At 38.8% G+C, this 72,089-nt stretch overlaps 1 protein-coding gene and 1 pseudogene across 1 annotated transcript; one reads left to right on the top strand and one right to left on the bottom strand.

Moving 5' to 3' along the window:
* Positions 1–38,614: 38,614 nt before the first annotated feature.
* On the top strand, positions 38,615–39,765 carry LOC136220509 (uncharacterized). The gene is made up of 4 exons (XM_066008330.1): positions 38,615–38,764; positions 38,855–39,364; positions 39,458–39,553; positions 39,640–39,765. The coding sequence occupies exons 1-4, from the start codon at positions 38,705–38,707 to the stop codon at positions 39,763–39,765; spliced, it is 792 nt and encodes a 263-aa protein (XP_065864402.1). The 5' UTR covers positions 38,615–38,704.
* Positions 39,766–41,661: 1,896 nt separating this feature from the next.
* On the bottom strand, positions 41,662–68,999 carry LOC136216707 (uncharacterized; annotated as a pseudogene).
* Positions 69,000–72,089: the final 3,090 nt, after the last annotated feature.

The following is a 72,089-nucleotide window of genomic DNA, read 5'->3' as shown; positions in this document are numbered from 1 at the left end:
CCCAGAACAAGAAATAGTCAGGGAAGGGCTCAACACTGATCTTGGAATTGAATCATCACTCGATTCCATTCCTGCTGACTCACCTCCTCCAAAGGCAAGAAAGTTAAGAAGGCTTAAGAAGAAGGCCTACAAATCTCCCACCATTGACCTCCTGGATGACTCACCTCCAAGGGATGAAATCACGGACCTTACAACCACTCATTTTAGGTTCTTCTCATCACCTCCTGAGCCCTCCATACAGGAAAACCAAGCCTCTATTACTCATACCGAGCAACACGCCAAGACTCCTGAAAATCCAAACCAAGCCGAGGAAAAACTCGAAGTTCTAGCTGCTCAGGGAGAAAAGCAAGCTAAGGAAAATCCTACTCAACCTGAGGTGCCTCTTCCTGCACCAACTCAAGACCATGTTGAGCGGGTAATTCTCTCTGCCGATCCACCTCCTTCCCATCTTATTGTGCAGAACATTGAGCAGTCAGCTCCTACTGCTCATCCACATCAAAGTCCAGTTGCTGACCACACTGGCACTTCAACTCAAGGACAGCACCAAACACCTCCTCAATCTGGTGAAACTAAAATTCCGGCCACTGAGGTACATCCTGAGGCACAATTTGCCTATCTTAATGCCACTGAGTCCGGCCGTCGCATCATCGACTCGGCTCAACATCTTCTCCAAGATATAAACACTTCTCATGCCGATGCTGCTGGGTATGCAAATACTGAATCACAAGAGTTTTCATCTGTCACCCAGCTTCTCAACGAGATCAAGCATCTCAAAGATTTGGTAAGTGTCATGACTTCCGTCCAACTCCAGCAACCCAAGCAAGAATCCTTTGTCAAGCTGACTGAGCTAATATTAATGATGGTGAACCACATGAATTCACTTCAAGGATAGATAAATGCATTGCCTACCATCAACACGGGCTATGCTACCTCTGCTGAGTTAGATCATTGCTTCACCAAACTGACTTCTGAGCTGATTGGCGCTCGTGATCTTCTCTCTTCATCTTCCCAATGCACGATGGATGAAATAAGTGAAGCTGTCCGTCTTCTGAATCTGAGCAAAGAGGAGATGGAAACTGACATGGTCAAAACCAATACCATTCTCCAAACCACTCAAAGCCTATTTCGCCATGTGCGTTATACAAACGCTCAACGTGATATCTATGACAAGACTATCATTAGAATGTACCATCAATCCTATGCCCAACTCGCGGAAGCAATGTCCTGGTTCGCTAAGTCACAAGAATACATGCTCAGCATGATCAGCTCCTCTATTCGCATCCCAGGTTCAGTTCTGGATGATGGAGTTCCAGTGCTTGATGGGTTGTTTGAAAGCACGAAACGTCTCAAGGCCTACTTGGTCAAACTAACTCGTGCTGCTCTCAATGACACCTTCATTGCTCCTCCGCCTGATGGTGGCAAAACGAGGGAGAACAGACGAGATGATGGAACTCAGCAAGAAACAGGTGAAGCTTCAGGTAGTAAGCAGCGGAAAGACAAAGGCAAGGGAAAATTGTATCAAGCTGCCCATAGAAAGTAATAGCTTAGTCAGCATAGGACTTAGCTTATTCTGTATGTATGCTTGATAACTTAAATATATGTTAAGTATCCTTTCTTTCAAATTGACTTAACTATTTGCGATGCTTATTTATATGCTGAACTGTCTAAAAATTGAACAAACAAAATAACTTCAAATACTCAGTACTCACTAACTCCGATACCAAAAATAATCATGTATCAAACTGAGTAAAACTCTTGTGAAAATTGAACTAAGTCAGGATAAACATGTCATCTCTAAAATTTAGAGTAGAGTCAAGACAATATATGCAACCCTTACGGGGGAGTAATTTCAAAAGAATAAAAATTCAATCATGAGGAATCTCAATATCGAGTTCCATAAATTAAATATTTTGCCAACATCAAAATGGGGGAGTTTGTTGAAACACCTTTCCACAAGATTTTGATTTGACAAAATCATTTAAGTTTAATCCATGATTAAGAGACAATTAAATTTAAGTGCTTTGATTTAATTGTACTAATCCGTTTGTTCAATATTGAGTATAAATATACATGCAAAAAGAAACAAAGATTAAGACAGGACGAAGTCAGCATGAGGATACAACACAAGCTGAGTGGAGAGCAACTCAGCATAAGAGAAGATAAGTCATCTCCAAAATAATAGCTTCAGAATAAAGCTAAACAAAGAAGCTGAGTGAAACAAATCTCGGCACAGAAGAAGTCTGCTCCAAGTAATAGTTTCTACAGAACGAAGCTGACCAGAAAATCTGAGTAGAAAAAGAACACAGTATGGAACTTGGTGAAAATCGAAGACAGTGATTATCGAAGTAAAGCTGAGTAATCTCCAGACAGCATGATTGATCCGTTAGCTAAAAGACAAATTCGACAACTGTCTGCACCAATAATAAAAGTCTTGAATTACGCAAAAGCCAAATTCCAAGATGCATGGGTCAACTGTTTTATGCTACAAGACAAACTACCGCAAGAAAACAAAGACTGTAGGAAGAAGACAAATCTGACATCTGAAGAATTCAGAAGACAGGATTGGCCTGCACATCTGAAGCTGACCAAAGGTTTGTCCCCCAAAAGAGCCGTTTTAGACTCAACAGACAAATCAAATTCAAATGATTTGTTCCTCACGTTTCAACTATAAAAGGGACAAGGACATCATTTGGAAGATTGCCGATTTACAGAAAATTACAAGTGAGAAAGATACAAATTCAAAGCACTCAAAACAAAAGAGAAAGCTTACACCAAATCTTCTATTCTTTGTGTAAATGCTAGATTGATTGTTTGTAATCATCTAAAGTGTTCTTTATCTTAAAAGGAACAAGTGTGTGATCAATTGTAATATTAAGAGTGTACGTGCTGAGTACTTGGTATTTAGTACTTAGTGGTAGAGAAATCTAAGTGCCGGGTTGTAGCATTTAGTAGGAGTTGAGTAGACGAATAGAGGAAGGTACTCTTGCATATTCAACTGCCTGTAATCGGTTTGTGCTCTACCCTTAAAGAGCTCAGTATTGGATTCTGAAAGCCCGAAGGATTCTGGGGACTGGACGTAGGCGGAGAGGCCGAACCAGGATAAGTGATACTGAGTAATTTCTAACACTCTCAAATATATATATATATATGTGCTTGTGTTGCTTGTAATATTTACTCAGCATATAAACTGTTAGAAGCTGACACTGAGTAAATTGGAGTGCTGAGTTGGAAGCTGACCATATAAGTGTCAATTTCTAACTCTCAAGTAAAACAGTCTTAGTCAGCATCTGACTAAAGCTGTCTTACATTAAGTTTGGCCAAGCTGACCTAAGCTGAGTTAATAAACTCACCAAAATAATTAAGTCAGCAAGATTAATTAGTGAAAAAGTTATATTAGTTCCTAACCCTGCCCCCCTTGGAACTAATCACACGGGACCAACAATATTATCTTTGGTGCTACTAATGAATCTATGTGCAAAGAATTTAGTAAACAGATGCAAACTGAGTTCGAGATGTCAATGATGGGCGAACTCAACTTCTTCCTTGGACTACAAATTAAGCAAGGGAAGAACGACATCTTCATTAGTCAGTCTAAGTATGCCAAAGAAATATTGAAGAAATTCGATATGGAAGAATGCAAACCCATATCTACCCCAATGGGTACTTGTTAGGCATGAAATTGACTACATTTTAACGTGTTAATTATAATGAATTAAGGGTGTTTGTAGTGTTTTATTACATGAAAGAAGGTCTTATAGGTGTTTTTATGCAGATAAGGAAAGACTTAGCCGAATAGACTGGAAGCATCCTGTTTGCACAACCAAGAGGAGATTATGCCATTCTTTGATCCAGCGGTCAAACGCCGGAACTTCTGATGATGGACAGCGACTAGACGGGACGCAGGTACGACAGTAGCTGCTGGCAGAGAGGCGGATAAGTGCAGGCATAAAGTAACATGATGAAAAGAAAGCTCAACCCTTGAGTGTTCAAGGGTCAAAATGATCTTCACTACTTTTAGCAATTTTAGATTTCTGAACATTTGACTTTGTTTTGTAATATATTTTGAGCGGATACTTTTCTAGTACCGTTTTTGACCCTGACCTTTCCTTTAAATAGAGGTAGTAAGGAAGGAAAGGGGAGTACTACTTTTGAGATAACAAAAATATAGACTTTGTGGAAAAGGAGAACTCCATAGATGGACAGAGCTTTGAACTATCAGATTGCTCACTCGCCTGTATGAGTGAGTAATCCTTTTGAATGGGCTCGGCCAGTCGGGGCCGGTAATGTAAGTTCTTCCAAGTCTAGCAATGAATGAATGATGTTAATGCATGAAGTGTTTGTTGAGGCTTTATATTCCAATGCTTGAGCATGTATGTTTGTGTTAGATGAATGATAGGAAACTGCTTTCATCTTCACCGAACTCTCTATCAAACATCCAACCCCGAAGCAGAAATGTTAGGTGGTTTTATCAAGGGTTTTCTCATAAGAAATGCCGTTTCAATCTTAATGCAAGAAAGAACAAACCTTTAGGACGCTACGGGTTTTAGTAAATTTTAGAATCTTAAGAACACACGAGAGTTGACTTAAGTGAGAGCTAAAACAGAAACCTTGGCTTCAGTTGCATCATTCATGATTTGTTAGGTTGTTTTGAAGCTTACAGTAACCTGTTCCGCTGTGCTTAGCCTGTTCTCCTTATTATCATTATCAAGCAATAATTTTCACACGTAAAGCAACTTGTTTAGTCATTAGTCTTCACAACCACCAACATCTGTCAACATAAAAGAATCACACACAACGAACACCTGTTCTGCAAAGTATTTCTTGTAAACTTTGGTCCTCAATCCCCGTAGATACGATACTCGACTTATCACTTTATTACTTGTATCTAGTGCACTTGCTAGAGTCTGTTTGGAAGACCACAGTACTGACACTGTACTTTGCGCTGACGAGAAAGGTAGGTCAGTTGACAGCAAGTTATATCGAGGTAAAATTGGCTCTCTACTTTATCTAACTGCCAGTAGGCCTGGCATTCAGTACTCAGTATGTTATTGCGCAAGATACCAAGCTGACCCTAGGGAATCTCACCTTATAGCTGTAAAAAGAATTTTTAGATATTTGCAGAGCTCAGTTAATGCAGGTTTATGGTATCCAAATACAAATGACTTCACACCCATTGGATACACTGACGCTGACTATGGACGAGATAAGCTAGAGCGTAAGAGTACTTCAGGAGGATGTCACTTCCTTGGAAGCTGTCTAGTATCTTGGTTCAGCAAGAAGCAATTGTCAGTGGCCCTGTCAACAACTGAAGCTGAGTACATTGCTGCTGGAAGCTGTGTGGCCCAGGTCCTATGGATTAAGCAACAGCTGGAGGATTATGGAGTACAAACTGATACAATCGAAGTCAAATGTGACAATAAGAGTGCCATTGACTTATCCAAAAATCCAATCCAACACAGCAGGATGAAGCATGTCAGCATTCGGCATCACTTCATTAGAGACCATGTACTCAAAGGTGAGATCAAGCTGACCTACGTACCAACTAATGAACAGCTTGCAGATATCTTTACGAAGCTTCTGGCTCGTGAGCAATTTAACATACTAAGGGAAGCTATCAGTATGTCTAATCCTCTTCAATAAAATTCTATATTTAATTGAATGCTGAGTGATTGCCATGCTGAGTTATTTGTGCAAAATTAGTAGCTATTGCATGCTGAGCTAAATATGAATTATATAAAATCACCTTATGCTGAGTAGATATACATATTGAGTGATTATCATAAGCTGAGTTACTAAGCATACAAATACTTCTTCTACGTAAAACTGAGCACTCAGAATGTCAAAAACGTTTGGTATTCTAGATACTGAGTAAAGCCAGTAACACAATAAATTCTAGCATGCGCATTAAATAGCCACCTAGGATGACATAAGCACAATAATTAGAAAACACATACGCCGAATGTGTCATAAATGCCAGGGATAACTGTCGATTGATCATCTCGATGTCAAACCGCCATTCCGACCTATCAGATCAACTTGGCACCTCTATAAATAGTGGACGATTTCCCACTAGATTCTCTTTACACTTGAAATATTTGGCATTCAATCTCTTTCTTTCTCTCAAATCCCAAATCTTCTCAAATTCTCCCAAAGAATCATGTTTGACGATTCTCAAAACATCTCCGGTACCGATTACGATGACAATCGCTCCGATGAAAATCCTCCTTCCCCTGCTCAGCAGGACTATGAAGAGACTTCAACTGAGTCTCAAGGGGATGGTCAACATGACCAATCTAAGGTCAACACTCCGAGCAAAAACCCTAAAGCTGACCAAGCAACTCCTTCGAGAAAGAAGAAGGAGAAGAAGAACAAGCAACCGAAGGAGAAGATATTCATTCCGGTATACAACATCGTAAAGAACTGTGAGGTACTTCATTGCCGTCGGTTCTCCTCAAGCTTTGTAACGGCTGAGAAACCTTTTTGTGAGTGGATTTCCAAAAACAGCTGGACCGAACTTTTCTCTCTCCCCGGTAACACCTTTCCACAGTTGGTAAGAGAATTTTACGCAAATCTCAGAGTTGACGAGGACAATGCTGACCACTTAATCACCAAAGTCAAGGGCAAGGACATCACCATCACTCCGTCCTATCTCGGAACTCTGCTAAAACTGAAGACCAAAGGTTCAGAACTCAGAACCACAAATGATTACTCGAAAGTTGACTATCCTGTTGAGTTCTGCAAACCAAAGAATCAAAAAGGGGAAATAGCCAGTACTTGCATGGGTCAGCCTCAGAAAATTGCTCATTACATCCTGACTAACTTCATATTCCCCAAGGTCAACTCCTCCTCATCTACGTCTAACTTTGAGCAGTGCTTTATCTGGCACATGCTGAATTATATCCCACTCAACATGCCCGTCTTCCTTATCGGCGCATTCCAACGAAGTACCGGTAAACTCAGGATGGGCTCCCTCATCACAAAAATTCTTCAGGACCACCAAGTAAGCATGGTCGAAGAAATTGAGATTTGGGGTACAGAAATCACAGCGGCACTGATATTCGGGTTAGCCTATGACCAACCCATTAAGTCAAAGAAAGGAAAGGGTCCAGAAGAAAATGAAGAAGGAGATAATATGGTTGAAGCAACACAGGATGTGCCAACCAAGAAAGGAAAGAAGGTAATGGTTGAAAAGGAACCTGCTGACCGAACTAGACAGGACAAGAAGCGGAAAGCTTACCAATCCGCAAAAGATATCAACACAGCTCCGAGGAAGCTGAGAATAATCTCTAGTGCAAAGAAAGCTGCTGCTGAGCAAGCTCAAGGTGAACCTAAGTCAGCAGAGAAACAGAAAAGGCAAGTTGAGCCTGAGGAAGAAAGTGAGGCAACCCCTGAAATGCCCTTGAAGAGGAAGAAAACATCTGGGTTGACGCCAATTGAAGCTACCCCCCTTGACTTCGTGGTCACTCCGGAATCACTCTTTGTGCGGAGTCAAGAAATTGACCTTGAGAAGACTCCTACTGACCAGGAGGAAGAACTGGGAAATGCTGAGGGACAGCCTCAAGCTAATAAGTTGGGTGATTCTGAGCAAAATGAGCAAGTTGATACTGGCCAAGCTGAGCATCGTGCGAAGTCACCAGTGAAGGACAAGGTGGTGGAAGGCCTTGACACTAACCTCAACCTCTCTTCTGAATCCCTTGAGCCTATTCATGCTGATCCCTCTCCACCAACCAAATCCTTTAAGGAAGGTTCAGATAAGCGTTTTAAACGCAAGGCTCAAAAGCCAAACTGTTGGTCCCTAGTAATTAGTTCCAAGAGGGGGTTAGGAACTAATGTAACTTTTTCGCTTTTAATTATGCTGACTTAATGTTATTTTAAGAGTTTGATAACTCAGCGTGTTGGTCAGCACGGGTGATTGATTAGTCAGACAGTTTTAGTTCTATGCTGACTAAGACTGCTTGACTTGAGAGTTGGGAATTGACACTTGAAAGGTCAGATTCCAACTTAGCACTCAGATTTACTCAGTTTCAGTTTTAACAATTTATAAGCTGAGTAAATACAACAAGCAACACATGCACATATATATATATTGAGAGAAAGAGTTTAGAAGTTACTCAGCACGACTTATCCTGGTTCGGCCTCTCTGCCTACGTCCAGTCCCCAGTTCCTCCTGGGATTTTCAATCCAATACTTAGCTCTTTCAAGGTAGAGCACAAACCCTTTACAAGGCAGTGAGTATGCAAGAGTATGTCCTCTATTCGTCTACTCAGCTCCTACTAAGTACTACAATCCAGCACTTAGATTTTTCTACCACTGAATACTTACAACCAAGTACTCAGCTCAACACTCTCAATATTCCTATTGATCACACACTTGTTCTTTTTCAACTAAAGAACACCTTAGATGATTACAAAACAATCAATCTAGCATTTACACAGAGAATAGAAAAGTTGGTGTAAGATCTTTTTGTATTTGAGTGCTTTCAAGATTTTCTCTCTTGTATTTTTCTTTTGATACTTCGGCAAATGATCCAAGAATTATCATTGTCCTTTTATAGATGAATTTCTGAAGATTGGATCATTTTGAATTGGTTTAGCTGTTGTGTCCAAAACGGCTCTTTTAGGGAACATCTTCTGGTCAGCTTCAGACTGTTCCGCCATTCCCTTCCTCTGTTTTCTTCAGGCGTCAGGTTTTGTCTTCTTGCATCAGACTTGTCTTTTTGTGCCAGTTGTCTTTTATCAATAATCCATTGACCCATGATTTTTGGAATTAGTTTTCTGTGTATTTTCGAGGCTTCAATTATTGGTGCAGAAGATTGCAGACTTTGTCCTTTAGTGAACGAATCTTTCATGCTGTCCTGACTGTTACTCAGCTTCATTCGTTATCTTCGAATGTTCAACTTCCATGCTGAGTTCCTTCTTAGTCAGCTCGGTTCTGTTTATTCAATTCTGAAGGAGTCTTTTAATTTAGTCAGCTTCCTTCTGGCAACTTTGAAGGAAGCTTTTGATGCTGAGTTCTACTTCACTCAGCTTCTATTCTTTCATGCTGAGTTCCGTTCCACTCAGCTTTGGCTTATGCTGACTTTTGTCCTATCTTACTTTATATATATATTTTTGCACTCAATATTGAACAAACACATTAGTACAATTAAATCAAAGCATTTAAATTTAATTGCCTCTTAATCATGGATGATTTTGTCAAATCAAAATCTTGTGGAAAGGTGTTTCAACAAACTCACCCATTTTGATGTTGGCAAAATACATAATTATGGAACTCAGTTATAAGTTACCCCATGATTGATATATTTTTGAAATGACTCCCCCGTAAGGGTCGCATATATTGTCTTAACTTAATTCTAAACCTTCCAAGATTTAATTGAATTAACCTTAAGGCAATTGTGTATACTGACTTAGTTTAATGTTAGATTTTTCAAGATTTGAGCTAATTTGATTTAAGTCAGTTTTTCAAAAATATTAGAAGTATGTTATTACTCAGTTTCTTACATAAGTATTTTAATGTTAATGTATACCGAGTATGTTTTACTTCTTAATTTGTTTGTTCAATTTTATCGACCAGATTGAGGAAATAGTACTTGACATAGATTAAGCAAAAAGATAAAGCAAAAACATATATGAAATATTCTATGCTAAGTTCTAAACATTGACTAGACTATATCTAGTTCTTCTTCTTCTGAGCTTGGTGGTCAGCTTGAGCTATTCCTTTACCTTTGTCTTTACTTCCTGCAAGCTGAGTTCCTTCTTGACTTGTCTCCCCCGTTTTGCCATCATCGGGTTTATAAATGAAGGTATCGGTGCGAGCATGAGAGGAGAGGTGAGTTGAGTAACGCTGTAGCCTCTTAGTACTTTCTCGCAAGCCATCAATTATGGGAACACTGTCATCTTGGACATGGCGAGGAACCCGAAGAGAGCTGCTAATCATGCTGAGCAGGCATTCATGAGATTTGCTAAGCCAGGTGAGCGAGCTGGTGAGCTGACCAAAAGATTGGTGGTACATCTTGAGCAAGGCAGAGTCATAAAACATGCGCTGGGCATTGTTGATGCGCATTGCCTTCATAATGGCTTGGGAAAAGCTCAATAATTGACTGTTGGAAACTGGATCAACATCCATTTGTGCTTTGTTGATGTTGAGTAAACTTACTGCTTCACTCAGTTGGTCAATTGTGCATTGGGAGGAGGAGGAGACTAATTCACGCGTACTGGTCAGTTCGGCAGTTAGCTTGGTAAAGCATTCTTGAAGTTCAGTAGAGGTGGCAAACTCAGTATTGCCAGGTGCGCTTGATTTGGTCAGTTCTGCAGTTAACTTAGCAAAATATCCTTGAAGTTCAGTGGAAGTGGCATACCCTGGATTAACTTCTGATGGTTGTTGGATTTTGCCTTCAAGCGAGTTCAGATGGTTCACCATTGTGAGAACCAATTCAGTCAACTTTGTTATTTGGTCTTGCCTTGGTTGCTGAGTTTGAATGGTGGTCATAACACTTACTAGATCCTTGAGTCCTCTTAGTTCATTGAGAAGCTGAGTGATTCCAGGCAGTTGAGAGGACTCAGTATGAGAAGATCTAGCAGCATCAGCTTGAGGAGGGTTCAATTCTTGAAGCAAGGACTGAGCAGAGGCAATGATGAGTCGGCCTGACTCAGTGGCATTCAAGTAGGTGAATTGAGCCGCATTTGTCTCAGAGGCTGGAATTGAGCTTGAGGGTGGAGGAGTTGGCTCTTTGCCAGATTGATCACCTTGATTGGTTACGGGACTTTGATGCGGATTATCTTCAGGGGCTGAGTTGTCAACATGCTGAGTTGGAGGTGGAGTTTGGTTAGTCATGTTGACCTGCTCATCCTGAGTGGATGAAGTTGAAGCAGGATTTGTTCCATTATGAGCAGTTTTTGGATTCTCCGGAGTCTTGGCTTGTTCCTCAATATGAGTAACAGAGGCTTGGTTTTGCACAAGATCCGTTTGAGGAGACTCAAGCTCAGCATCATGAGAGAAATATTTGAACTGAATTTTGGACATTTCAGCATCAATATCTTGAGGAGGAGAGTCTGCAAGGAGATCAATAACTTGAGTTTTATGGGCTTTCTTTTTAAGCCGCTTGAACTTTGTTTCTTTAGCAGGAGATGGGTCAGCATGAATGTTCTCCTCATCAGTATCAACTGTCTCTTCTACCATAGTTGGATCCTCATGTTGCTCAACATGATCCTCAACAGCAACATTTTCTTCTTCCTCAACTCTTTGCTCAACATCAGCATGTTCTTCCTGCTCAGTATGGACGTTTTCCTCAACATGAGTTTCTTTCTCAGCTTCCCTTTCTTTTTCAACATTTGCTTTCTCAGCTCTTTGCTCAGTTTCTTTCTCAGTTTCCTTTTCTAGGTCAGTTCCATGACCTTTGGAGGATACAACCCAATCTAGGGGATCAGCTTCAACTGTCTTTGAGGTATTAACCTTCTTCCTTTTCATCAAAGGGGATTCCGGAGTTCCCTCTTCTTCATCCTCAGGCTCTTCTGGCCTCTTTCTCTTCTCTGCTGACTCAGCTTTCTCTTTAGCCTTGTCAGCTTTAACCTTTTCTTGAGACACTAGTCTCACTTTCTTTAGGACAACATTGATGTCTTTGGAGCATGTGTCAATGGCCTTTCTCTTCTTCTTCTTCTTTTCCTTAGGTGACTCAGCAGGAGCCTCCACTTCTTTCTCAGGCTCATTTTCAGGCTCAATTTCTAGCTCAGCTTCATCATTTTCCTCAGCATCTACAACGTCTTCATATCCTTTCAATGGTTGATTGTATAATAACCCAACCAGCAGAGCTGCTGTGATCTCATTTCCCAAGGTATCAGTTTCATTGATTGTCTCAATCTGTTTGTCCTCAATGATCTTAGTGATCAGAGAACCCAGCCTGAGCTTCTTTCCACTACGTTGAAGAGCCCCAACCAGAAAGACGGGCATGTTAAGTGGAGTGTAGGTCAACATGTGCCATATGAAGAACTGTTCAAAATTGGAGGCAGATGAGGCTGAATTGAGTTTGGGGAAGATGAAGTTGGTCAGCATGTAGTGAGCCATCTTCTGTTCTTGCCCCATACAGGTGCTGGGTATTTCACCTTTATGATCTTTGGGTTTGCAGAACCCCTTGATCTTGTCAAGCTTCTCCTTTGGTACCTTCTCTTTTGTTGTCCTAAATTCTATTCCTTCGTCTGGTAAATCTAGCAAAGTAGCTAGATAGGCAGGGGTTATGGTGATTTTCTGATCTTTGACTGTAGTCTCCAAATAGTCAGCATCTTCTTCATCAACAAACATGTTGGAATAGAACTCTCTGACCAGTCTAGGGTATGTTTTTTCGGCGAGTGAGAAGAGACCGGTCCATTTGTTCTTCTCGATCCAGTCGCAGAATGGCTTCTCAGAAGTGACGAATCCTGGAGAAAACCATCTGCACTTCAGAACCTCCAAGTTGTTGACCTTTTTATGGACCTTGATCATATTCCTTTCTATTTGCTTTGAAGGACCAGCGGGGTCAGCTTGAGTGGGTTTGCCAGAGGTTTGGCCAGGCTGAGTGGTAACGTTAGGGATTTCATTTTTGCCGGAAGCCATTGTTGCAGATGAAGGTTTTGAGGTTTAGGGAGAGAGAAGGATTCGATTACAGAAGATCGTAAGCGTAAAGAGTAATGAGTGGGGATTCTTCCACTACTTATAGAGTTTTGAGTCATTAATGAACTAGCCGTTTTCATCTTGTGACTTTAATCGACAAAGATTCTGCCATTTATGACAGGTTCGGCGCATGGGTATTCATTATTACTTGCGTTTTTCTAGGTATAATTTGTTACACGTGTCATTGTTTATTGGTGCAAGTGGGCATTACTCAGTTTGCCAGAATATGAGTCGTTTATGATACTGAGTATTTAATTCTACGTAGATGGATTTCCTATCTCTTAGTAACTCAACATACGTTCATCACACAACATGTACATTCACTCAGCATAAGGTGATTACTCAATATGTCTATCTACTCAGCACAGAATTTTTACTCAGCATTTGTATCTACTCAGCATAGACTATTAAGCTCAATGTGCAGTAGTTACTAGATTGATATCAGTCAGCATGACAATCACTCAACATTTATTCAAATACTTAGGATTATTGAAGAGGATTAGACATACCGATAGCTTCCCTTAGTATGTTAATTTGCTCATGAGCCAAAGGCTTGGTGAAGATATCTGCAAGCTGTTCATTTGTTGGCACATAGGTCAGCTTGATCTCACCTTTTAGTACGTGATCTCTGATGAAGTGATGCCTTATGCTGACATGCTTCATCCTGTTGTGTTGGATAGGATTCTTGGATAGATCAATGGCACTCTTGTTGTCACATTTGATCTCTATTGTCTCAGTTCTTACTCCATAATCCTCAAGCTGTTGCTTTATCCATAGGACTTGAGCTACACAGCTTCCAGCAGCAACGTACTCAGCTTCAGTTGTAGACAGAGCAACTGATGACTGCTTCTTGCTGAACCAAGATACTAGACAGCTTCCAAGGAAATGGCATCCTCCTGAAGTACTCTTACGTTCTAGCTTATCCCGTCCATAGTCAGCATCAATGTATCCTATGAGTGTGAAGTCATTTGAGGCTGGGTACCACAAACCTGCATCAACTGAGCTCTGCAAATATCTAAAAATTCTTTTTACAGCAATTAAGTGAGATTCCCTTGGGTCAGCTTGATATCTTGCACAATAACATACTGAGTACTGTATATCAGGTCTACTAGCAGTGAGATAAAGTAAGGATCCTATCATACCTTGATAGAGTTTACTATCTATTGACTTACTTTTCTCATCTTTGCATAGGACAATATCAGTACCCATAGGGGTTGATATGGGCTTACAGTCTTCCATATCAAATTTCTTTAACATCTCCTTGATGTACTTAGACTGACTAATGAAGATGTCGTTCTTACCTTGCTTGATCTGAAGTCCAAGGAAGAAGCTGAGTTCTCCTATCATAGACATTTCGAACTCAGTCTGCATCTGTTTGCTAAACTCATGACACAAGGATTCATCAGTAGCACCAAATATTATGTCATCTACATAGATTTGTGCAAGTAGGGTATGTTTACCCTTTTTCTTAATGAACAAGGTTGTGTCAGCTTTTCCTCTGACATAATTCCTGGTCAGCAGGAAGTTGGTCAACCTTTCATACCAAGCTCTTGGAGCTTGCTTCAGGCTATATAAGGCCTTCTTGAGTTTATAAACATGGTTTGGAAATTTTGTATCTTCAAAACCGGGAGGTTGATTAACATATACCTCTTCGTTTATAAAACCATTAAGAAATGCACTTTTAACATCCATTTGATACAATTTAAAGTTCATGAAACTAGCATATGCACACAATATACGTATAGCGTCTAACCTAGCAAATGGTGCAAAGGTTTCACCATAATCAATGCCCTCTTGCTGACTATAGCATTGGGCTACAAGTCGAGCTTTGTTCCTAATTACATTTCCATGCTCATCTAGTTTGTTTCTAAAAACCCACTTAGTTCCTATGGATTTTTGATTCCTAGGTTTAAGTACTAAATCCCATACCTCATTTCTCGTGAATTGGTCAAGCTCCTCTTGCATGACACTGATCCAATACTCATCATGCTCAGCATCATCAAAGTTCTTTGGTTTATGGACTGATACGAAAGCAACATTGCTAAGAAACTTCCTAAGCTGATCTCTAGTCATTACTTTGTTGTTTGCATCATCAAGGATGGACTTTTCTAAATGTCCTCTTGGAATTTTTATCTCCTTGGGTAATGTTGAGTTGTTTGGAACATGTGTTTTTACAATCTCTGCAGGGACAGATTGGTCAGCAAAGGTAATTTCAGTTTCGATTTTACCTTTGGTCAGTTCTTGTACTGATGACTCAGCATGTCCATTCTGGTCAGCAGAAACTGAGTTGGGTTCTTCCTCTGTGTGTTGAGTTGTTCTTCCTGCAGGGCCAGTTTCATCGAAATCTACATGGGCTGACTCTTCGACAACCTGGGTCCTTTTATTATAAATTCTATATGCTTTACTGTTTGTTGAGTATCCCAAAAAGATCGCTTCGTCAGCTTTGGCATCAAATTTTGCCAGATTATCCTTAGTGTTGAGTATCAAACATTTACACCCAAAGGCACGAAAGTATCCAATATTTGTGCAATAGGAAAGGATAGGGGTTCCATAGGAATAGTAAAGTAGAGAAAGGGAGACTAATAGGGCAATGGACCCCGGCAAACATCTATCTGCACGAAGCCGACCTATGGATAGAAAGCACGCCTCCGCTACTCTATCTATATAAGGACTTTTTTCTCTTTACCGCAAACTAATTAACCGAGTGCTCACTAATCGAATGCTACTGCTATGCCTAACAGTCAGCCTATTTTCCCGAGTGGCTACTGAGAGTGTGAGACCGCGCTTGTTTGTTCGCTCCAGCAGGAGTTGTGTGTGCACACGGCTTCGCAGAAGGGAGCTTGACTGCAAGACCCACCCGTCGAGCCTCCTATTACTCAAAAGTAAAATTCCCTCGTACATAATTAAATTAAGGTCGATAAAGGGGGAGATTCCTGTACTTCCTAAACTTTGTGATAGGGAATGCCGCTTATCCCCGGTACCAGAGCATGTCGTGAAAGAAGTACACTGGGCGGGCGTGCTTCGACCGTCCAGAATGTGGTAGGCTTTTCACTTCAAACAATGCATAGGGTAACCTAGACCGATACGTGACCTGAGTGCTCCTGTCTTTGAATTTTTTTGGAAAAGATTTTGAAAGACGAGGTAATCCCCCGGCAGGTCCTTGGACCCTAAACCAGCCATTCAGACAGAAGGAGCCAAGATGTATGACCTTTCCTTGCCTTAAGGGATCTTGACTTGCAAGCAAAATTCCCGATAAAACGTAATAAGAGCATGGACCTTTGGATGGCCGGACTGACGCTAGCAGTAGGTAAAGACAGAATGAACAGTTAGTCGGGCCGGTGCGAGCAGATCCAATACCAAGACTCTTTCGTCCTTTCCAAAGTTCATAAGGGGTTTTCTTTAATATAAGTCTTACCAAGGCCCTATTCAATATATAACATGCTGTATTGACAGCTTCTCCCCAAAAATACTTTGAAAGCCTATTTTCACTCAGCATTGTCCTAGCAATTTCTACTATTGTCCTATTCTTCCTCTCAACAACTCCATTCTGTTGAGGAGTTCTAGGGGCAGAGAAATTGTGGTTAATACCATTAGTTTCACAGAATTCATCAAACATTTGGTTTTTGAATTCTCCACCATTATCACTTCTAATGTGAGCTACTCTTAGGTCTTTGTCATTTTCAAGCTTTTTGACTAATGAAGTAAACATCTCAAATGTTTCATCTTTGCTACTCAGTAAGATGACCCAAGTATACCTAGAGAAATCATCTACAATAACTAAGGAAAATTTCTTACCTCCCATGCTGAGTGGCTGGATAGGTCCGAAAAGATCCAAATGTAGTAATTCCAATGGTCTTTTGGTTGAGACAACCTTTTTGCTATGAAATGACTTTTTGATTTGTTTACCTTGCTGACAAGCATTACAAAGTTGATCTTTTTTGTACTTTAATTTTGGGTAATCCCTCAACTAATTGCTTTCTAGCTAGTTTGGCAAGGAGGTCCATGCTGACATGCCCAAGTCTCCTATGCCATAGCCAGGAGTTGTCCTCTTTTGACACCAAGCATATACTTTTTGAAAATTCTTTTTCCAAACTCAACATGTAAACATTTTCTACACGAGGGGCTGTTAAAATCAAATCATTTGTTTTTCCCTCGAGTATTTGACACTTAGTATCATCAAATATAACCTTCCTTCCACTCTTGCAAAGCTGAGCTACGCTTAGAAGATTATATTTGAGACCTTTAACTAAGGAGACTGACTCAATTTTAGGGTTACCTCCGATAGTTCCTGAGCCAACTATCTTGCCCTTCTTATTGTCTCCAAAGGTTACACTACCTCCTCGTTTAAGCTCTAGTGTGATGAACTGAGTTTCATCACCTGTTATGTGTCTTGAGCATGCGCTGTCTATATACCAGAGTTTTGATTTCTCCACGCATGTCAAGCTGACCTGCATTTTAAACTATTCATCTTTAGGTACCCAATTCCTTTTGGGTCCTTTCTTGTTAGTATAAACAGATGCAGAGTCCTATTTTAGTTTGTGACGACACACTTTTGTAATATGGCCACTTTTACCACAAAAGCCACACTGAGTTACCCTTTGAGGGTGATGTTGAGTGGGGTCAGAATTTTGTTGTGCTGAGCATGCCAACATACCTTGGTAGTATGACCTTTCTTACCACAGAAGTCACATTGGACAGTCTGTTTGTTATGCAAGCACACAGCTTTTGTGTGTCCTTTCTTCCTACAACAGCTACATTGAGTAAACTGTTTATGCTGACCAGTACCTGAGTACTCAGCATGGGGTTTATTCTTAGTTGAACCTTTTATTTGGTTCTGTAAAGTTGTGACATCCTTTCTAAGTTTCTTTGACTCAGTCCACTCAGTTTCACTCTTGATAACTTTCTCATTATCAACAGTTTTATAAGGTACATGTGGACCTTGAACTATTGCAAGCCATGCACTCATGTTTGTGGCTTGAATAAAGTTCTTCATCCTATTCTTCCAGAATGTATAATTAGACCCAAAGAATAGGGGAGGTCTAGTGATTGATAATCCCTCAGGGAGTATCTGTGTTGTTTGGTTTCCTGGGAGGAAAAGAGTGCTATTCTCACCCATTTTTCGGGATCAGCTCAAGATTGTTAGATCTTTGAGTAGTGAGCTTAGGCTCTGATACCACTTGTTGGTCCCTAGTAATTAGTTCCAGGGGGGTTAGGAACTAATGTAACTTTTTCGCTTTTAATTATGCTGACTTAATGTTATTTTAAGAGTTTGATAACTCAGCGTGTTGGTCAGCACGGGCGATTGATTAGTCAGACAGTTTTAGTTCTATGCTGACTAAGACTGCTTGACTTGAGAGTTGGGAATTGACACTTGAAAGGTCAGCTTCCAACTTAGCACTCAGATTTACTCAGTTTCAATTTTAACAATTTATAAGCTGAGTAAATACAACAAGCAACACATGCACATATATATATATATATATATATATATATATATATATATATTGAGAGAAAGAGTTTAGAAGTTACTCAGCATGACTTATCCTGGTTCGGCCTCTCTGCCTACGTCCAGTCCCCAGTTCCTCTTGGGATTTTCAATCCAATACTGAGCTCTTTCAAGGTAGAGCACAAATCCTTTACAAGGCAGTGAGTATGCAAGAGTACGGCCTCTATTCGTCTACTCAGCTCCTACTAAGTACTACAACCCAGCACTTAGATTTTTCTACCACTGAATACTTACAACCAAGTACTCAGCTCAACACTCTCAATATTCCTATTGATCACACACTTGTTCTTTTTCAACTAAAGAACACCTTAGATGATTACAAAACAATCAATCTAGCATTTACATAGAGAATAGAAAAGGTGGTGTAAGATCTTTTTGTATTTGAGTGCTTTCAAGATTTTCTCTCTTGTATTTTTCTTTTGATACTTCGGCAAATGATCCAAGAACTATCATTGTCCTTTTATAGATGAATTTCTGAAGATTGGATCATTTTGAATTGGTTTAGCCGTTGTGTCCAAAACGGCTCTTTTAGGGAACATCTTCTGGCCAGCTTCAGACTGTTCCACCATTCCCTTCCTCTGTTTTCTTCAGGCGTCAGGTTTTGTCTTCTTGCATCAGACTTGTCTTTTTGTGCCAGTTGTCTTTTACCAATAATCCATTGACCCATGATTCTTGGAATTAGTTTTCTGTGTATTTTCGAGGCTTCAATTATTGGTGCAAAAGATTGCAGACTTTGTCCTTTAGTGAACGGATCTTTCATGATATCCTGACTGTTACTCAGCTTCATTCGTTATCTTCGAATGTTCAACTTCCATGCTGAGTTCCTTCTTAGTCAGCTCCGTTCTGTTTAATCAATTCTGAAGGAGTCTTCTAATTTAGTCAGCTTCGTTCTGGCAACTTTGAAGGAAGCTTCTGATGCTGAGTTCTACTTCACTCAGCTTCTATTCTTTCATGCTGAGTTCCGTTCCACTCAGCTTTGGCTTATGCTGACTTTTGTCCTGTCTTACTTTATATATATATTTTTGCACTCAATATTGAACAAACACATTAGTACAATTAAATCAAAGCATTTAAATTTAATTGCCTCTTAATCATGGATGATTTTGTCAAATCAAAATCTTGTGGAAATGTGTTTCAACACAAACCTCATTGATCTGATGGATGACTCCCCACTCAGAGATCCCATCACTGACCTTACCAAGCTTCAGTTCCAATTCTTCTCGACTGTCACTGAGCCCTCTCCGGAGAAATTTAAGGAAAATCAAGCCTCTGTTTCTCAAGCTGAGGAACAAGCCGACCCCACAGTTCCTAAGGGTCCAATCTCTGCCGACACTTCTGCTCAACTCCCCAACGAGCAAGTGCTCGAAGTTCCTGCTGCTCAAGACAAAGAGTTAGCAAAGGAAAATCTCGCTCAAGTCAACTCTGAACTGCCTCCACCTTCTACAAACACTCAGTTTCAGTCTGACTCTGAGCAGGTCAACATCTCTGCTGATCTACCTCTTCCCACTCCAACAGGGCAGAATGAAAACCAGTCAGCTCCTGCTGCTGACCTGGACAAGAGTGCAACTGCTGACCAAGCTGGCACCTCTACTTCTCAGCATCAAACACCTCCTCCATCTGGTGCTGACAAGACTCCGGCCTTTGAGCAACACATTGATGAATCCTATGCTTACTTGCATGCTTCTAAGTCTGGCAGAAAAATTATTGACTCAACTCAAGCTCTCCTTCAGGATCTTCATCAAACTCAGGCCGATGGTGCTGGGTCCATTCAAGTTGAGCCAACCAAAATCTCCTCTATCACTCAACTTCTCACTGAAATCAAAGGTCTCAAAGACTTGGTGAGTGTCATGACATCCTTTCAATCTCAACAACCCAAGCAAGAGTCAATAGTAAAGCTATCTGAACTCCAGCTGATGATGGTAACTCATATGGACGCCTTTCAAGGTCAACTCACTGCCTTATCAGCTGCGAACTCAACATATGCAACCTCTGCTGAGGTAAATCAACACTTCTCCCAGCTGAACTCTGAGCTGACCGAAGCTCGTGAGCTTATCTCCTCCTCCTCCCAATCCCGATGCTGGCAAAATGGGGGAGAGAGAAAGGCAAGCTGCTGGAACTCAGCAGAAACAGGGGGAGATCACTCAGCCTGCCACCGGAACTCAGCAGAAGCATGGTTCAACTTCTGCTGACCCATGTAATCCCAGTCAGCAACAAAGAACTTTCAAGGGCAAAGGCAAATCCCACCAAATTCAAGTCAACATAAAGAGATAGATTAAAAATAGTCTTAGACTTGTAACTTCATCTGTGGCATGTCCTATTTTGTTGCTGACTATCTATATAAGCATCTTTTTTATTCAAACTGACTTATCTATATGTGATGCTTACTTGTTGTGTTTATATGCTGATCTGTCATACTTAGCTATCCATTGAACAACAAATTAAAAACTTGTGAACATAAGGGAAATACAAGTAAAATATACTTAGCACACATAATTCTGATACCTATATGATAACTCTGATACCTATATGCAACACTGAGTAACAACTATATGTTCCAAGTATTGACCATCTTCTGAAAGCTGACCTAGGCTCATCTGAATTAGATATTGGAAGGTCTAGAATTGAACTAAGTCAGTAAAGGCATGTCTTAATTTCACTCGATTAAATCTTAGAAGGTTTAGAGTTAAATTGAGTCAATAGATGCAACCCTTACGGGGGAGTAACTTCAGAAGAATAAAAGATAAATCAATCATGGGGAACGTCGATGCTGAGTTCCACAATTAAATATTTTTGCCAACATCAAAATGGGGGAGTTTGTTGAAACACCTTTCCACATGATTTTGATTTGACAAAATTATTTAAGTTAATCCATGATTAAGACAATTAAATTTAAGTGCTTTGATTTAATTGTACTAATATGTTTGTTCAATGTTGAGTATAATCATAAATGAGAAAAGAAATAAAAAGTAAGACAGGACGAAGTCAGTATGAGACACAAAAGCAGAGTAGAACAACGACTCAGCATAATAGAAGAAAAGTCTGTTGGTCCCTAGTAATTAGTTCCAAGGGGGGGTTAGGAACTAATGTAACTTTTTCGCTTTTAATTATGCTGACTTAATGTTATTTTAAGGGTTTGATAACTCAGCGTGTTGGTCAGCACGGGTGTTTGATTAGTCAGACAGTTTTAGTTCTATGCTGACTAAGACTGCTTGACTTGAGAGTTGGGAATTGACACTTGAAAGGTCAGCTTCCAATCTTAGCACTCAGATTTACTCAGTTTCAGTTTTAACAATTTATAAGCTGAGTAAATGCAACAAGCAACACATGCACACACACACACACACACACACACATATATATATATATATATATATATATATATATATATATATATATATATTGAGAGAGAGAGTTTAGAAGTTACTCAGCACGACTTATCCTGGTTCGGCCTCTCTACCTACGTCCAGTCCCCAGTTCCTCCTGGGATTTTCAATCCAATACTGAGCTCTTTCAAGGTAGAGCACAAACCCTTTACAAGGCAGTGAGTATGCAAGAGTACATCCTCTATTCGTCTACTCAGCTCCTACTAAGTACTACAACCCAACACTTAGATTTTTCTACCACTGAATACTTACAACCAAGTACTCAGCTCAACACTCTCAATATTCCTATTGATCACACACTTGTTCTTTTTCAACTAAAGAACACCTTAGATGATTACAAAACAATCAATCTAGCATTTACACAGAGAATAGAAAAGTTGGTGTAAGATCTTTTTGTATTTGAGTGCTTTCAGAATTTTCTCTCTTGTATTTTACTTTTGATACTTGGGCAAATGATCCAAGAACTCTCATTGTCCTTTTATAGATGAATTTCTGAAGATTGGATCATTTTGAATTGGTTTAGCCGTTGTGTCCAAAACGGCTCTTTTAGGAGACAGCTTCTGGTCAGCTTCAGACTGTTCCGCCATTCCCTTCTTCTGTTTTCTTTAGGCGTCAGGTTTTGTCTTCTTGCATCAGACTTGTCTTTTTGTGCCAGTTGTCTTTTACCAATAATCCACAGACCCATGATTCTTGGAATTAGTCTTTTGTGTGATTTCGAGGCTTCAATTATTGGTCCAGAAGATTGGCATACTTTGTCCTTAAGTAAACGGATCCTTCATGCTGTCCTGACTGTCACTCAGCTTCATTCGTTATCTTCGAATGTTCAATTTCTACGCTGAGCTCCGTTCTTGTTTATTCAATTCTGAAGGAGTCTTCTAATTTAGTCAGCTTCGTTCTGGCAACTTTGAAAGAAGCTTCTGATGCTGAGTTCTACTTCACTCAGCTTCTATCCTTTCATGCTGAGTTCCGTTCTACTCAGCTATTGGCTTATGCTGACTTGTGACCTGTCTTAATTTATATGTATATATATTTTTGCACTCAATATTGAACAAACAGATTAGTACAATTAAATCAAAGCATTTAAATTTAATTGCCTCTTAATCATGGATGATTTTGTCAAATCAAAATCTTGTGGAAAGGTGTTTCAACAAACTCCCCCATTTTGATGTTGGCAAAATACATAATTATGGAACTCAGTTATAAGTTACCCCATGATTGATATATTTTTGAAATGACTCCCCCGTAAAGGTTGCACATATTGTCTTAACTTAATTCTAAACCTTCCAAGATTTAATTGAATTATCCTTAAGACACTTGTGTATACTGACTTAGTTTAATGTTGGATTTTTCAAGATCTGAACTTTTTGAATTTTAAGCCAGCTTTCAAAAATATTAGAAGTATGTTGTTACTCAGTTTATTACCTAAGTGTTTTAGTGTTAATGTATACTGAGTATGTTTTACTTCTTAATTTGTTTGTTCAATTTTATCGACTATATTGAGAAAATAGTATTTGACATAGATTATCCAAAAAAATAAAGCAAACACACATATGAAAGTTTCTATGCTAAGTTCTAAACTTTCACTAGACTATATCTAGTTCTTCTTCTTCTGAGCTTGGTGGTCAGCTTGAGCTATTCCTTTGCCCTTGTCTTTACTTCCTGAGGCATTACCTGCAAGCTGAGTTCCTCCTTGTCTCTGAGTTCCCTCTTGGCTGTTCTCCCCCGTTTTTCCATCATCGGGTTTATAAATGAATGTGTCAGTGCGAGCATGAGCGGATAGGTGAGTTGAGTAACGCTGGAGCCGCTTAGTACTTTCTCGCAAGCCATCAATTATAGGAACACTGTCATCTTGGACATGGCGAGGAACCCGAAGAGAACTGCTAATCATGCTGAGCAGGCATTCATGGGATTTGCTAAGCCAAGTGAGCGAGCTGGTAAGCTGACCAAAAGATTGGTGGTACATCTTGAGCAAGGCAGAGTCATAAAATATGCGCTGGGCATTGTTGATACGCATTGCCTTCATTATTGCTTGGGAAAAGCTCAAGAGTTCACTGATGGAGACTGGATCAACATCCATCTGTGCTTTGTTGATGTTGAGTAGGCTGACTGCTTCACTCAGTTGGTCAATTGTACACTGAGAAGAGGAAGATAATAAGTCACACGTACTGGTCAGCTCAGCAGTAAGCTTGGTAAAGCATTCTTGAAGTTCGGCAGAGGTGGCAAACTCAGCATTGCCAGGTGCGCTCGATTTGGTCAGTTCTGTAGTTAACTTGGCAAAATATCCTTGAAGTTCAGCAGAAGTGGCGTACCCTGGATTAACTTCTGAGGGTTGTTGAATTTTACCTTCAAGCGAGTTCAGATGGGTTACCATTGTGAGAACCAATTCAGTCAGCTTTGTTATTTGGTCTTGCCTTGGTTGCTGAGTCTGAATGGTGGTCATAACACTTACTAGATCCTTGAGTCCTTTTAGCTCATTGAGAAGCTGAGTAACTCCAGGCAGTTGAGAGGACTCAGTATCAGAAGATCTAGTAGCATCAGCTTGAGGAGGGTTTAATTCTTGAAGCAAGGACTGAGCAGAGGCAATGATGCGTCGGCCTGACTCAGTGGCATTCAAGTAGGTGAATTGAGCTGCATTAGTCTCAGAGGCTGGAATTGAGCTTGATGGTGGAGGAGTTTGTTCTTTGCCAGATTGATCACCTTGATTGGAGACTGGACTTTGATGCAGATTTCCTTCAGGAGCTGAGTTGTCAACATGCTGAGTTGGAGGTGGAGTTTGGATAGTCATGTTGACCTGCTCATCCTGAGTGGGTGAAGTTGAAGCAGTATTTGTTCCTTCTTGAACAGTTGGATTTGGATCTTCAAGGGTTTTGGCTTGTTCCTCATCCTGAGTAACAGAGGCTTGTTTTTCCTTTGAAGGAGACTCAGGGTCGTTTGCAAAATAAGCGAACTGTAGCTCAGACATGCCAGTGAATTGTTCTGGAAGAGGAGAATCTGCAAGAAGATCAATAACTTGAGTTTTATGGGCTTTCTTCTTAAGCCGCTTGAACCTTTGTTCCTTGGGAGGAGAAGGGTCAGCATCAATGTTTTCCTCATCAGTATCAACTGTCTCCTCTACCATGGTTGGATGCTCATGCTGCTCAACATGATCCTCATCAGCAACGTTTTCTTCTTCCTCAATTCTTTGCTCAGCATCAGCCTGAGGTTGCTCAACATTGGCAGGTTCTTCCTGCACAGTACTAATGTCTTCCTCAACATAAGTTTCTTTCTCAGCTTCTCTTTCTACTTAAACATTTGTTTTCTCAGCTTGATGCTCAGTTTCTTTCTCAGCTTCCTTTTCTAGGTCAGTTCCATGACCTTTGGACGATACAACCCAATCTAGGGGATCAGCTTCAACTGTCTTTAAGGAATTAACCTTCTTCCTTTTCATCAAGAGGGATTCTGGAGTTCCCTCTTCTTCATCCTCAGGCTCCTCTAGCCTCTTTCTCTTCTCTGCCGACTCAGCTTTCTCCTTAGCTTGGTCGGTATCAACATTCTTAGCTCTGCTCATAGCCCGCTTCTTCCTGGGCACTGAGTCAATATCTTTCGCGCATGTTGCCAGCGCTTTTCTCTTCTTCTTGTCCTTAGGGGACTCAGCATGAGCCTCCACTGCTTTCTCAGGCTCATTTTCAGGCTCAATGTCTAGCTCAGCTTCATCATCAACAACTTCTTCATATCCCTTCAACGGTTGATTGTACAACAGTCCAACCAACAGAGATGTTGTGATCTCACTTCCCAAAGTGTCAATTTCATTGATTGTCTCAATCTGTTTGTCCTCAATGATCTTAGTGATCAGAGAACCCAGCCTGAGCTTCTTTCCACTGCGTTGAAGAGCCCCAACCAGAAAAACGGGCATGTTGAGTGGAGTGTAGGTCAACATGTGCCATATGAAGCACTTTTCAAAATTGGAGGCAGATGAGGCTGAGTTGAGTTTGGGGAAGATGAAGTTGGTCAGCATGTAGTGAGCCATCTTCTAGTCTTGCCCCATACACGTGCTGGGTATTTCCCCTTTATGATCTTTGGGTTTGCAGAACCCCTTGATTTTGTCAAGTTTTTCCTTTGGTACTTTCTCTTTTGTTGTCCTAAATTCTATTCCTTCGTCTGGTAAATCAAGCAAAGTAGCTAGATAGGCAGGGGTTATGATGATTTTCTGACCTTTGACTGTAGTCTCTAAGTAGTCAGCATCATCCTCATCAATGAGCATGTTCGAGTAAAATTCTCTAACCAGCCTGGGGTACGTTTTTCCGGCGAGTGAGAAGAGACCGGTCCATTTGTTCTTCTCGATCCAGTCGCAGAACGGTTTCTCTGAAGTGACGAAACCTGGAGAGAACCATCTACATTTCAATACTTCCAAGTTATTGACCTTTTTATGGACCTTGATCATATTCCTTTCGATTTGCCTCGAAGAACCAGCGGGGTCAGCTTGAGTGGGTTTGCCAGAGTTTTGGCCAGGCTGAGTGGTGAGGTTAGGGATTTCGTTCTTGCCGGAAGCCATTGTTACCGAGGAAGGTTTTTAAGATTTAGGAAGTGAGGAGAATTCGATTTCAGAGGATCGTAAGCGTAAAGAGTAATGAGTGGGGATCCTTCCGCTACTTATAGAGTTTTTAGTCATTAATGAACTAGCCGTTTTCATCTTGGGACTTTAATCGACAAGGATTCTGCCATTTATGACAGGTTCGGCGCATGGGTATTCATCATTACTTGCATTTTCCTAGGTATGATTTGTTACACGTGTCATTGCTTATCGGTGCAAGTGGGCATTTACTCAGTTTGCCAGAATATGAATCTTTTATGATACTGAGTATTTAATTATATGTAGATGGATTTCCTATCTCTAGTAACTCAACATACGTTCATCACACAACATGTACATTCACTCAGCATAAGGTGATTACTCAATATGTCTATCTACTCAACACATAATATTTACTCAGCATTTGTATCTACTCAGCATAGACTATTAAGTTTAATGTGCAGTAGTTACTAGATTAATATCAGTCAGCATGACAATCACTCAACATTTATTCAAATACTTAGAATTATTGAAGAGGATTAGATATACCGATAGCTTCCCTTAGTATGTTAAATTGTTCACGAGCCAAAGGCTTGGTGAAGATATCTGCAAGCTGTTCATTTGTTGATACATAAGTCAGCTTGATCTCACCCTTTAGTATGTGATCTCTGATGAAGTGATGCCTTATGCTGACATGCTTCATCCTGCTGTGTTGAATAGGATTCTTGGATAGATCAATGGCACTTTTGTTGTCACATTTGATCTCTATTGTCTCAGTTCTTACTCCATAATCCTCAAGCTGTTGCTTTATCCATAGGACTTGAGCTACACAGCTTCCAGCAGCAATGTACTCAGCTTCAGTTGTAGACAGAGCAACTGATGACTGTTTCTTGCTGAACCAAGATACTAGACAGCTTCCAAGGAAATGGCATCCCCCTGAAGTACTCTTACGTTCTAGCTTATCCCATCCATAGTCAGCATCAGTGTATCCTATGAGTGTGAATTCATTTGAGGCTGGATACCATAAACCTGCATCAACTGAGCTCTGCAAATATCTAAAAATTCTTTTTACAGCAATTAAGTGAGATTCCCTTGGGTCAGTTTGATATCTCGCACAATAACATACTGAGTACTGTATATCAGGTCTACTAGCAGTGATATAAAGTAAGGACCCTATCATACCTCGATAAAGTTTACTATCTATTGACTTACTTTTCTCATCTTTGCATAGGACAGTATCAGTACCCATAGGGGTTGATATGGGCTTACAATCTTCCATATCAAATTTCTTTAACATCTCCTTGGTGTACTTGGACTGACTAATGAAGATGCCGTTCTTACCTTGCTTGATCTGAAGTCCAAGGAAGAAGCTGAGTTCTCCCATCATAGACATTTCGAACTCAGTCTGCATCTGTTTGCTAAACTCTTGACACAAAGATTCGTCAGTAGCACCAAATATTATGTCATCTACATAGATTTGTGCAAGTAGGGTATGTTTACCCTTTTTCTTAATGAACAAGGTTGTGTCAGCTTTTCCTCTGACATAATTCCTGGTCAGCAGGAAGTTGGTCAACCTTTCATACCAAGCTCTTGGAGCTTGCTTCAGGCCATATAAGGCCTTCTTGAGTTTATAAACGTGGTTTGGAAATTTTGGATCTTCAAAGCCCGGAGGTTGATTAACATATACCTCCTCGTTTATAAAGCCATTAAGAAATGCACTTTTAACATCCATTTGATACAATTTAAAGTTCATGAAACTAGCATATGCACACAATATACGTATAACTTCTAACCTAGCAACTGGTGCAAAGGTTTCACCATAATCAATGCCCTCTTGCTGACTATAGCCTTGGGCTACAAGTCGAGCTTTGTTCCTAATTACATTTCCATGCTCATCTAGTTTGTTTCTAAAAACCCACTTAGTTCCTATGGATTTTTGATTCCTAGGTTTAGGTACTAAATCCCATACCTCATTTCTTGTGAATTGGTCAAGCTCTTCTTGCATAGCATTGATCCAATACTCATCATGCTCAGCATCAGCAAAGTTCTTTGGTTCATGGACTGATACAAAAGCGACGTTGCTAAGAAACTTCCTAAGCTGATCTCTAGTCATTACTTTGTTGTTTGCATCATCAAGGATGGACTCTTCTGAATGTCCTCTTGGAATTTTTATCTCCTTGGGTAATGTTGAGTAGTTTGGAACAGGTGTTTCTACAATCTCTGCAGGGACAGATTGGTCAGCAAAGGTAATTTCAGTTTCGATTTTACCTTTGGTCAGTTCTTGTACCGGTGACTCAGTATGTCCATTCTGGTCAGCAGGAGCTGAGTTGGGTTCTTCCTCTGTGTGTTGAGTTGTTCTTCCTGCAGGGTCAGTTTCATCGAAATCTACATGGACTGACTCTTCTACTACCTGAGTCCTTTTATTATAAATTCTATATGCTTTACTGTTTGTTGAGTATCCCAAAAAGATCGCTTCGTCAGCTTTGGCATCAAACTTTGCCAGATTATCCTTAGTGTTGAGTATAAAGCATTTGCACCCAAAGGCACGAAAGTATCCAATATTGGGCTTTCGTCCTTTCCAAAGTTCATAAGGGGTTTTCTTTAATATAGGTCTTACTAATGCCCTATTCAATATATAACATGCTGTATTGACAGCTTCTCCCCAAAAATACTTTGGAAGCCTATTTTCACTCAGCATTGTCCTAGCAATTTCTACTATTGTCCTATTCTTCCTTTCAACAACTCCATTCTGTTGAGGAGTTCTAGGGGCAGAGAAATTGTGGTCAATACCGTTAGTTTCACAGAATTCATCAAACAATTGGTTTTTGAATTCTCCACCATTATCACTTCTAATGTGAGCTACTCTTAGGTCTTTGTCATTTTCAAGCCTTTTGACTAATATGGTAAACATCTCAAATGTCTCATCTTTGCTACTCAGCAAGATGACCCAAGTATACCTAGAGAAATCATCTACAATAACTAAGGAAAATTTCTTACCTCCCATGCTGAGTGGCTGGATAGGTCCAAAAAGATCCAAATGTAGTAATTCCAATGGTCTTTTGGTTGAACCTTTTTGCTATGAAATGACTTTTTAATTTGTTTACCTTGTTGACAAGCATTACAAAGTTGATCTTTTTCATATTTTAATTTGGGTAATCCCTCAACTAATTGCTTTCTAGCTAGTTTGGCAAGGACGTCCATGCTGACATGCCCAAGTCTCCTATGCCATAGCCAGGAGTTGTCCTCTTTTGACACTAAGCATATACTTTTTGAAAATTGTTTTTCCAAACTCAACATGTAAACATTTTCTACACGAGGGGCTGTTAAAATCAAATCATTTGTTTTTCCCTCGAGTATCTGACACTTAGTATCATCAAATATAACCTTCCTTCCACTCTTGCAAAGCTGAGCTACGCTTAGAAGATTATATTTGAGACCTTTAACTAAGGAGACTGACTCAATTTTAGGGTTACCTCCGATAGTTCCTGAGCCAAATATCTTGCCCTTCTTGTTGTCTCCAAAGCTTACACTACCTCCTCGTTTAAACTCTAATGTGATGAACTGAGTTTCATCACCTGTCATGTGTCTTGAGCATGCGCTGTCTATATACCAGAGTTTTGATTTCTCCACGCATGTCAAGCTGACCTGCATTTTAAACTATTCGTTTTTAGGTACCCAATTCTTTTTGGGTCCTTTCTTGTTAGTGTAAACAGGTGCAAAGTCATATTTTAACTTGTGACGACATACTTTTGTAGTATGGCCACTTTTACCATAAAAGCCACACATAGTTACCCTTTGAGGGTGATATTGAGTGTGGTCAGCATTGTTGTGCTGAGCATGCCAGTATACCTTGGTAGTATGACCTTTCTTACCACAGAAGTCACATTGGATAGTCTGTTTGTTATGCCAGCACACAGCTTTTGTGTGTCCTTTCTTCCCACAACAGCTACATTGAGTAAACTATTTATGCTGACCAGTACATGAGTACTCAGCATGGGGTTTATTCTTAGTTGAACCTTTTATTTGGTTCTGTAAAGTTGTGACATCCTTTCTAAGTTTCTTTGACTCAGTTTGAACCTCCGTGACAAACTTATGTAAGATTTGCATGTTCGTATGTAAATCTGAGTTGTCCTGGAGGAGATATCGGAGGTCACTCAGCTTCACCTCCTCAATCTCGTCACAGTGCCTGCTGAGTGCCTTAATCCTTTTGTTACACTTTTTAGTTAGTGTATATAAGTCACTCAAGGCATTTATCATTTCGTTTCTAAGCAAAAGTAAGGATGTTACCTCATTGTTGTTTTCCTCCTACTAAGAATCTCCAGAGAGGTCGGCTTGCTCAGATTGAGATTGGTCAGCTCCATCATCTGCCATAAAACATATGTTGGCTGTTTCATTTTGCTCAGCTTTAGATGATGTTGACTCATCACTGTCACTCCACGTGGCCACCATTGCCTTTTTGCTTCCATTCTTATCTTTCTTCAGATTAGGACAGCTTGACTTAATATGCCCAGTTTGATGGCATTCATAACATGTGACAGACTTGGAGCTGTCCTTTTTGTATCTGGTGTCACTGGACTCGGCTTTATATCTGTCTCCTGTCTTGTATGGCCGCTTACTATTTCTTTCATTTCTTCTGAACAGCTTTTTCATTTTTCTAGTAAACATGGCCATTTCCTCATCATCAGTTGACTCACCTTCTGTGGAGTCAGCTTTCATCACTAGTGATTTCTGTTTCTTATCCTCAGATTTTTCCTTAGCTTCAAAGTTTTTCATGGAGATTTCATGGGTCAGCAAGGAACCGATCAGCTCATCATATTTGTATGTGGTCAGGTCCTGAGCTTCCTCTACAGCCGTCTTCTTGGCTTGCCAGCTTTTGGGAAGACTTCGTAAGATCTTCTTCACTTGTTCTTCTTCAGTGAAATTCTTACCGAGTCTTTTAAGCTCATTTATTATGTTGGTGAACCTGGCATTCATTGCTGAGATGTCCTCATTGTCAGTCATCTCGAACAGCTCATACAATCGCATGTGTTGGTTCACTTTGGATTCCTTGACATTGCTGGTGCCTTCATAAGTTACTTCCAACTTTTTCCAGATCTCCTGTGCTGACTCACAACCTGAAATCTTATTGTATTCTGCAGCATCTAGAGCACAGTGAAGCATATTGATAGCCGAAGCATTATTTTGTAATTTTCTGAGGTCATCCTCTGTCCACTCAGTTTCACTCTTGATAACTTTCTCATTATCAACAGTTTTATAAGGTACATGTGGACCTTGAACTATTGCAAGCCATGCACTCATGTTTGTGGCTTGAATAAAGTTCTTCATCCTATTCTTCCAGAATGTATAATTAGATCCAAAGAATAGAGGAGGTCTAGTGATTGATAATCCCTCAGGGAGTATCTGTGTTGTTTGGTTTCCTGGGAGGAACTGAGTGATATTCTCACCCATTTTTCGGGATCAGCTCAAGATTGTTAGATCTTTGAGTAGTGAGCTTAGGCTCTGATACCACTTGTTGGTCCCCTAGTAATTAGTTCCAAGGGGGGGGGGGTTAGGAACTAATGTAACTTTTTCGCTTTTAATTATGCTGACTTAATGTTATTTTAAGGGTTTGATAACTCAGCGTGTTGGTCAGCACGGGTGTTTGATTAGTCAGACAGTTTTAGTTCTATGCTGACTAAGACTGCTTGACTTGAGAGTTGGGAATTGACACTTGAAAGGTCAGGTTCCAATCTTAGCACTCAGATTTACTCAGTTTCAGTTTTAACAATTTATAAGCTGAGTAAATGCAACACGCAACACGCAACACATGCACATATATATATTGAGAGAGAGAGTTTAGATGTTACTCAGCACGACTTATCCTGGTTCGGCCTCTCTGCCTACGTCTAGTCCCCAGTTCCTCCTGGGATTTTCAATCCAATACTGAGCTCTTTCAAGGTAGAGCACAAACCCTTTACAAGGCAGTGAGTATGCAAGAGTACGTCCTCTATTCGTCTACTCAGCTCATACTAAGTACTACAACCCAGCACTTAGATTTTTCTACCACTGAATACTTACAACCAAGTACTCAGCTCAACACTCTCAATATTCCTATTGATCACACACTTGTTCTTTTTCAACTAAAGAACACCTTAGATGATTACAAAACAATCAATCTAGCATTTACATAGAGAATAGAAAAGTTGGTGTAAGATCTTTTTGTATTTGAGTGCTTTCAGAATTTTCTCTCTTGTATTTTACTTTTGATACTTGGGCAAATGATCCAAGAACTCTCATTGTCCTTTTATAGATGAATTTCTGAAGATTGGATCATTTTGAATTGGTTTAGCCGTTGTGTCCAAAACGGCTCTTTTAGGAGACAGCTTCTGGTCAGCTTCAGACTGTTCCGCCATTCCCTTCTTCTGTTTTCTTTAGGCGTCATGTTTTGTCTTCTTGCATCAGACTTGTCTTTTTGTGCCAGTTGTCTTTTACCAATAATCCACAGACCCATGATTTTTGGAATTAGTCTTCTGTGTGTTTTCGAGGCTTCAATTATTGGTGCAGAAGATTGGCAGACTTTGTCCTTAAGTAAACGGATCCTTCATGCTGTCCTGACTGTCACTCAGCTTCATTCGTTATCTTCTAATGTTCAATTTCTACGATGAGCTCCGTTCTTGTTTATTCAATTCTGAAGGAGTCTTCTAATTTAGTCAGCTTCGTTCTGGTAACTTTGAAAGAAGCTTCTGATGCTGAGTTCTACTTCACTCAGCTTCTATCCTTTCATGCTGAGTTCCGTTCTACTCAGCTATTGGCTTATGCTGACTTGTGACCTGTCTTAATTTATATGTATATATATTTGCACTCAATATTGAACAAACAGATTAGTACAATTAAATCAAAGCATTTAAATTTAATCGCCTCCTAATCATGGATGATTTTGTCAAATCAAAATCTTGTGGAAAGGTGTTTCAACAAAGTCTTCTTCAGAACAAACGCTTGAAGACGAAGCTGACCGAAGAAGCTGAGTAGAACGTGACTCAGCCTCACCAGAGACAAAGATCGAAGGCAACGTCAATTAAAGTCAAGCTGAGTGTTCATCAGGACAGCGCCGATGATCTGTTAACTAAAAGACAAGATCCGATAGAGATCTGCGCCAATTCAGAAGCTTTGGAATTACGCAAGGAGACAGTTTCGAGACGCATGGGTCAACTGGCCTTTGGCTAAAAGACGAAACTGGCGCTAGAAGACGAACCTGGCGGAAGAAGACAAGCCTGACGCCTGCTAAATTCAGACGACAGGATTGGCCTGCAAAATTGTATGCTGATCAGTGAATGACGCAAGAAGACCGTTTGAATTCAACGGATACATCCGAATTCAAATGATTGCTGCCTCAGAATTCACTATAAAAGGACAAGTTCATCTCTTGGATCCTTAGCCGAAATACAAAAGAGAAAAGCATACATACAAGCACATACAAACAAGAAAAAGCAAATACTTACACCCAAATCCTATTTCTGGGTAAAAGTCTAGATTGAATTTGTATTCATCTAAAGTGTTCTTCATCTAGAAAGAACAAATCTGTATCAATTGTAAAAGTTGAGAGAGTGGTGCTAAGTACTCGGTTTTAGTACTCAGCGGTAGAGAAAATCTGAGTGTTTGGTAATAGCGCTCAATAGGGGTTGAGTAGACAAATAGAGAAAGGTACTCTTGCATACTCGATTGCTTGTAAACGGTTTGTGCTCTACCTTTAAAGAGCTCAGGATTGGATTGAAAAAGCTCGGAAGGAATCTAGGGATTGGACGTAGGCGGTGAGGCCGAACCAGGATAAGTCTGTTGAGTAATTTCTAACTCTTTCTCTCAATATTTATATGTATGTGTTGCTTGCTTAAATTACTCTGGATATAAATTGTATAAGCTGACACTGAGTAATTAGAGTGCTGAGTTGGAAGCTGACCTAAGTGTTAATTCCCAACTCACAAATAAAACGGTTCTAGTCAGCCTCTGGCTAAAGCTGTCTTACATCTCTCTCGGCCGTGCTGACCAACACTGAGTTAAGTAATTTAAGAATTGATTAAGTCAGCATAATTAAGCGAAAAAGTTACATTAGTTCCTAACCCCCCCCTTAGAACTAATTACACGGGACCAACATTGACTAATCAAGAAAATGATATATATACATTCTTTTTCCTCTCGACCAACCCTGGCAGTGACCATTGCTGGCTTCAGAACATTTCTAAGAGCGGTTACGAGAAGATCTGCACCCTTTGAGTAAGGAAGGCACCAAGAGTCTAGTCTTTTTGCTTGGTCACCGCCTTCCCGTCCCCATCTTGATTCGGTCTAGCTATCGGGAACACGACGTTCTGCTTACTGTTTGGATCCCCACTTTTTTTTTCGGTTAAGTGACCATGTAGAAAAGCGCTACCAGCTAAAGTCGTGAACTGTTCGGTCGAAATTTTGAATGTTATAGGCTGGTGTGTATAGTTAATTGATTTTAGAGAGAGAAATTAACAAAGAGGAGAGAGAGAGAGAAAAGAGAACAAGAAAAGAAATTAAAGAGAGATGGAGAAAATGGTGTATTTGATTTTTATTTTTTATTTTGGGGGCTGTTTGTGATAATTAGATAATAAAGGGTTTAATTTATAAAATAAATAAATATAAGGACTAAATTAACTCTTTTTCCTTTGACTTTTAACATCGTTAGTCAATTTGGCCTGTGTTTGCTAACAGAATGAACCTCAAGGTACCATTTTGCAAACTTTTAAACCACAAGAGTGCTAATCGAAAACAAGTGTAACCACAAGGTTTATTTTTGTACTTTTCCCATAAATAAATTCGGAATTATAAATTACATCCCAATTTAATATCCAAATCCTATATATTTGATATAGCCCTAAATAAATCTATTAAACCTGCAAAATAAATAAACGTTAGCCGTGGAACATTGGGATCCGTCTTCGAAATATACTACGACGCTAGACTTGATAAAATAGAACTCAAATAAATTCTACGAGTCTAGCAAAAAAAAATAGTTCTAATCCTATAAAATAGGACTCAAATAAAATAGTTCTAATCCTAAAAAATAAAAGCTTTACTAATTATTTTAATCTAACAAAAATAATATTTGATGGAAACGATAAATTAATAAACGTAAAATTACTTTTATAATTTAAATTAGTAACTACAACTATACATATAATTACAATGACATGACTAATATTATAATTAATTAAGTAAAGAATAAAATAACTATAACTATATTTTAAATGAGAAAAAATGATAATTAGTCAAAACCCGGAATATTCAGATGATTTCTAAAAATAGCATGCGATTAACGAAAATTAAAAACACATATCACCATAAAGAGACTTTTAAACCCTTCAAAAAGTTACTTTTCGAGTCCGATGTTGATGTAGAGGTATTCCTTCTCTTCTCTCTTAATTAGAAAGACCTTTCTCTTCTCTTCCTCTTTCTAATTCTTTTCTTTTCTTTAAAAGATCAGCCCCATCCCCTCTCTCCTGGAAACTAGGCTCCTTATTTATTTATTTATTATTTTATTTTTTTGAGAAAGGCTCATTGTTTTATTAAAAGGATTAAGGTGTAAAAATATCCCTAACGTTTTGGGTCAGAAGTAATTTTATCCGTAACTTCTAAAATGGTGCAATTTTACCTCTAATGTTGGAAGTCAAGAGTAATTTTATCCATAACGTTGATAAATTGAGTCAATTTAAGAAATAAGTCATCAAACTGTCTTATCGGTCATGAATCTTGTCATCTACACTTGACACATGCGTTATTTTGTCAGTAACAAATCACAAACATATGTTGAGATGTGAAAAAATAAAAAAAATATGTTGTCTTTTATACGAATTATACAAAAAAATAAAAAAAGTCACCGAATTTATAAATATTAATTTCCAATTCTATTATTAAATTACAAAAAAAACATGAAATCATTTTTTTAGAACGAATTGATATGCAATTGGTGCAGAATAAAGAACAAAAATGTCTGTGTTTTATAATAGTATCTGAAATTGACCTAAATTGTCAACGTTGGGGATAAAATTGCTATTAGCTGCGCAACGTTAGAAGTAAAATTGTATCATTTTAGACATTAGGGATAAAATTGCTCATAATCCAAAACGTTAAAGATATTTTTGCACCTTAACTCTTGTTAAGGTGTCAGCCTATAATTTTTTGACAAATTATGGAAGTCCATCCCTCCCGTGGTCACTATCTCTTATTTATTATTATTTTTTTTGTTTTTTTGTAATAATAATAATAATAACAACAAAAACGCTAATAAAAAGGATAGATATTATTGAGCAAAGTCAACTATAATTTCATCATGAGAATCGGAAAAGTCCGTGCTCACACAAAGTTATTGAGAATTTTGAAGGTTATTAATTAGGGTATTACATCGAATCAACTATTAACTACGAAGCTTGTTCTTGTTATTCATTAATATATCCCAGGTATTCGTAGAATCAACATGTTTATAGAACCCTAGCCTTTTGACACTCTATCGAATCAACAGTCTACTAACAAAAATGTTTTTTATTCGTTACATCAGTTGGTATTAGAGCTAAATCTAGAGCAACAGTTCATAATTAAGCTATGAAAAATGACTCAGTGAATGACCGAACTGTTTACAGATGAGATGAGGGGGAAGAGGAAGACATGTTTATTGGTCCAGAACCTGTTTTTGACGGTATCAAACATGGTAACAGAGAAGCTCCCAAAGTAATTGCTGAAAAGTTGTCTCATAAGAAGATTGGGCCATAGAAATTGTTGAGAAGGTGATTTCATCTATGTGGGGAGGTTCTTGACTGAGAGACTTGTGAATGCAGCCACCATGAAGACCTGGTTGGCGGATATATGGATGCCAAAGCAAGGAGTTATGATCGAGGAAATAAATGCGCATGCATCTCTTCACGTTTGAATTTTTTCTAAATGTAGATGAATCACTTTGTTTTATCTAAATAAGGCTTTGTATATAGACCATTAGAAGGATTTGAAAATATCATCCCCGAAAATCTAATTTCTTTTAAAACTTACCATAATCTTCTAATTATTCGTAAAAGCTTGCAATTACCCTCTAAACTATATCCGTAACATCCAATTAATCCAACGATCTTAAAACGACTATAATATAACCTAAGGTTCGGGGTATAATAATCAAGAATTAAGGACATGGACGTGACAATTGATCCGGCATCCACGTCACTTTGACTGAAAAATGGAGAAAGTAGGTTTATTGTGACCCAAGATAAATTTGATCCGTAATTAAAAAAAAAACATATAAAAATGTCTTAAAGCAAAATGGAGTAATAAAATATCTTAAGTTTTTTTTTAATGGTTTTAGCGAAAAAAATGCATCTTTATAAAAGTCATTGTAAACTTTTAAACCATAGTTGTATTTTTACATATATACAAAACTAAAAATTTATTATTTTTATCCCATGAAAAACTAGTAATTATTTGTTGTTCTCACTAAAAATTAATTTAGCTCAAAATTAATGTTTATTTTAAACTTTTAGTTTACATATATTATAGCAAAATATTATTTCCCCTTTAATATTTTAATCATATGTGAATTCAATACAAATATGTGCCTAAATACTACTGAAATAACCAAAAATAAATATTGGAAAGTATAAAATTTTGATTTTGTTAGAAGTTTAGAAATACATTGTTATTTAAGTAATCCAATAATCGTTAAAATGTGAAGAGGCTCAGCTTTCGTAATGTCATGGCGTCAATTGAATTTGTTATATCTCATTATTGTTTGTTATGATGAGTGCCTTTTATATATATATATATATATATATATATCAAATATACTAATACTTTTGATCCTTAATTCAATTTTTTTTAACTTTACCACTTAGAAGAAAACTATTGGTCCGACATCCACGTCACTTTGATTGAAAAATGGTCACTTGGAAGAAAACTATTGATCCAACATCCACGTCACTTCGTATGAAAAATAGAAAAAGTGACCGAGATAAATTTGATTGATTTTTTTAAATTATTTTAAATGCTTTTGGAAAGAATGACCCAACATAAATTTGATTGACTTTGTTGAATTATTTTAAATGCTTTTGACTCTCTTAAAATTTAAAACTGGTTTTAAAATTGGAATGTTTTTTTACTACGAATGCTTTTGACCCTCTTAAAATTAAAATCCTGACGTGTTTTTTTAAGGAAATAGCAAGTCTGGAATCAATAATTTTTGGTATTATTATTACCCAAAATTCCTTTCCTTTTAAAATTAAAAATGTTTGGCGTTATTATTACCCAAAAATCCTTCCTGTTTAAAATTCAAATTCAAGTATAAAAATTGGTTTTAAAATTGGAATGTTTTTGACTATGAATGCTTTTGACCCTCTTAAAATTTAAATTTTGATGTGTTTTTTTTAAGGAAATAGCAAGTCAAGAGTCAATAATTTTTGGCATTATTATTGCCCAAAATTCCTTTCCCTTTAAAATTGAAAATGTTATCAATTCTGATATTTTTTTTTAAGGAAATAGCAAACCTTTGGTGTTATTATTGCCCAAAAATCCTTTCTGTTTAAAATTGAAATTCAAATATAAAAATAGAAGCAACACCACGGTCGAGGTCCAGGTTTGGAAGATTCTTCAGCTATGGCTATGACTCTCATTCAACAACAACCCTTTTTCAGCTATACCCATGGCTGCAATGAGGTCAGTCCATATCCATATCCATAATATATTTCTTACATGTTTTTGTTCAAATAACTAGTTTGGAATTTCAATTATGAATCCATATTGCAGGCTCTTGGACACTCCATCACTTTTGGAAGGTTCATGTCCAACTCTTACTCTTTTGCTTCTGCTTCGGACAAATGGTCCAATTCTTCTCATGTTGAAGAAGCTCATAGATTATGTCGACCTGGCTCTGTAGCGCAGAAAAAAGCATTTTTTGAAGCACGCAAGGCTGATGATCCTCAAGTTGGAGCACAAGGTTCCCAATGCACAGTTGATGTCACTTCACTTACTGTTGTTGAGGAGGAAATAGTTGCTGCTGTTGAGAAGGATGAAATAGTTGCTGTTGAGCAGGAAATATTTGCAGCGGTTGAGGAGGATGAAATAGTTCCAGCTGTTGAGGAGGAGGAAATAGTTGTTGTTGAATGTTCAAGCCAGATCCTGAAAGAACAACTTACTGCTGCAAAACCAATCAGCAAGAAGCCCCCAAAGTCAGTGAATTTCACTTCTGTTAGAGAAATTAAAAGAATTATCAAGAAGATTCACAATTGTAGAGTGCAGCTACAAACAACACTCAAGGTACAGATAGGATTTCAAGCCTTTTTTTGTCAATATCAGATAGTAATGTACACATGGTTTCTCAAATGATGACTGTCTGTTTCTTTTAAGCAGGGGAAAGCAGAAGCAGAGCTTAAAAAATTGCGTCAAAGCCTTTGCTTCAAGGCCAGGCCGCCACCCAAAGTTTTACAAACAAATCAGATAGAGAAGGTAATATTCTATACTAATATTTCACTCGTACTTCAATCTGTCTTCTGAATTTCTTTCACAATGTTTGTTCCCCCGGTTTCTATCAGGTTCCTAACATGGTCCAGGCCACTGCTCAACCACCTCAGAGGTCTTCATTCAAGAATGGTGGATCTAAGCATGCCACGAGGAAAAATAACAAAAATACACAACTCCGATCAAAATATTCCAAATGAATGAGCAGAGCAGCGTAAGCTTGAGACAGCTTCACAAGTGCACGATGGAAGCAAATGACCTCCATATGCTTGTGGAAGTGATGTCCTCTAATTTATTAGGAATGTAAAGCTAATTTGTAAGTCAGCTACTAATTGGAAAGAAAATACGAAGTTTTTCATCTCATTTATATTGTCATATTCACACATATAACAAGTCATAAATAAACCATTTGACAAGCGTCGTGTAGCGTGCTTAGTCCATTTATCACGTGGGTGCTTAGCATGTTTATCTAAATAGCCTAAATAGACTAAGATGATGCCCTATCAAACCTAACAAGTGTGCTCAACACATTTCCGTCCAAATCCAGGATATTCGGGCCACTAGAAAAGGGACATTCATTGCTCAAGTTAAGACACAACAACAAAAAAAAACAATACTCTCTCTCTCTCTCCAAGTTAATGTGCTAACTTAATCATCGGAATAGACGTTGGTTACTTAGACTGTCTATCCTAACTCCACTTCTTACGAGTCAGTAATATCAAGGGATTCAGATCCCCAAGAAGAAAACTACTAAGTTACTCCTTCCATTGACATCAGTATCTTAGATTGATTAACTATCTTTGACTCTTATCTCCAATATTATTCTCTTTTGCACCCTTTCCCTAAATTAAGCATATTTGCTCGGCCGGTTCTTACTGTTTTCTCTCTGAAATGGCAGCCCCCTCCTCAGCGGTGGATTAAAGTTAACAACGACGGGGCAGCAAGCTTGACAGGAGCGGGAGCGGGCGGAATTTTTCGGACTTGTCGTGGTTTTCCTTTAGCCTGTTTTGCGCATCCTTTAGGGCAACAACAAGCTTTCATGGCTGAGTTGAAAGCGATGACCATTGCTATCCTTAAAGCAGCTGAGCGGAATTGGTTTCCTTTGTGCGTTGAGAGTGACTCAATCTATGTGATTAAGTTGCTGAAATCGAGATCGAGAAATGTTCACTGGAGCCTTCTTTCGGATTGGTTGATTTGTCTTGACATTATTCGTACTCGTGCAGTTCGAATTTCTCATGTGTTTAGAGAGGGGAATGCAGTTGCAGATTGTCTTTCCAAGTTGCTGTCACGGCTACATCTAACTGTTGGTGGAACTCTTTCCCTGATTTTTGCTCTAATAATGTGTTTAGAGATGCAAATAGAACAGAGTATTTTCGCTTGGTTAAGTAGGCATTTGCCTCCATTGTATTGAACTTTTCCTTTTTCTTTTTAATAAAGTTTTTTGGTTTCTTGGTCGGGGTTTGATCACTTGGTTGGTGCCAACCTAGTTGGGATTAACCTCTTCCTTCCTTCCTTGAATCTCAATTTCACTTAAAAAAAAATTAAGCATATTAGACTGTATGAATGGTCTCTATATTTGCCGAAATTTTGATATTTAGCTCCTAAAATTCAATTTCCTGACATTTAGCTACGCACATTGATTAATGATTATTGTAAAATTCAACCCTTCATTGATGGCACCATCAGACATGTATTAGACATATGACGTGTTGTGCAGCTTATAGGCATGCCACTTAACAGCCATGTGATGCAACTTCAATGAGGAGGCTGAATTTCGATAATAACAAATTAGCAAGGCGTATATGTGATCTAATCCAACTTCAGTAGCTAAATTACATAAACGTGTATTGCAATGCCGTGAGAGACAAGTCTCCCAAAATGCAACTAGAAATGAGTTGATGAACATAAAAGTTTTAGTAAAAACTAGATCGATTGAGAGATATCCCACTTGATGGCTATAGTTGCATAAATTATCTCGTAAAACTAGATCGAATCTCTGTTACTTTGGAGCTGCATTAAGGCAATGTGATATAAATAGTTTTTCAAGCTAAGGAGAAACAACTACTTACCATCAGGTGCTTGCGTATTTGTTGCCTTTAAGACATTATGGCGTCGAATTTATCAATTGCAGCCAAAAACACTTTGTCAGCATCAAAAGTCACTTCCTGAAATTCAACAAGTAGAAAGAAATCTAACTTATAATTTATAAATTGAGCACGAAATGATAGAGCAAGTCCCCAATTATACAAGGCTCTTACATCGTTTCCGTCAATTGACAATGCCGGCCTATATTTTCTGCCTGCCTCTAGAAGCTTGTTGTAGATGCCTTTATGGGTCAGCAATATCGTCGATGTCGCTAGATCGCCGGTCTTTAATTTTTCCTACTTTCCTATTTTTATTTTTTGTTGGTCTCCTTAATAGACTCTAAGTCTTTATTTTTATTCCTGCTTTATAGTTTCTATTTCTAGTAGGTTCTATTTCTAATGGGACTCTTATTCTTTATTTTTTTTATTCATGCTTTATAGTTTTCTAATCCTAGCAGGACTCTTATTCTTTATTCTATTCCTATCTCTTGTAGAAGTCTTTTCGCAAATCTTGTACTCTCCTATAAAAGAGGATTTTTATTATGAATAAAGGGACGGAGTTTTACATATCAAAAATTGATACAGGGAGTTTAGCGATCTCTCACAAATCGCTATCGAGTTTTCAAAATAGGTTCCATGAAGAACAGGAGCAACAAGGGAAATTGACGGGTTTGTCGAAGCCCGGCAAAATAGATTTATAGTTTTTTTGTACTGATTTCTCTATTGGACTACAATTTGATTTGTAGTAATAGTAAGACCAGGTCGAATCCCACGAGAACAATTAACCTCTTAATTCAAATGAGCAAATAAAATAAAAAGTGGGGTTTTTGATTTTGATGGATGATTAAATCAAATTAAACAAGTAAAGTAAATTGGAATTCAATAATGAGAAAGCCCGATTCAAGAGATTGGGTTCATTAGGTGTTTGTTGATCCTTGGTTTAAATGATAAACAAATTAAAATTCAAATCTTTGATTAAAGAGTATGAGGATTACCTAATTCACTCTTTCACTTTCTCTTAATTTATCAATTTAAATGAAGCATCTAAATCAACCTAGTTATTAAGAAAAGGGAATTGAAGCATATCCAATTTCTCTCAATAACCACATCAGGATTAAGAAAGTCTATCAAATCAATTCCTATTGAGAGGAACGTCGACAAACAATAGCAATTGACTGAATTTGCTTCCCAATCAATCTCAAGCAAAAACTCAATTACTCAAGATCGATTTTTTCTACTTGTTGTAATTCATTCAAGACAATTACGGATCAAGAATAAATACTTAGCAATAGAAGATTGAATACGATTCAATAATCATAAAAAGAAATGAAGAAGAAAATCAGAACTTGACTTAATACTTGAAGAATTTAATCCATGAAACCTCACAACATTCAGCCTAATGAAATCTCTCTTGAATCAGAAAATGAAACTTAGCTACTCATAATGAAAACAATTCAACAATACAAATGAAAATCTGTAAAACCTAGTTTTCCTCTAAGGAATATTAAGCCTCTATTTATAGGGGGAAAACCCTAAGAAGAAAGACTAAAATATCCTTAAGAGATAAGGAAAGAAACTAAATCTCTAATTAATTAATGATTAAATAGAGATAATAGGAAATATTCAAATCCTAACTAAAATAAAATACAATTAAATAAGATAATATCCCAAAATTAAATCTGAAAATATCTTCTTATCTCTTCCAAATTCGTCCAGCCACGTGCCCACGCCTTAACTGAAGTTGGCTGCTGTTTCTCAATTATAGCTGAGACAGGACATGCCCACGTCTTAACTGAAACTGGTCTCTGATTTGCAAATACTCCAAAATGCTCCAAAAGGCCACTAATTTCCAGATTTTTCACCAAACATCTAAACTTTCTCCCAAAACAAAATATGAGATAAAAACATCAATTGAACACCAAATGTTTCCAAATTACATAGAATAAGATAGAAAGTAACAAGACTAAAATGGTCTTGTCAAACTTCCCCACACTTAAACTATGCTTGTCCTCAAGCATATAAAACTTCCTAAACTCAATTAAGAACTATCTACATGATCTCACTAGTGAGTATGCATCAAGAATTTCCATTAAGAAGAATGACTCATAGGCAAGTAATCTAAGCATTAAGTTTTAAAAGAGAAAAACAAGCATTTAACTTCTTTCAACACTTTCCTTGGAATCAAAGCACACAATTTAACTCTCTCACAAGGGGAATTCACTCTATTCACTCGAAGTGTTTAGGGTAATCAGTAAGCACTCGAATCAAAACATAAACATGTCATTGACATAAGTTTGCTCAAAGATCAAATTGCCACCACTTGGAATGAAAGTATGCAATCAATCAACGGGTCTTTGTTCAAGGTTGTAACGGGGCTTAGGTAAGGATGTGAAGAGAAAGGAAATTTTGGGCGAAAATAAGAATAGTAAGCCAAAGTAAATAACATGAGTCTGCAATTAATGAAAATGACAATTCAGTCCCTTTTTTTCTCCTTTTTTTCCTTTTTTTTATAACAAGACGCAAATAGAATAAGGAGATAGATTTAAGAAATAAGCTACTGATAACAAGTGTTCAAGCATAATGAGGATATTGGAATGGCGTTTGAATGCTTGGCACTTCATATAGGAAGAGTAAAATGAAACAAGTTCTTGTAGGATGAACTTTGTTTATTTATTTATTTATTTATTTTTTGACATAACATTAAAAGAAGGGGGTGGTGAAAAGTTCACCCCACCTACGCTAATAGTTGACTGAAAATATTGATAATTGCAGAGAAAAGATTTGACTTACTAATTCTTTAAAAAAATGGGGTAATTTAGAAGGATAAAAGTGAAAGAGAAAGGGATCAAATAAGGTGTGTTAATGAAAGAAAAAGGCTAGAGGCTCAAAAGGGCTAACTAATGGAAAAGAGTAGGGTAGGCTATTTAAGAATTCAAAATTGGCTATACCTAAATGCCCAAATCACTTTGAAAGCAGACAATCATCTATGTGGTCTTAAAATGCATCAAAGAGCAAAGTCTAGAATGAAAAAGTTATGTTTGATTAAACACACAGCAAGAAATATGGAGAAATAAGTGATGAATTGCTCAAAAAGGCTCAAAAGCTCACATATGTTAAATAGAGTTAAATGTTGCACTTTTTCATCCAATTCCAATGTTAAAATTAGCAAAAATGCCCATTTTTTTTAAAAAACTACTTTGATACTTGCCTTCATCATTCATCAAAACTTAGATTTGAAGAATGCATATCACGTTAAAAATCAATGCAAAATAGTTGTATAAAAGAGAAATGGAGTTCCAAATATTGTTTTAACTTTTTTTTTTGGAAACGTTTAGGCAATTGATATAGATGTTGGTTACAATCACTAATTTCCCTCCCCACACTTAAAATCTACATTGTCCCAATGTATATATGCACAAGCAAACGGCTCAGAAGGATAAAGATAGAGATATAGAAAACGTCCCTTAATTGAGCCGATGCCGATAACAGATCAAAGAGTTGGTGGAGGAGGTGGAGCGCAACCCAAAAAATTACAAAGCTCTTCCACAATGTGAGTTAGTTTCCTGACTTCATCCTTCAGTTCTTGATTTTGAGTCAATAATTTCTGAATATCCGAACTCGAAGACAAAGAAGGCTCACCATCCTCAAAAACATTGTCACTTTCATCTACTCGCTTCCGCTTGGCGATTTTCTTGGGTTCTGATGCTCCTCGGATATATAGCAAAATTAAGGTCAAGTATAAACCTATCGCAACAAGTAATAAAGTGTGCAAGCACAGGTCGAACCCACAAGGAGACAGGATTGCAGAGCCACTAAGTCTAATCAAACGTCCAAATGTCAAGACAAATAGAATTGGGATGGAATTGGCATTAACTAAATATGCAATTGATTAAAAAGAACTGAAAATTAAACAAGGGATAACAATTGGTGAGATTAATGGATGAGAAATCTGGGATTTCGGATCCTTTGGTTGAATCATATATCTAGGTGAGAGTTAAGGGTTGTTAAATCATGTCGGAATATAACGGCAACCATTCTAGAGAAGGTATGAATGTGACCAGTATTCTAAAACCCCTATTCACATGTGTTCGAACAATAGCTTGGTTAGGCAATATGTTCTAAAACATGTAAAGCATTACTAAGTCCTGTTTGGTTGAACTCTAAGCCGTAGCCCGAGTAAGAACCGCACTCCTAGTGTCCTAGTGAGGTCTGACTGTATGGGTTCAGTATAGATTCTCTCCTCTCGGTCTCGAATCTATCTAAAGTTCTATTTCCTTTCGGATCAAGACATTAAGTACAGACAATCAGATTACAGTTGACAATCAAATCATACCCTAACTCTAAACCCAAATATAATCATTCACACCAAATTCTCCTCCATCCCAGATTGGATGGAGATTAGCTCATGGACATGCAAATCAGCATAATCATAATAAAAAAGATAAAATCCATAAATATATTGAAATTCAATAGAAGAGTACAAAGGAGAAGAAAACTAGACTGTCACTCTAGTGATCGTCGATGAATCCTCGGTTGAAAATCAACAGCAATGAAATAAGAACAATTGACAATCCCAAGAGTTAATGGTTGAGCAAGAGCCTAGCTTCTGAAAATGTCTGTTTTAGCTACAGCAATGGCTGCTCAAATAAGTTTCAGAAAAAAAAGAATATCCAAAAAGAGATAACCTAATTCCCTTTTATAGTCACATCAAAAGCTAAAAGGGCAAAAAGGTAAATTACAGGAAAATAACTGGACATTTCCAGGTCTTCATAGGGCCGAATTAACAAAAAGATCCGGATTTGCGCTTTGCTTCGCGTTCTATCTCGCCGAGACAGTGGTTGTCTCGGCGAGACAGTGGCTGTCTCGGCGAGACAGAAGTTGTCTCGGCGAGACAAGACAACATGTGGCCGGCTCCACTTCAGCTCATTTTTCTCTTGGTTGATGCCTGATTGCTTCCTAGAGCTCCGAGGAGGTCCAGAAGGTTCCTGAAAAACACTAATCATGCCATAAGGTAAAGGAAACACAAAACTGACCTAAAACACGAAAACAATAAACAAACACAGTTGAAAATAGCTAAGAATAGTGACTGAAATGTAAATAAACACCTATGAAATATGGAAATATCAACCTCCCCACACTTAGATCTTGATTGTCCTCAAGCAAGAAAGACGGACATTTTAGAAGGAATTAAATCACATAGCCCTCGGACTCTTGACATTTCCGGAATATTTCCAAACAAAACACTTTACTAACTACCCTTGAACCGAAGATGATAGAGGGGTCACCTTGTGAAAACTCATTCTCAAAGGTAATTTCAGTAGCCCAAACTCTAAGAAGATAGATAGAAACTTAATTTGTTTAGCCAAAAATGAACAACCAAATCATTCACCGTGAACCTTCAGATTAAATCCCTAAAGTTGTTAAAAAAAATTAATTAAATTACTTGGTAATGTGAGGGGCCTTTTGTACCGATTGAAACGCATGGGTAACGTACCCCCGGTCATACAACCCGATCACAAAACCAAAGCTCTTGAGGAATTAGATCCCCTCTTCCCGTTTTCTTTCCAATGTGAGGGGCCTTTTGTACCGGTTGAACGCATGGGTGACGTACCCCCGGCCATACAACCCGATCACAAAACCAAGATGCTATGCATACTCATACCAAGAATTTGTTTGTGCAATTGCACTTATTGATTGTAGGCATTGGAGTAGGGTGGGAAGAGGTATTTGGAGATTTAGATTTTTCAGTGCATTGGCAAGCAAATTTGGTTTAAGATTTTATGCATTTAACGTTAAGCGTAACTTGACTACTTCCGGTAACACGACTTCAACTTAGGTTGACATTCAGATTTCACAATTTTGGCTTCTATCATCTTCTTAAAGGTGGACTACTTAAATTGCACTAGGTATCAAAATTAAGTACTGGGGACACGACCTCATCATCAATTATTCAAGGGTAAAATTAAGGTGGCCTGTTTGTGTAATTTTTTCTTTCGATGAAGTTTTCCGGGGGGATATGTAATATAACAACTCTAAAGTATTTCATCCATTTCAGCGAAGAACCAAGACTTACGATTTAAAGGGAGGCTTTGATTGACTCTACAAAATAGACACGATAGACACGGTGACAGCAAATGCACAAATGCAACACACAAACAGTTTAAACAAGACAAGACGACAAGAAAATGACAGACATGTAATTTTCTATCCTAATTTTCCTCTCCCCACACTTAAAGCAAGCATTTACTCCCAAAAATGCAGAAAAGTAAAGCTACAAAATATATAAAAGGGAAAAGAAAATAGGATAGGGACTCCCTCAAGGGTGGCGATCCATCCAGCCGCGCATATCGGACATGAATCCGTTGACGTCCATGCGAAAATCGCGGAATTCATGTGTCAACTCCTCCAAGTTGGCCTCCATGTTGGTCATTCGTTCCTCAAAGCCGCTTTCCGGCTGTCCTTGATATTCATCATCCTCCTCTTCAGAGCCGAGGTCCATTGGCTCAGAGGAACCAGTACCTGCAGATTGAAAATCTCTCCACCACATTCCTGACTTGTGGAGGAGCTCAGCACGCAACAGATAATTCGAATCTAACAGTTTAAAATTCTCAGAATCTTTTAACTTGAAGGTTGCCATGGTTCCCTCACATACCGCTAGGCGGGAGATAATATGGCCAAAAGGGAGGGAAGTTCGCTTTGAAAAGCGAACCCCGGCCATTAAAGTCCAGATAAAGTGGGCCATTCGAGGAGGTTTGTTTTGGGTCATACACCAGAGAAGTAAAAGATCGGCCTCACTAACCTTATCGGCTTCGGGGAGGCCGACGAGGTTAAATGTTATCCATTTATGCATTAAGCGGGTTTGAGGATCGGTGATGTTCTTATTCAACGTTTTGTTTTTCTTAAAATAAAAAATCCCTGAAAGCTCAAACCAGACATCTTTATTGGTGAGATCCTTGTCCCACTCTGTGTAATCACCCTCCTTAAAACCCATGACCTTATTAAACTCTTCCTCATTCCATTTTGACTCGGTATTATCAATTCTATAGTGTAGAGTTTTTACGCCCTCATCGTCAGTGTCGATTCGAAGAGTGGTAAAGAACTCTACAATATAGAACTTGTACAATTTATACCGCCTATCATCTAATTTCCTCCACCCCATCCGGTTTAGGATCTCTTTAATCCCCTCATCCTTACCCGCACTCTTAAGTAGAGGCCAATCAAAATATCGAGGGTGAGCAAGTTTGTAGTCTTTAAATTTTAAGTAAAGCTCCCCCTCATCAACAGATTTAATGGAAAATGGGCAAAGGTACTTACGGGATAACTCCGACGGGTACAGAGTATCTACCTGCTGGGATGAAGCTTGGGGCCTAGGAGGGCGTGGAGGTATCCATCGGGGTCGTCCAGAATCTTCAATCGGCATTTGCTCCTCGACCATTCGATTCTTGCCTTTGGGCCGCATGGTACGGGATGATTCTGCCATGACCTAAGTACACAAAAGGGAAAAAATAGCAAGAAAACACCAAGATAAATAAAAGTGGGTAAGAAATTTAAGAAAAGTTCACAAAGATAAATAAATATCAAGATTGCATCAAAAATAACCAAGCAAAAATAAATTAAAATGAATGAAAGTAAGAAATCTTACAAGAATGGAAGAAATACAAACAAAATTGAAATGAAGAAAATGTGGTGATGGTGGGGGGAGATGAGAGTAGTTGGTTTGAAGAGGAAGAAAGAAGTAGGAGATGAAGATGGAGGGATGGAATGGGGGTGTAGAGAGAGAAAGTAGGGTTTTGGTGAAAAATTTGGGGGAGAAAGTGATGGGGATTCGGCTAGGGTTGAAGAAGGTAGGGTTATGGGGGTATTTATAATGGTGGATTCGGGCTGATGGGCTCTGGATCCGCGATGTGTCTCGGCGAGACACATGATGTCTCGGCGAGACACACTGTGTCTCGACGAGACAAACTGTGTCTCGGCGAGACACAACGTTAAGCTGGCGTGCCTTGCTATTGGCAGGGCTGCCTTGTCTCGGTGAGACAATAGTTGTCTCGGCGAGACAATAGTTGTCTCGGCGAGACACAGCGGAAAAAGAAAGACAACAGTCATAAAAAATTAAGCTAATGAAACTAAGTGCTGAAAAAAAAAATATGTTCAGAATGTAATGTAAAGAGGTTCTAATCTAGGGTGCCTCCCAGGAGCGCTCAATTTTATAGTCTATGGAGCTTATAGACTGTCCTTCTCCCTCAGGACGGGTCATCCAGACGGAGATGTTCGATTACTCGAGGTCCGTCATCATAGCACTTCAACCTCTGACCGTTAACCTGAAACGTCTGATCCTTATCGTCTTTGATTTCAACCATACCAGAAGGGAAAGCTTGTACTACGGAGAATGGTCCGCTCCACCTGGACTTCAGCTTACCAGGCCACAATTTTATCCGAGAATTGAATAACAGAACTTTGTCCATTGGCTCGAAGTTGCGCTTAATGATCTGCTTGTCATGCCACTTCTTCATTCGCTCTTTGTAGATCTTGGCATTCTCATATGCTCCTAGTCGAAATTCCTCCAATTGATCCAACTGCAACAACCGCTGTTCACCTGCAATCTTATTATCAAAGTTTAAAAACCTAGTGGCCCAAAAGGCCTTGTGTTCTAGCTCTACAGGCAAATGGCATGCCTTTCCATACACTAATTTGTAGGGAGACATGCCGATTGGCGTTTTAAACGCGGTTCTGTATGCCCACAAGGCGTCGTCGATTTTTAAAGACCAGTCTTTTCTAGATAGGTTCACTGTTTTTTCTAAGATGCTCTTCAACTCTCTGTTAGTTACTTCTACCTGGCCACTAGTCTGAGGGTGGTAAGGTGTGGCCACCTTATGAGTGACTCCATATTTCTGCAAAAGCTGTGAGAAAAGCTTATTGCAGAAGTGTGAGCCGCCATCACTAATAATGGTGCGAGGGGTGCCGAAACGTGTAAAAATGTTCTTTTGCAAGAACTTAGTCACAACCCTCGCATCATTACTAGGTAAAGCAGCAACTTCCACCCATTTTGACACGTAATCGACTGCCACCAAAATGTACTCATTGTTAAAAGATTTGGGGAAAGGACCCATGAAGTCTATCCCCCAGACATCAAATATCTCACAGACCAAAATAGGACTAAGAGGCATTTCATGTCTTTTTGATATACTTCCAGTTCTCTGGCAATTATCACATGACTTCACAAATCTAGCAGCATCGGCGAAAAGAGTGGGCCAAAAGAGGCCAGATTGTAATACCTTAGCTGCGGTTTTGGTCGGGCCATGATGCCCACCTACCTCTCTGGAATGGCAAAAGACTAGAACTGATTCTACTTCACTTTCGGGGATACAACGCCGAATGATGTTGTCGCCACATACCTTCCATAGGAAAGGATCCTCCCAGTAGTACTGTTTTACCTCATGTAGAAATTTCTTTCTCTACTGATAGCTCAAATCTGGGGGTATGACCTTTCCTGCAATGAAATTAGCATAGTCAGCGAACCAAGATACTGATAAAATTGCCATTAACTTCTCATCAGGGAAGGATTCCTTGATGTCCTCAGAGAGGATCATCTCGTCCTCTTTGTTCTCCAAGCGGGAGAGGTGGTCAGCTACCATATTCTCGACTCCCTTCTTGTCTCTTATTTCTAAATCGAATTCCTGGAGTAGCAGTATCCAACGAATGAGTCTGGGCTTTGCATCCTGTTTAGAGAACAAGTACCTCAAGGCAGAATGGTCAGTATACACAATAATCTTAGAAAGCACAAGATAAGACCTAAACTTGTCTAGGGCAAAAATGATAGCTAGCAATTCTTTCTCTGTGGTAGTGTAATTCACCTGAGCTTCATTTAAAGTCTTACTAGCATAACAAATAGGTTGACAAAATTTATCTTTCTTTTGACCCAAGCATGCACCTACAGCTGTGTCACTTGCATCGCACATTAGCTCAAATGGTCGGTCCCAGTCTGGACTAACCATAATAGGGGCTTTCACCAATTTACTCTTAAGTTCATTGAAATCGTTTAAGCATTCATCGGTGAAAACAAAATCAGCGTCTTTCAAAAGCAGTTGAGTTAAAGGCCTAGCAATTTTTGAAAAATCTTTAACAAATCGCCTATAGAATCCTGCATGCCCTAGGAAACTCCTAACTGCTTTGACATTACAAGGGGGAGGTAATTTATCTATTACTTCGATTTTAGTAGGGTCGACCTCTATCCTCCTTACAGACACTCTATGCCCTAGAACTATGCACTCCTTGACCATAAATTGACATTTCTCCCAGTTAAGAACCAGGCTAGTGTCCTCACAGCGTTGTAACATTAATTTTAGACTATGCAGACAACTCTCAAAAGTGGATCCAAATATGGAGAAGTCGTCCATGAATATTTCCATGAATTGTTCAACCATATCACTAAAAATTGCTGTCATGCATCTTTGGAAGGTGGCTGGTGCGTTGCACAGGCCAAATGGCATTCGTCTATATGCGAAAGTCCCGTAAGGGCATGTAAAAGTGGTCTTTTCCTGATCTTTCAGATCGACCGGTATTTGCATATAGCCCGAATAACCGTCCACAGTGCAATAGAAACACTTACCTGACATTCGCTCTAGCATTTGATCGATGAATGGAAGTGGGAAGTGGTCTTTTCTTGTGGCGTCATTCAGCTTCCTGTAGTCTATGCACATACGCCAATCAGTCACCTTCCTCACAGGGATCAGTTCATTTTTTTCATTTAGCATCACTGTAGTTCCGCCTTTCTTAGGAACCACCTGCACAGGACTAACCCAAGGACTGTCAGAAATGGGAAAAATTATACCTGCATCCAAGAGCTTGATCACCTCAGCCTTCACTACTTCCTTCATTTTAGGGTTCAGTCGTCGCTGCGGTTGAACAGTTGGTTTAATCTCCTCTTCTATGTAAATCCTATGGGTGCATACGGAGGGGTTAATTCCATGTATGTCCGCCATCTGCCAACCAAAAGCGCGTTTATGCGTGCGCAGAACTTCAATCAACTGTTCTTCCATATCCCTGGTCAGCTCAGAAGAAACAATTACAGGCAAAGACGTAGGTGGTTGCAAAAATGCATACTTGAGGTGAACAGGTAATGGTTTAAGGTCAAGGGTCGGCGGTTCCTCAATGGAGGGTTTTGGAAGGGAACCAGAATTACTTACTAACTCCTCAACGTGTCGAATCCAATAACACCTTTCTTCTTCCAACTCACTTAATTCAATAAGTTCGCTTTTGGGAACTGTGATCTCCGCAGGTGCTAGACTTTGTTCCTGATCTTCCTGGAAGACATCTTCAACAATAACATCGTTAGTACAAATAAAATTACAAGAAGAAGTATATACCGGATACTTCATTGATTTCACAACGCTGAATTCCACTTTCTCATCGTGTAGTCGAAGGAACAGCTTCCCTTCTCCCACGTCGATAAGTGTCCTCCCTGTTGCTAGGAACGGTCTTCCCAAAATAATGGGCACCTGATCATCCTCCTCAATGTCTAGAATTACAAAGTCTGCAGGGAAGATGAACTTGCCAACTTTCACGAGTAAGTCCTCGACAATTCCGGTTGGCCTCCGTACTGAGCGATCTTCCAGTTGAATGGTCACTGAAGTTGGACTCGGATCTCCCATCCCCAATTTCCTATATACAGAGAGTGGCATCAAATTAATACTGGCACCCAGATCACAAAGTGCATACTTGAAATGTGTACTACCTATGGTGCAAGGAATGCTGAAACTACCAGGATCCTTAGATTTTTTTGGCAGATTCGTGCTCAGCATAGCAGAGCATTCCTGGCTCAAAATTACAGTCTCATGGTCCCATAACTTCCGTTTTTTTGTGATTAGCTCCTTAAGGAATTTCCCATAAACAGGCATGTTTTCAAGTAGTTCAAGAAAAGGAAGATTAATTTCAATTTTCTTAAACACATTTAAAATTTTTGCATATTCCTTATCTAATTTAGTCTTGCGACTTGGATAGGGTAGGGGTACCTTAGTAGGCTGAACATTTGGGTCCGCAAAAATTTTAGGGTTAGGGTCACTTACCTGAGCTGGATCGGGGGCGGCTGAGGAGATTTTATCGGCGAGATGCGACCCAGAGGGGTTGTCTCACCGAGACGCCTCCAACGGCGGGTTGTCTCGCTGAGACACTGTAGTGTCTCGCCGAGACAACTCGGGTGAGGTCGCATTTTTGTCGACTGAGTCTCCTAAGTCGCTTCTTACCTGATTTCCACTTCTAAGTTGGATGGCATGGACCCTTTCCTTCGGATTTTGCTCACTGTTTGGGGGTAGTTGTCCAACAGGACGTTCAGAGTTATTCCTTGCCATTTGTCCCAACTGCGTCTCTAACTGCTTCGTGTGAGCTTCATTCTGGACCATGCGAGTTTCCATTCCTGAGACTCTCCCATCTATCGCTCCCAACACTTTTATCATGGCATCCACCTTATCTTCCAGGGTGTCTTTCTTCTTTTGGTATTGGTTCTGATTTTGCTGAGGTGGTGCTGAAGAGGTTCCCTGATTGGAATTCTGAAATCCAGGTGGTCCCAAAGCTGCTTGATTGTTGGACCAACTGAACCCCGGGTGATTTTGTCTCCAGGCGGGGTTGTAATTGTTCTGGTAAGGCCCATTATGCTTCATATAATTGACTTGCTCTAGCACTATGGGGCATTCTGTGCTTCTGTGCTCTCCCACGCAGATTTCGCATTTGAAGACTGGCGCGGGCGCTGGTTCGGACTTTTTCATCTCAGCCAAGACAAGATCAAGCTTTTCTGCCAAAGCTGCTACCTGAGATTCTGACTCTGATGTCCCTACCGACTTTGATGACGGGGCCTCCACAGCAAATACACCACGTCTTGGGGTCGGCTTCTCTATCTGCCAGTGCGCACTACGCTCCGCTAGCTCCTTCACAAGGCTATAAGCAACTGCCGCTGTCTTACTGAATAAATTACCACCTGCAGCTGCATCCAAAGAAGCTCTGTTAGCAGAAGAAATACCAGAGTAAAAGAGTTGTACCAAATGGTGCTTTTCAAACCCATGATGCGGGCACTTTCACAGGAGCTTTTGGAATCGTTCCCAAGCCAAGTGTAGATTTTCACTCTCAAACTATTTGAAACAGTTAATATCGCTCTTGAACTGTGCCATCTTGGATGGAGGGAAATACTTGGCCAGAAATTCACTGACTGTGCTATCCCAATCCGCTAGGGATCCTGGTTCCAATGAGGCTAGCCAATCTGCTGCTTCATCCTTCAAAGAAAAACGAAATAATGTCATGTATACATCTTCAGTAGTAACATTATTATATTTGAAAGTGCTGCAATAAAGGGTGAATTTATTCAAGTGGGCATTGGGATCCTCATGGTATTCTCCACCGAATTGTCCCGAATTTTGGATCATTTGGATCATCGCTGGTTTGATCTCAAAAGAAGCTGCTGCAATGGCAGGCTGCACTAAGCTAGAGGTAGCTGTAGGCCTCGTGGCCTTGAGAAGCTCCATGATAGAAGGTGGATTGGCCATCTCTTCCGGTTGAGGGATTTCCTCTTCAGGGGGGATGTCGATTTCTTCCACCCTAACCTACTGTCTGCGTTCTTTCCTTAACCTACGCGTAGTTTTATCAATGTCAGGGTCAAAACGCAAAGGTGAATAACTTCGAGAACGTCGGTGCATAAACTAAAAACAAAACAAAACAAAATAGCGTCAGGATCAAATTTCGATTTTTTTGACTTAATGTGCACTCGCGTGCCTCCCCGGCAATGGCGCCAAAAACTTGATGCTCCTCGGATATATAGCAAAATTAAGGTCAAGTATAAACCTATCGCAACAAGTAATAAAGTGTGCAAGCACAGGTCGAACCCACAGGGAGACAGGATTGCAGAGCCACTAAGTCTAATCAAACGTCCAAATGTCAAGACAAATAAAATTGGGATGGAATTGGCATTAACTAAATATGCAATTGATTAAAAAGAACTGAAAATTAAACAAGGGATAACAATTGGTGAGATTAATGGATGAGAAATCTGGGATTTCGGATCCTTTGGTTGAATCATATATCTAGGTGAGAGTTAAGGGTTGTTAAATCATGTCGGAATATAACGACAACCATTCTAGAGAAGGTATGAATGTGATCAGTATTCTAAAACCCCTATTCACATGTGTTCGAACAATAGCTTGGTTAGGCAATATGTTCTAAAACATGTAAAGCATTACTAAGTCCTGTTTGGTTGAACTCTAAGCCGTAGCCCGAGTAAGAACCGCACTCCTAGTGTCCTAGTGAGGGCTGACTGTATGGGTTCAGTATAGATTCTCTCCTCTCGGTCTCGAATCTATCTAAAGTTCTATTTCCTTTCGGATCAAGACATTAAGTACAGACAATCAGATTACAGTTGACAATCAAATCATACCCTAACTCTAAACCCAAATATAATCATTCACACCAAATTCTCCTCCATCCCAGATTGGATGGAGATTAGCTCATGGACATGCAAATCAGCATAATCATAATAAAAAAGATAAAATCCATAAATATATTGAAATTCAATAGAAGAGTACAAAGGAGAAGAAAACTAGACTGTCACTCTAGTGATCGTCGATGAATCCTCGGTTGAAAATCAACAGCAATGAAATAAGAACAATTGACAATCCCAGGAGTTAATGGTTGAGCAAGAGCCTAGCTTCTGAAAATGTCTGTTTTAGCTACAGCAATGGCTGCTCAAATAAGTTTCAGAAAAAAAAGAATATCCAGAAAGAGATAACCTAATTCCCTTTTATAGTCACACCAAAAGCTAAAAGGGCAAAAAGGTAAATTACAGGAAAATAACTGGACATTTCCAGGTCTTCATAGGGCCAAATTAACAAAAAGAGCCGGATTTGCGCTTTGCTTCGCGTTCTGTCTCGGCGAGACAGTGGTTGTCTCGGCGAGACAGTGGCTGTCTCGGCGAGACAGAAGTTGTCTCGGCGAGACAGTATATGGCCGGCTCCGCTTCAGCTCCATTTTCTCTTGGTTCATGCCTGATTGCTTCCTAGAGCTCCGAGGAGGTCCAGAAGGTTCCTGAAAAACACTAATCATGCCATAAGGTAAAGGAAACACAAAACTGACCTAAAACACGAAAACAATAAACAAACACAGTTGAAAATAGCTAAGAATAGTGACTGAAATGTAAATAAACACCTATGAAATATGGAAATATCAGGTTCCCCATAATCCCCAGATGGGAAGAAAGCAGAAGGTTCCTACGCAGAAGAAACTAAATCCATCCTATACAGACAAGCAACATTAAGAGGTTCCATATCACAAGCTATATGCAAATCATTTTTCTCAAGACTGAACAACTTTAAATTGACGGCCAAGTGAGTGATAATTGAACCAAGGATTAAATTGCGAGAATTAGTTATAGCCGACTGAAATTGGTTAGCTAGCCAACATCCTAAATTAACCTTAATACCTTTTACCATACACCAAATAAAATATAATTCAGTTTTAGAACATAGCTTGAACTATCCTTACGACCTGAAAAATTAAACGCTAACAAGCGATGAACATATCTCTACACAGGTTCAATAAAGTAAGAATCCTTGTTTGTACTTGCCCTATACAAACTCTTATCCGAAGACAATTCTTTCCAAGCATTAATAGGTTCGAAATTTCCAAAATCAACAACTGACTGCTTATATAAATTTCAGTTTTAGCAAATGCTTTGTCAATGAAACCCAAGGCTAAATTGAATTCACTAACTGAATATTTAAATTCATGCCCCAATAATCTAAATTGAATAACCCTAGGACTATCCAAATCAAAATTAGCACGTTTGTCAAACTGAAATGTAGTGTAAAATTCTCTTGTTAACTCGATATAAACAGGACAATTAATTGACAAGTAAATTTTCCAACAACTATCAGCAACCAATTCTTCAAAAGACTCAACCAAGCTAAAATATTGAAGGCTAGACATACTTGCAAGGAAGTATAGTTTTATGTTGAATCAAAGCATATCGATTTCTCCTAGCCTGAGTTGAGAAGGAAAGGTTACCTTCAAGAGCTTTTTCCGAAGGGGGAAGAATAGCCTTACCTTTTTGCATTTTGGATCTGCTAGTAGGAGGAATTTTTGAATCTTTTGCCTTAGTTTTCTGCTTGTGACTGGAAGAAGGGACTGCTCCGATCACGTCCTCAGATGGGTCCTCCGGCGTTGCTGATTTTTATGGCGAAGAGACGAATGGAACATCGACTTTCGTTATTCTAGTGGCACGCTTTCTTCCCATGACTGTAAGGAGGGTACAGAGGGGAAGAGAGGAGAAAGAAAATCGACAGCTAAACCCTTATACTCTGATGATCAGGGATGAAACAAGAACGGCGAAAAAAAGAACCTGTTAGTCGCCGCTCTGCTCGTCGATGTTGCTGCTGCACAAAAAAAAAATCGAAGGAAAAGAAGCAATTTAGGGTAGTTTGAATTTTGGATAAGGTTCAAGTCTTTTTGTTTTATTAATATTAAAATAAAACAATCTTTACCTTGTTATTCCCAATTCATCCACTTCTTCAGCACTCTTCGTAGCATTCATTTTAGCTCACAGGTGTTGATGATCTAGCGTGTTGCCGCTGTCACTTGCATCTGGTTAATATGGCATTGCAGGAATGAAGAAATCTTTAAGGAAGTTTCTCCTTCTATTCAACACTCGAAGATCACCCTCTTTCGAATGATTCGGGAGTCCTTGGCCACTTCTAAAGGTTTTTGCTCTTCTCGGAGAGATGCTGCTATCTTATCCCGCCTTCTGACTTCTCCTAGGCCGCCTCTTGCTCCCAACATTATTCCGGTCCATTGGCTTAAACCTCCTCTGGGCTAGGTTAAAGTCAATGTGGACGGATCTGCTTTTGGCACTCCTGGCGAGGCAGGAGCGGGTGGCATTTTTCGCAACTATCGTGGCTTTCCCAAAGGTTGTTTTGCTTTTTCTACCCCTCCTTTTGCTTATATGGCTGAATTAAGAGCCGCTATTTTTGCAATTGAACTTGCTTGGGAGAAAAATTGGCATCAGCTTTGGGTTGAGTCAGACTCAATGTACGTAGTTAATCTGCTTAGACACCGCTCCATGGATGTTCCTTGGAGTATTCGGCAAGAGTGGTTGCATTGTCTCAGCATTTGCTCTAGGATGAACATTATCTTTTCACACATTTTTAGGGAATGAAATAGAGTTGCTGATGCACTGGTAAAGTTTGGAGTCTCTTCCTCCGTGATCAATTGGCGGCCTTTAGCTCCTGCTTTTTGCCACAGGTTTATCAATGATGATATTTGTAATATTTTCCAATTGCGTTTTTCTTGACTTTCCTATCTTTTCTCCTCCCCCCTTCTTTTGTTTGTTCTTCTTCCTCTTCTCTTGTTCAAACACTCACTTTTCTTTTATTTATATATTATGGGTTTGTCAGTTCTTGGGCCATGGGTGCTCACCCCGCCCAAGTTCTGTCTCGTCCCAATTTCTAATAAAAAAAATATTAAAATAAAAGTAATAATAAAAAGGTAACTATAATGGTTTTTAATAATTTGGATACAAAAGATCCAAACCAGCACACACCATCACGACTTATTTATTATTATTATTTTTTTCCTTTTTATTTTTTTATTTTTTTTCAACCTTTTTTATATATAATTAAGCAAACATCATGATATAAATAAAATAATAAATTAATTAATTAAAGAAAACTATTAAAAATACTAAAAAAACTAATAAAATAAAATAAAATAATAATAAATAAATAATAATAAAAAAATAAAATAAAAAAATGGTAGTGAAAGAAAAAAAAAGAACAGAGACCAATTTTTCTTAAGTCGTGGGCACGTCAATCGTCAATGCACTTATACACTAAAAGCTGTAACCAGTTTTTCATAAGATGTGGGCACGGTTAAAATAAAATTGGTTTCTGCTTCTATTTGACCAAAAGGTTATAATTTGACACGTGGTCACGACTTAAACGAAATTAGCCCCTGAAATTCAAACTAGAAATTAACAATACTAAAAAAAAGTTATTTAATGGGTTGCCTCTCAAGAGCGCAATTATTTAACGTCGCGATGCTCGACGAACTCCTTTTTTTTATTTTTCTCATAATGTGGGATTCCCACACTCATCACCGACGCTCGTTCCTCTTTGAAACCTTCATGGAACACCTTCAAGCGATGTCCATTTACCTTGAAAACTTTATTCGTCTCGAGACTCTTGATCTCAACTGTACCATAAGGAAAAATGTTAATCACAACAAAAGGACGAATCCAACGAGAACGTAACTTACCGGGCATGAGTTCTAATCGAGAACTATATAATAAAACTTTTTGTCCGATTTGAAATTGTTTTCTCAAGATCATACTATCATGAAACAACTTCGTCTTCTCCTTATAAATTCTCAAATTCTCATAAGCTTCCAAATGTAGCTCCTCAAGTTCTTGCATTTACAATTTTCGATTTACGCCAGCTAGCTCCATATCCAAGTTACATCTCCGTATTGCCCAGAATGCTTTGTACTCAATTTCCACTGGTAAATGGCAAGGTTTCCCGAACACTAACCTGTAGGGAGACATCCCTATTGGTGTTTTGTACGCGGTCCGGTAAGCCCAAAGTGCATCTTCGAGGCGCAAACTCCAATCTTTTCGTCCCGGATTGACCGTTTTCTCTAAGATAGATTTGATCTCTCGACTTGATACTTCAGCTTGCCCATTTGTTTGGGGATGATAGGCAATGGATGTTCTGTGATTCACTCCGTACTTTTTCAATAAGACCTCAACTGAGCGATTGCAAAAGTGACTCCCTTGATCGCTTATGATGGCTTTCGGAACTCCAAATCTACTGGAAATGTTAGACTTGATAAAACCTATAACAGCTTTAGAATCGTCAGTTTTGGTGGCTTTAGCTTCCACCCACTTTGATACATAATCGACAGCTAAAAGTATATAAACATACCCACAAGATGACGGAAAAGGACCCATGAAATCGATGCCCCATACATCAAAAATATCACAAACAAGTATAAGTGTTTGAGGCATTTCATTACGATTAGAAATATTTCCGGTCATTTGGCATCGTTCACAACTTTTGCAGAACATGTATGCATCTCTAAACAATGTTTCCCAATACAAACCACAATCCAAAACTTTCCTAGCTGTTCTTTTGGGTCCAAAATGACCACCACATGCAAGATAATGACAGAAATTTAAAATTGATGCATGTTCATTTTCAGGTACACAACGTCTAATTACTTGATCCGAACAAAATTTCCACAAATATGGTTCATCCCACACATAATATATTGCCTCTCTTTTAATCTTTTCTTTCCTAGAACGACTCATATCAGTTGGAAACTATCTAATAACCAAATAATTAACTATATCAGCATACCATGGAAGCAAACCTTGCACTTCGAATAATTGTTCATCAGGAAAGTGCTCGGAGAGAGGGAGAGGTTCTTCTTCTTGGATAATTCTACTCAAATGATCAGCTACTGAATTTTCAGATCCCTTTCGATCCTTAATCTCCAAATCGAACTCCTGAAGTAGGAGAATCCATCTTATCAACCTTGGTTTAGACTCCTTCTTTGCCAAAAGATATTTCAATGCTGCATGATCAGAAAACACAATTACTTTAGAACCCAACACATATGATCTAAATTTATCTAAAGCAAAAACAATAGCCAAAAGCTCTTTTTCTGTTGTAGAGTAATTTCGTGGTGCATCGTTCAAAGTCCTTGAGGCATAATAGATGACATGGTTCTTCTTATCAATTCGTTGGCCCAAAACAGCTCCGACTGCATAGTTGCTTGCATCACATATGATTTTGAATGGTTCATCCCACTTTGGTGGTTTAATGATGGGAGCAGTTGTTAGCAATGACTTCAACTTATCAAAGGCTTCCTTGCACTCTTCTCCAAACTCAAACTTCACGTCTTGCTTCATCAAGTTAGACAAAGGTTGGGCTATCTTCGAAAAGTCTTTTATAAACTTTCGATGAAAACCTGCATGTCCAAGGAAAGAACGTACTTCCCTAACATTTGTAAGGAAAGGTAAGCTAACAATTAAATCAATTTTAGCTTTGTCAACTTCAATTCCCTTAGACGAAATCACATGCCCCAAAACGATTCCTTGATTGACCATAAAATGACATTTCTCATAATTAAGCACTAAATTAGATTCAATGCATCGTTTCAGTATTTTAGTCAAATGGTTTAAACAACTATCAAAAGACCCATAAACAGTAAAATCTTCCATGAACACTTCAATGCATTTTTCAATATATTCAGAAAATATACTCATCATACAACGTTGAAATGTTCCCAGAGCATTGCAAAGTCCAAATGGCATCCTTCGATAGGCAAATGTTCCAAATGGGCATGTAAACGTCGTCTTCTCTTGGTCTTCTTTGGCAATAACGATTTGGTACTAACCTGAAAAACCATCAAGAAAACAAAAGAATAAGTTTCCAGCCAACCTTTCCAACATTTAGAAAAACAAAATTTTCTCTGATTTCTTCAAAATTTCCTAAAGACGCTGAACAAACACTCCTTTGTTTTGTTTCTTTTCTTAACCTCCGTATTTCTTTTTCTATTTCAAAAATAAATATTCGTTCACTTCCACGAGAGGTGCGGGTCATAAAAGGTATCAAAAGCAAAGGAAAATGAATCAAGAAACTAAATTGTTCCCCAGCAACGGCGCCAAATTTTGACGGGTTTGTCGAAGCCCGGCAAAAATTATAATTTTTTTTTGTAATGATATCTCTATTGGACTACAATTTGATTTGTAGTAATAGTAAGACAAGGTCGAATCCCAAGAGAACAATTCACCTCTTAATTCAAATGAGCAAATAAAATAAAAAGGGGGGTTTTGATTTTGATGGATGATTAAATCAAATTAAACAAGTAAAGTAAATTGGAATTCAATAATGAGAAAGCCCGATTCACGAGATTGGTTTCATTAGGTGTTTGTTGATCCTTGGTTTAAATGATAAACAAATTAAAATTCAAATCTTTGATTAAAGAGTATGAGGATTACCTAATTCACTCTTTCACTTTCCCTTAATTTATCAATTTAAATGAAGCATCTAAATCAACCTAGTTATTAAGAAAAGGGAATGAAGCATATCCAATTTCTCAATAACCGCATTAGGATTAAGAAAGTCTATCAAATCAATTCCTATTGAGAGGAACGTCGACAAACAATAGCAATTGACTGAATTTGCTTCCCAATCAATCTCAAGCAAAAACTCAATTACTCAATATCGATTTTTGCTACTTGTTGTAATTCATTCAAGACAATTACGGATCAAGAATAAATAATTAGCAATAGAAGATTGAATACGATTCAATAATCATAAAAAGAAATGAAGAAGAAAATCAGAACTTGAATTAATACTTGAAGAATTTAATCCATGAAACCTCACAACATTCAGCTTAATGAAATCCCTCTTGAATCAGAAAATGAAACTTAGCTACTCATAATGAAAACAATTCAACAATACAAATGAAAATCTGTAAAACCTAGTTTTCCTCTAAGGAATATTAAGCCTCTATTTATAGGGGGGAAAACCTAAGAAGAAAGACTAAAATATCCTTAAGAGATAAGGAAAGAAACTAAATCTCTAATTAATTAATGATTAAATAGAGATAATAGGAAATATTCAAATCCTAACTAAAATAAAATACAATTAAATAAGATAATATCCCAAAATCAAATCTAAAAATATCTTCTTATCTCTTCCAAATTCGTCCAGCCACGTGCCCACACCTTAACTGAAGTTGGCTGCTGTTTCTCAATTACAACTGAGACAGGACGTGCCCACGTCTTAACTGAAACTGGTCTCTGATTTGCAAATACTCCAAAATGCTCCAAAAGGCCACTAATTTCCAGATTTTTCACCAAACATCTAAACTTTCTCACAAAACAAAATATGAGATAAAAACATCAATTGAACACCAAATGTTTCCAAATTACATAGAATAAGATAGAAAGTAACAAGACTAAAATGGTCTTGTCAGAAATCGAAGGAATTTTTCGGTGAACAGACCTGTGACGAGATCCTATTCACGGGCACGTAAAAAATTGGTATCAGAGCCGCTCGTCATGGGTGACATGGAACAATTGACAAGCCGAATTATGGACCTGGAGCATACTTTTGCGACTTTCACCATATCTCACAGCGAGATGAAAGACGACGTCAAAGAATTACGGCACCTTATGCAATCATATCTTAAAGATCAAAGCAACAAGAATGAAGGAGGGAGGAACAAAAACAGATCATATGCTGACTCGGCAAATTCCTCGGGGGAGAATTCAAACCGTGTAAACGGTGCACCGCTCATCCCTAAATTCAGCCGTTTGGATTTCCCTTCCTATAATGGGATCGGCGATCCGCTAGGATGGTTATACCGGTGTGAACAATTTTTTGTCAACCAGCGAACCGTAGAAAAAGATAAGGTGGTACTAGTCGCATTTCACATGACTGAAGAAGCACAACTCTGGTTTTACAGATTGGAGCAGGAAGAACCGGAACTGGGATGGAGCCAATTCAAAACCTACTGCCTCCTTAGGTTTGGTCCTCCTCTCACTAGCAATCTCTTGGGTGAATTAATTAATCTAAAGTAAACAAGCACGGTAGAGGAATACCAACGTCAGTCCCAGACCCTTTTAGTAAGGGCCACTTCGGTTTGTTTAGATCAACAAGTTGATATGTTCACGACAGGTTTAATAGAGACTCTACGGGTGGACGTAGAGATGCAGAATCCCCTTAATTTAGTTACTGCAATGAATTTGGCAAGGGCTTTTGAACGGAAGATGCAGCTTAATCAGGGAAATTTCAGCGTGGGGCGCCCTGTGCCATCGTGGACAGCTCCAAAACCTTCAACAATTAACACTTTTAACACCCAAAAACCTAGAATGGGCAGCACTTTGAGACCCGCAACTAGTATGGTAAGCAGCGCTAGCACGCCACCAATCAAACGGTTAGGGAGAGCTGAGATGGCGGAAAGAAGAGCAAAAGGTCAATGCTTCAATTGTGATGATTTGTACTCTGTTGGGCATAAGTGTAAAAGGTTGTTCTGTCTTCTAATGGATGATCTGGAGCATGAGGAAGAGACTGAAGGTTCCTATGAACCAGAAATTTCTCTTCATGCAATCACAAGCATTAGAAATTCTCAAACTATGCAATTACAGGCACACGTAGCGGGGCGACCAATGCTGATATTGGTTGATTCAGGAAGTACTCACGATTTTTTTAGCAAGCAAGCTGCTCTCCACCTGAAACTACCTATGACAGTCAAGCCGGGATTACAAGTGACAGTTGCTAATGGCGAAAAGGTACACAGCCCTGGGATTTGCACCGAGATTCCAGTTCAGGTTAATTCTGAGACTTTTCCTGTTGATTTGTTTGTATTATCACTAGACGGTTTCGATATGGTATTGGGGGTTAAATGGCTGCGTACCCTAGGCCCGATCGTATAGGATTTTGAGTCCCTAACAATGACTTTCCAATTGAATGGGAAGCAAGTCATATGGCAGAGAGTAACCATCCAAACAGAAAAGTTAGGACTCCACTTAGTGCAAGGCTCGACTTCTGTGGATAAGCTATTAGCTGAATTTTCTGATGTATTTCACGAACCAAAGGGGCCTCCACTGGTTCGAGACTGTGACCACCAAACCACCTTAGTGCAAGGAACTGAACCTATTATGGTACATCCATACCGGTACCCTCATGTGCAAAAAAATGAGATTGAAAAACAATGTAACAAGATGATGGAGCAGGGAATTATTCGACCCAGTCACTCTCCCTTTTCTTCTCCAGTTTTATTGGTACCTAAACAGGATGGGGCGTGGAGATTATGCATCGATTATCGAGAACTTAACAGCAATATGGTTAAGGATAAATTTCCTATACCAGTGGTGGACGAACTGCTTGACGAGCTTCATAGGGCTCAATACTTCTCTAAATTAGACCTTCGGTCGGGATTTTTCCAAGTCCGCATGAAACCAAACAGCATTGAGAAGACGACCTTTCGAACCCATCACGGGCATTTCGAGTTTCTAGTTATGCCATTCGGTCTCACCAATGCCCCCTCAACCTTCCAATCACTAATGAATGAGGTATTCAAGTCCTATCTCCGTAAGTTTGTTTTGGTGTTTTTTGATGATATTTTGGTGTATAGTGAAACATGGGTAGAACATGTGCATCATCTTAGAATTGTAATGGAACTTCTCTGCCAACATAAACTTTTCCTTAAACGCTCCAAATGTTCTTTTGGTGAAAAGCAAGTCACTTATCTTGGCCATATCATATCCGGGAAGGGGGTATCAGTCGATAATTCAAAAATTCAAGTTGTCCAAGATTGGCCAATTCCGCAAACTCCAAAAGCTCTACAAGGGTTTCTTGGATTAATAGGTTACTATCGAAAGTTCGTGAGGAACTATGGTGTTATAGCGGCTCCATTGACTGCCTTATTGAGGAAAAATGCCTTCCGTTGGAATCCCGTGGCAGAATCTGCCTTTGTAAAATTGAAAGATGCCCTTTCAACGACACCGGTTTTGGGGCTGCCCAACTTTCAGCTTGAATTTATCGTCGAATGTGATGCCTCGAGTTTTGGAATTGGCGCCGTTCTGCAACAACAGGGCCATCTGATTGCTTTCTTTAGCTGAAAATTAGCTGACCGACATTTGAAATTACCGGCCTATGAGCGAGAACTGATTGGGCTTGCTAGTGCTATTCAACATTGGAGACCCTATTTGTTGGGTAGGTCATTTGTTGCCAAAACAGACCATTATAGCCTTAAATATCTTTTGGAGCAGCGACTTGTCACTCCGCCACAACAACATTGGGTAAGGAAGCTTTTGGGTTACGATTTTTAGGTAAATTATCGAGCAGGGTTGTTGAACCGAGCCGCTGATGCGCTGTCCCGAAGAGAAGAAGAAACTCTTCTCCTTCGTGGTATTTCATATCCTCGAATCAGTTTGCTTGAGGATGTCAAACAAATGGTAAGGGAATCATCTAAGCTGCAGGAACTTGTGAGCAAAATTCAAGATGGGGTTATGGACTCAGCTTGGGCTTACACAGACGGCTTAGTGCTGTACAAAGACCGCATTTATTTTCTAACTGATTCCACCATGATTTCATCCATTTTGGCGAGAATTCATAATTCAACTCACGAAAGCATTCAAAAGACGCTCCACCGAGTAGGTGCTGATTTTTATTGGCAAGGAATCAAAAAGTCAGTCCGGGAATTCATTCAGAATTGCATTGTGTGTCAACAGAATAAATGGGAGAATTTACAACCGGCTGGTCTCCTTCAGCCCCTTCCTATACCAACACAAGTTTGGGCTGATATTTTAATGGACTTCATTGACGGACTTCCTAAAGTGGGAGGCAAATCTGTTCTTTTTGTCATTGTGGACATCGAAATATGCACACTTCATACCTCTCTCACTCCCTTACAATGCAACAACAGTTGCCCATATCTTTTTCTCTCACATCTTCAAGCTCTACGGCTTACCTGAGACAATTGTTAGTGATCGGGATCCCATTTTTACTAGTGCCTTCTGGAAAGAGTTATTTCGACTGTGTGGCACTACCTTGGCTCTCTCCCCTGCTTATCACCCCCAAACCGATGGACAGATCGAAGTCGTTAATCATACCATCGAGATGTACCTTTGCTGTTTTGTAGGGGACCAGCCAAGAAAATGGATCGATTGGTTACCTTGGGCCGAATATTGTTACAATACTGCTTATCATTCTTCATTGGGTATGACGCCCTTTTGGGTCCTCTATGGTCGTGACCCCCCTCATTTGCTATCTTATGAACCAGGCTCATTTCGTATTGAGGAAGTCGATCGCTCCTTATTAGAGAGGGATACTCTTTTGGATGAAGTGCATACTCGATTACAACAAGCACAACTTTGGATGAAGCACAATTATGACCAACGCCATCGGGAGGTGAATTTTGAACCTGGACAGTTGGTGTGGTTGAAGCTCCAGCCTTATCGTCAACGCTCTATGGGAAAACGACTTGTTCCTAAGTTAGCTCCAAAGTTTTATGGTCCTTATAAGGTTTTACAACGTGTAGGATCCGTAGCCTACAAGTTGGAACTTCCTGAGAGCAGTAGAATTCATGATGTCTTTCATATTTCCCTGCTTAAAAAGTTCACTGGAACTCCTCCAACCAGTACCCCTGCTTTGCCTCTTTTAAAGCATGGTTGAGTTATTCCACATCCTGCATTTGTGATTCGTTCGCGTGTTAATCGCGGCGTGGTTGAAGTTCTAGTAGAGTGGGCTGGTTCGCCGTTACATGATGCAACTTGGGTTCCAATAACCGAGTTTCATGAGTCTTATCCTGAATTCGAGCTTAAGGACAAGCTCTTTGTGCAGGAGGGGAGTAATGTTGTAGACGCCTTTGTGGGTCAGCAATATCGTCGATGTCGCTAGATCGCCGGTCTTTAATTTTTCCTACTTTCCTATTTTTATTTTTTACCGGTCTCCTATTTCCAGTAGGACTCTTAGTCTTTATTTTTATTCCTGCTTTATAGTTTCTATTTCTAGTGGGTTCTATTTCTAGTGGGACTCTTATTCTTTATTTTTTATTCCTGTTTTATAGTCTTCTAATCCTAGTAGACTCTTATTCTTTATTCTATTTCTATCCCCTGTAGAAGTCTTTTCGCAAATCTTGTACTCTCCTATAAAAGAGGATTTTTATTATGAGTAAAGGGACGAAATTTTACATATCAAAAATTGATACAGGGAGTTTAGCAATCTCTCACAAATGGCTATCGAGTTTTCAAAATAGGTTCCACGAAGAACAGGAGCAACAAGGGAAATCGAAGGAATTTTTCGGTGAATAGACCTATGACGAGATCCTATTCGCGGGCACGTAACAAAGCTCTTCACATTCTTCACACACACTAGTAAGAGCAGATGCAACTTTGTCTACGATTTTGAACCTTCAACCGGATTGTCAACTGATAATCCATCCTTGAGAGGCGAGTTCTCAGTTCCCGACTGATCTTCAGTTTTAATTCTCCATGGTTACGGCTTTTGAAAGTAACTTGGCTGACTTGTAGAGTATGATCTCCACATGTTCTTCATCGTGTTTATACAATCTTTAGCTTGGTTCAGAAGGTTGTTAGATTCTGTAAGATATCTATGAAACACCAGATCGTCTGAAACCATTGACAAAGAAGGGGAGACAACATCAGTCTCCATCATAGACTCGTGATCAGTCAAACAAGAATCATCATACAGCCCCTCTGCTTCGGCTTGAGATCTATACATTTAATCTTCGTTAATCTTCCTACTCTGAGAAGACCTGCACACTTCACTAGATTGCATCTTCTGCATTTACTCTAATTCTTCGTTCACTATCCCAATTTAAAGTAGACTTATTTCTTAGACCTTTTTCTTTTTCATTCTCAACAACATTAGGAATTATGTCTTTCATATCTTGAGTTGAGCTATTTTCTTGGCTTTGATCATTATCCTTCACTTTATTTGACTTGGATTCAACCATTTTTCTCTCCAAACCCTACTTCTCCAATCTCTTTCTTTTTCCTATTGGATGATTTCGGGCTTTCGGCAACTACATTGCTAGAGTTTCCTATACTAACATTTCTAGAATTTGAAACCCAAGACTGAATTGATTCAATAACACTAACATAACCTTCCAAATCAACCAATTCAATCTCTTTAGTATCAATAGCTCTTTGTATATCATTCTTCAAATCATTAACTTTTTCATCAAAACCATTAAACTCTACAATCCACTCAAACTACCCAAATGAAAACCCATCAGCAAAGATCAAAACAGAAGCAGGAAACACAATAATTGTTGGAACCCTAACTCTAGAAATTAATTGCAAAAGCGCAGAAAATACACAACAGAAACACAAAGACATACTCACCAGAACTAACCAAATCACCATCATCGACCCAACCACCGTAAATGATTGGATTAGAGCTTGGGGATCCACCTCTCATGGGAGATAATCTCCAGGGGTTAAGTATGTACAAGGATTTTGTGTGGGAAGTGTGAAGGAATCTTTCATTTTCTCGTGAAAGTGATGGCAAATGGAATAAGAGAATTGAAGGAGAGAATTGAGAGTTGGTGAAGCCAATTGGATTAAAGGGTTTTCATTTGGGGATATAATCTATAAACTCTTTTGGAGTTTGGAGGTTAATGAGAAGATGAAAGTTGTATATTTCATTAAGTGTTTGTAAACATATAAATAGTACAAAGGGTGGCTAAGGTTGGCTGTAGGTAGACTTGATACAAAGATAGAATTGCTTAACAAACTAAGTGAGTGGCGCTTAAGTTGTCACAATGAATGACTAGAACTTGAGATACAAGAACATTCACTTCGATTATCAAGTTCCTGAACCACATCAATTCTGCGGTGGTTGCTGCAACTGCTCTATACTTGGCCTTGATGGAGGAGCGAGCTAGGGATTTTTGCTTCTTGGAGCTCCATGAGATGGGAGTTCAGCCTAGGAACATAATGTTGAAACACATTTCCATATTAATTTTGATTATGACAAAAATATTAAAAGAAATTAGTATTTCCATAATTAATAACACATTAAAATTAAATGTTGATTTATTTGGACTAATGTGTTTGTTAAGTGTTTTGATGAATTAAGTATAAGATTAAAAGAAATAATCAAAGGCCCTAAAAGATGGATCAAATGCCCATAGATCAACTTCAGCCCAACAGCAAGAAGGATCCAGAAGCTCAAAGTCATGCCCAAGGAGAAGACTGATTTGGAAGATAAAAGATCAAAGCACGTGAGACAAGCTTAGACGTTGACTCTGTGCAACTGATAATGCATCAAGAAAGAAACACAAGCACCAGACAGGCTGTCCCCTGGTCAACTTGGAATCTTTGCCTGATTTGGTTAGACAAACAGTTTGGCTCTGACCACGATCTGAAGCATGGCACATCAGACAAAATAACGGAAAAGAGAAGGAATATAATTGGCTGAAGACACTGGGCTCTGAGAATGAAAGGGACATGGGAGCTGTTTCCCTCTAACGGTTATTTTGAAATTTGAAATAACCAAAGCCTTGAAGTGTCACTATAAAAGCCCCATCACTTGCTACATTGGAACTTGATCATCAACGATGAAATGTAGAGAGAATCATTCTTGAAGTTCCAAAAAGCAAAGCAAAAATCATTTACACACTTATTGTATTTAGGGAGAAATTACTGATAATTCTGTATGAACTAGAAAGAACCCACATATAATGGCTTGATCTATTCCGTTTCATGGAGAGCGTTTGAACTTCGATGTTTAGAGTCCATTAAAGCATATGATGATGCGATCAACGATGTTGTTGTCTCCGCCGACGGAACAGTGTACACCGACTCAACAGATAGCAAAATTCAAGTATGGGCAAAATCATATGATGAAAAAGGGCACACGATGTCTGTGATCGTTCAATTTTAGTATGGGAGAGAGAGGATAACGCGAATCACATGGTGGTGAAGGTTTGGGAAGTTTCAATTCGAGACCTAACAGCCTAGTTTCGCCATTTCAATAGAAACAATTTCAATTATATTCTTGATCATTTTTTTTTATTTTGAGAATTATAATGATTTTTTTTTTTGTTTTCTATAGAATTGATAAGAGTTTGATTGAAGAGAGAGAAAGAGGTTAGAGAGAGGGGTTAGAGAGAAAGAAATTTGAAGAGAGAGAGAGAGAAAGAAATAGAGGGAAGAAGATGAATAGATGGAGAGATAGGGTTATAGAAGTAATTTTATTTTAGGTGGTTGAATTTTTTGACTTTTGATTGGTCAAAACTGAGGTGGCGCGTTGACTGAACGTTAATCAGTCATTTTTACATGCTGTACACCATAGTGAGAGGTCACCTATAAAATCGTACATATTAGTGAGATAAATTGAAAGTTGTATACTAAAGTGTGAAATAAGGCAAATGTTATACACTATTGATGAAATTTACTCTATAATTATATGTTTATACGGAGAAAAAGATAGATTATTATTATTAGTTCTATCTATGAAAATTGGGTGGATGGGTAGAATTTGAGAACTTGGCTTTTAATGGGTCAAAGGCCTACTTGCTTTTGGACAAAACAAAATCCTACATTCAAGGTTAGTTTTTTAAATATATATTGGTGCAATTTTTATAATGATACAATTTTTTTTTAAACTATAATGATACAATTTTAAATAATAATAACAATGGATTAGGTATCAAAATTACTTTAAGGTTTATGGGGAACATTCAAAATAGTCTCCACGTGAGAATTGACGTTTATATGTAGAAGAAGTTAACTGAATATACGTTTGATGTGTCAATTTCTGCTAATTAATACTTTAATTGTGTCATTTAGAAAATGTTGTAAGTGAAATTATGCTATTTTGTAGTAGAGGCTAAATTGACTATTCTCAAAAAAAATCTTAAAGCTATTT

This window comes from Euphorbia lathyris, chromosome 2 (assembly GCF_963576675.1).
Source record: "Euphorbia lathyris chromosome 2, ddEupLath1.1, whole genome shotgun sequence".
In the NCBI taxonomy this organism is placed as follows: domain Eukaryota; kingdom Viridiplantae; phylum Streptophyta; class Magnoliopsida; order Malpighiales; family Euphorbiaceae; genus Euphorbia; species Euphorbia lathyris.
Note: the sequence above shows the minus strand (reverse complement) of the source record. Positions and strands in the feature narration are given on the sequence as shown.

What these genes read in the sequence shown, in the direction of transcription:
- LOC136220509 (XM_066008330.1), top strand. Translation starts at nt 38,705, where the DNA reads ATGGCTATGACTCTCATTCAACAACAACCCTTTTTCAGCTATACCCAT. An exon ending in AGCTACAAACAACACTCAAG is followed by an intron (nt 39,365 to 39,457) that starts GTACAGATAGGA and finishes TCTTTTAAGCAG; the next exon opens with GGGAAAGCAGAAGCAGAGCT. An exon ending in AAACAAATCAGATAGAGAAG is followed by an intron (nt 39,554 to 39,639) that starts GTAATATTCTAT and finishes GGTTTCTATCAG; the next exon opens with GTTCCTAACATGGTCCAGGC.